At 35.9% G+C, this 72,089-nt stretch overlaps 4 protein-coding genes across 5 annotated transcripts; all 4 read right to left on the reverse strand.

Annotated features, from left to right (window-relative positions):
- Nucleotides 1–27,076: 27,076 nt before the first annotated feature.
- LOC133788680 (peptidyl-prolyl cis-trans isomerase) lies at nt 27,077–28,000 on the reverse strand. Its single transcript, XM_062226232.1, has one exon. It carries the CDS (start codon nt 27,902–27,904, stop codon nt 27,386–27,388), a length of 519 nt encoding a protein of 172 aa, XP_062082216.1. The 5' UTR covers nt 27,905–28,000; the 3' UTR covers nt 27,077–27,385.
- A 2,898-nt stretch (nt 28,001–30,898) lies between these two features.
- Nucleotides 30,899–47,159, reverse strand: LOC133788686 (uncharacterized). 2 transcript variants are annotated; one of them, XM_062226244.1, is made up of 32 exons: nt 46,963–47,159; nt 46,700–46,873; nt 45,974–46,069; nt 45,704–45,773; nt 45,394–45,527; nt 43,895–44,035; nt 43,657–43,814; nt 43,284–43,452; nt 43,110–43,208; nt 42,882–42,959; nt 42,741–42,800; nt 42,445–42,602; nt 41,849–42,050; nt 41,205–41,324; nt 40,801–40,886; nt 40,614–40,718; nt 40,081–40,179; nt 39,464–39,552; nt 39,203–39,351; nt 38,756–38,899; nt 38,522–38,629; nt 37,867–37,977; nt 36,678–36,782; nt 36,457–36,567; nt 36,149–36,327; nt 35,570–36,035; nt 34,995–35,102; nt 34,736–34,794; nt 33,859–34,243; nt 31,634–33,151; nt 31,290–31,497; nt 30,899–31,207 (listed from the first exon to the last, which is right to left on the reverse strand). In XM_062226244.1, the coding sequence occupies exons 1-32, from the start codon at nt 47,068–47,070 to the stop codon at nt 31,107–31,109; spliced, it is 5,898 nt and encodes a 1,965-aa protein (XP_062082228.1). In that variant the 5' UTR covers nt 47,071–47,159; the 3' UTR covers nt 30,899–31,106. The 2 variants fall into 2 exon arrangements, with proteins under 2 accessions (XP_062082228.1, XP_062082237.1); XM_062226253.1 differs by lacking the exons at nt 42,741–42,800; nt 42,882–42,959.
- Nucleotides 47,160–51,328: 4,169 nt separating this feature from the next.
- Nucleotides 51,329–53,226, reverse strand: LOC133788695 (proline-rich protein 4-like). The gene is made up of 2 exons (XM_062226265.1): nt 52,869–53,226; nt 51,329–52,514 (listed from the first exon to the last, which is right to left on the reverse strand). The coding sequence occupies exons 1-2, from the start codon at nt 53,038–53,040 to the stop codon at nt 51,724–51,726; spliced, it is 963 nt and encodes a 320-aa protein (XP_062082249.1). The 5' UTR covers nt 53,041–53,226; the 3' UTR covers nt 51,329–51,723.
- A 2,554-nt stretch (nt 53,227–55,780) lies between these two features.
- On the reverse strand, nt 55,781–58,560 carry LOC133788701 (translocon-associated protein subunit alpha). The gene is made up of 8 exons (XM_062226276.1): nt 58,356–58,560; nt 57,607–57,771; nt 57,455–57,505; nt 57,115–57,203; nt 56,815–56,892; nt 56,522–56,725; nt 56,222–56,293; nt 55,781–56,079 (listed from the first exon to the last, which is right to left on the reverse strand). The coding sequence occupies exons 1-8, from the start codon at nt 58,423–58,425 to the stop codon at nt 56,029–56,031; spliced, it is 780 nt and encodes a 259-aa protein (XP_062082260.1). The 5' UTR covers nt 58,426–58,560; the 3' UTR covers nt 55,781–56,028.
- Nucleotides 58,561–72,089: the final 13,529 nt, after the last annotated feature.

Consider the following 72,089-nt stretch of genomic DNA (forward strand, 5'->3'; position numbering starts at 1 on the left):
TGGGGGAAGAATCGAGATACCCATTAATGGAGAAACTGGCTTTGAGCCTAATGCACGCATCTCGAAAGCTTCGACCCTATTTCCAAGCACATCATATCCATGTGTTAACTGATCAGCCGTTAAGACAAGTATTATCCAAGCCCGAAGCATCCGGGAGATTGTTGAAATGGGTTGTCAAGCTCGGACAGTTCGAGATTACCTTTCATCCTAGAAAAACAATCAAAGGACAGCTTTGGAAGATTTCATTATCGAGTGTACATGGATCTCCAACAAGGAAGTCGTAACCCCAACAGCATTTGGGGGGTTTGAGTTCTACGCTATAGAACAAGTTCCCCGAGAACAAAACTCAAATGCAGATGCATTGGCCAGGCTTGCCACGACCAATGAAGCTGACACACTCAACGTGGTCCAAGTAGAATTCTTACCGACCCCGAGCATAACCGAGCCTGAGAAAGAAAACGTAAACATGATTGACTCGCAGCCCACCTGGATGACCCCGATAGTTGACTACCTCAAAACTGAAAGTCCCCCAGCAGACCGGAACGAGGCTAGAAACCTTATGTGCAAAATACAAAGATATACCATTTTGGAAGGAAAATTGTACATAAGGGGATACCCTATGCCACTACTTAGGTGTGTAACTCCGCTCGAGGTAAAGAAGATTTTGGAAGAAATCCATGAAGGATTTTGCAGAGACCACACCAGGGGGCATAACTTGTCAAAAAAGGTGATTAGGCAGGGATACTTTTGGCCAAGAGTCAAGGCAGATTCATTCGAGTACGTCAAACACTGTGATAAGTGTCAACGATTCACTTCGATACTGAGAGCTCCACTCACCGAGCTTACCATGATGAGCTCCCCATGGACATTCGCGATATGGGGAATCCACCTCATAGGCTCCTTGCTAACTGGAAATGGTGGAGTAAGATATGTTGTAGTCGCTGTCGACTATTTCACAAGATTGACCGAGGTTGAACCCTTAGCAACCATCCCCTCAAAGAAAGTCCTAGATTTCATAGTGAAAAACATCATCTGTAGATACGGGATGCCCAAGAAGATTGTGTCGGATAATGGGACCCAGCTCGACAGTGATTTGTTTACACACTTTTGTGAAAAGAATGGGATAATGAAAAGTTTTTCCTCCGTGACCCATCCCCAAGTAAATGGCCAAGTCGAAGCAGTGAACAAAACTTTAAAAAGTTCTATGAAGAAAAGGTTAGAAGAAGCAAATGGGAGATGGCCAAAAGAATTTCCTCAAGTCCTGTGGGCATATAGACAACGACGAGAACCTCGACGGGGCATACCCCTTTCTCCCTGGCTTATGGGTGCGAGGCCATGTTTCCCATCGAGGTCGAAATCCCAACCATAAGGCGCGATGCATATGACCAAACCTTGAACCAATCCTAGCTTGAAGAAAGTTTGGACCTCATTGAAGAAAGTTGAGACGAAGCTCAGTTGAAAAATGATGCATACCAGCAAAGGGCTACGAGTTAGGAAATTTGGATTGGGAGACTTGGTATTAAGGCACATATTTTTGCCCACACGAGACCCATCTACTAGGGTGCTTGGGCCTAATTGGGAGAGACCTTATCAGATTGAGTCCATTATTCAACCTGGAGTTTATAAACTAGCCAGGAATGATGTTTATTCGTTTTAACCAAGCATGTATTTGATTTTTACTTTTTAATTAATAAAGTACTGAATTTCATTCAAATGTTGTATTTTTATTGTTGTACTTTTTTGCAAACCCTCGAAATTCAATAACCTAAGATTGCAATCATAGGATATTAAGGGGGCATAAGTGGTATACAATCATAACATAGGTTCGAAAAAATATAACATAAATAAAAATGAACTCTAATAGCAATGTTCGGAATATTAACCCGACACGGAGAAAACAATAAGTGTATGGATCATTAACCAAACACGCGAACTAAACAAGTCTGGAACAAACCAGCAAGACCAATCAACAGTCAAAAGTGGAATTCTTGATAAACCAACTATAAACTATAAGTCGAAATTAGGGCTGGAAATTTTTACAAATGAGTTTTGACCTCGCAACCTCAAGACCATACTCGAGGATGAGGAAAAGTAACTGGAAAAACAAAATATAGCTAGACTAACGAGGTCACATACCATTTGAGTATTTTTTAAAATACATGGTAAAAGTAAAGTTCGACCTTGACAATAATGAAGTCGAACATGGGCATTTCGAATAAACTATGCATGAATGTATTGAAATTCGAACCTAAACCCAACATATATTTGTACGAATAAACAAATATAAAAGCAAGTCCTTAATCATAACATGCTCGAAATATTTCGACCTAGCGATATGATGCATAGTATTGCAGCAAAAAGCTAAAGGTAGACAATGTGAAAAAAGGCTTTCGAGCCAAAACATTGAAAGCATAAAAACTACTATTAAGATATAACTACAAATTTATAGCTCAGAATCGAGCTGTAAATTTTCTTTGCCCCAAGGGAACAAAAAATATAATTACAAAACTTATAATGGGTCGCAGCCCATGATTTGAATTTCAAGGGTTAGCTGCCTCTTCAGCCGTGGTCCCGGAAGCCTCCGCCGTCTCCTCAGCCTCGAGCTTGGCCTCTTCCACCTCAAGTTGAGCTTGCCATTTAGCAACGAATTTGGTCTCCAGGCTAGCAAAGAAGATGGTATTGAGGTCGGGGTTGTTAGCCCAAATTTGATACATCGCCATGTCTATGGCGCGATCCTTTTTGGTCTTAAACTCCTCAAGAAGACGAGCCTTCTCGCCCTCGATAACCTCAAAGGTCATTGTAATGCCCCGAAATCCCTAATGTGGTTTAATGGCTGGATTAGTAGGCCGGGAGGGCCATAATTACTTTATTATGCCATTAAATGATTATATGCATGTTTATGTGAATTATATTATAATATGATGTTAAATGCATGCATGTAGGTCCACATTTCATTACAGGGGTGTTTTGGTGATTTGGCCCGTTGAGGGCGTAATTGTATATTTGTATGCATGTCGGTGACCTATTGTTGAGACCACATTATAATGTGGATTTGTTCGAGCCATTCGGCATGAGATGATCTTGAGTGCAATTAGCGGTTTAGTCATAACGGGTTTAAGTTCGGGGCTCGGGGTGAGTCTCGGGGTGATTTTAATGATTAGAGCGTTGCTGGGAATTAAAGTGTAACAGGATATGAATTATTGGTGTTTGAGAATATTGAGATAAACGGGAATTGGAGAGCGTTAATTATGATTAACGAAATAGGTGGAAAATGTCAATTTTGCCCTTAGGAGCCTTTAGAAATCTTTATTTGACCTAGGGGTATTTCAGTCTTTTCACCCCTAGGATAGTATTAAGACATTGAAGGCTGTAGAAGGAAGGGGAAAACAGAGCATAGAAAGCACCTTCTCCCGTACCTATTTTCTCTCATTTTCTTCTTGGATTTTTGAGCTTAAGTTGAGGAATCAAGCTTGAGAAATAAGTCTTGAGAGCTTGGGAGTGTGTTCCACCATTGAAGAGCATCATAACCTAAGCTTGAGGTAAGTTTCTAGCCATTGAATCTTTGGTTTGCTCAGTTTTTGTTATGGAATTTAGTTGGGATTTCTAGGTTGGTTGATTGGTTTTGCTGGGAGTTTTTGGCTAGGGTTCTTGTGGTTGTGATGCTTAGGACTTGTGGGGATGGTTTTTGGGTTCATTTGACATCAAAAATGAGGTTTGGAAGCATTGGAATCGAGTTGGAAATGAAGAAGTCGAAGGAAGAAGATTCAGGGGCTGATCAGGCTGGGTGTAGCGCTACAGCGCCCATAAGGGGGCGCTACAGCGCTACCCAGGGTTAGCTTGGGCTGTTTTGGGTTCTGAGATGAACGATGGGGCACTAGTGAGTAGCGCTGTAGCACTACTCTGTTCCTTCAGAATCCCATTTTGAGTGTTTTTAAGGGTTTTTGGCTCGGGGTTTCAATCCTTCAGGCCCGGGATCGAATCTACTCACCGTGTGGGTACGTTTCGAGGTCCCGAGAGTGGGGTTTAGGTCAAGACCCTTTCATTGTTGATTTTCATTAATGGAGGTTATAATTTTTTATGATTAGGTAACCGCTAAGGAATCAAAAGGTTGATCGCTCTCAAAGGTCGTTCTTGTTCTATTTCTCGCTCGAACCAGAGGTAAGAAAATTGCACCCCATATGTGACATGCATGGTTGTTCATGAGGCATGTTGAATGTTTAAATGTGGACATGGATTGACTATTGAATGCTTAGAAAATCTTTCTCACTTGTGCGTGATACTGACTGAATACTCAGAATTGGCAAATGTGTTAGTATCAACTGTGAAGCTGTGACTCATTAGTCAAGTTCGGTCGTGGTACTGGCACTGGTCACACAGTGCTGACTCATAAGTCAGGAACGACCTTAGTGTGTTCAATGCAAGCCAATAAAGATTAGATATAATCGACATCTGCATTAAATGACTCAGAAGAGCGTTAATGCCGGACCGACCTCAAGTTCGATGAATACTATAAGCGCTTGTCTAGCCAAAGGCTAGTTATTTAGAGCCTCAGTAACTATTTAGTCACATGGCTGTGGGTGTCAAGCCCTGTGTGACTTACCCATCAGTCACTCATCTGTTTAAGCTAGAGACTTACCCATCAGTCACTCATCTGTTTAAGCTAGTGACTTACTCATCAGTCACTCATTATGGTTTACTAGAACCTCAAGTGATATTCACTCATCTGTTCAGAGCTATAAGCTGTATGATTATCATGATCATCATTTGATATTATATGCTTACATTATTATGTTTTCTTGTTGGGCTCTGGCTCATGGGTAATATGTGGTGCAGGTAAAGGGAAAGAAAAGCTCACCCAACCTTGAGTGGAGAGCTTAGGTGGTGATGTGTACATATGCGGCCGCTTGACTACCACGGCCAAGGAGTTCTCAGAGGAACTAGGGGGTTTACCCTATTTTTGCCGCTTAGGTCGGCGGGTTGTAAATTTAAAACTATAATGACCATTTTGAGCTCTAAATAACTTGTAAACGTTTTGATAGGCCCATGAATAGTTTTATGTTTTAAATAAAATATATCATTTCCTTTTGATTGGTTTTCCACCTTAACCTATTAATAACACCTAGAATCACATTTTTAACCAAAGAACTCAGGTAGCGAGTTAAATTCACGGTTCATCGTTCACCGTAACGTTCTTGGGGTAACCAGGGTGCTACAGTCCTCTTCTTCTCCTCTTCTAGCTTGGTGTTGAGTCCCCGAATATGCTTGATCTCAGAGTCCCTGGCCTCAACCTCCTTCAAGGTCGCTTCTAGCTTTGACTCAAGCTCGGGAATCCTTTGGACCTCCTTCAAGGTCACTTCCAGCTTTGACTCAAGCTCGGGAATCCTTTTGGCCTTCGCATCCCTTGCTGCAATTCCTAGCCAGGCTTTCTTTAGGTTGTCCTTAAGCCTCAGCTGGGCATCTCGGACCTCCTGCGCAAGTTCTTTCCTCGTTGTAACCTCGCCATTCAGCAAGAAGTTATGTTGAACAAAGGATATGAATGCCAACACAAAAAATAAAAAATAAAAAACAAATAAAAGGGTCAAGGTCAGCAAAGTACAAATCAAAGTTAGCACAGAACAAGGGGGCTAGGAAAAATGACTAACTAAGGAGAATAGCTTGCCATTCTTGTCGAAAAAAGTGTTGGCATCTCGACAGGGGGTTAGGAATTCCCACTGAAGGACCCCGAGGTTGCTGAAACTTTGACCCACGCGGGTCAAAGTATCAGAACAAAGATTAACTTCAGGGGTTCCAGCAGCAGTGTCGACCACAAACTCGGGCACATAAGTCAAAATTGACAGGAAGCAGTCTCGGATGGGAGCTTGGACTCGACTCGCTTGGGCTATAGGGGGAGGCACGACCTCGGAAGGTGTTGTGGGCTCAGTAGCATGGCTTGGGTTTAACGGAACCTGGGTCGGGGGACCACCTCGGTCTTCTTGGATAGCTTAAAGGGGAAACCTCCCTTTTGGGACACTTTTTGGTGTTTGTTCGCCCTAGAGGCCACATGCTTGTTAAGGACATTGTCTGTAATGCCCCAAAATCCCTAATGAGGTTTAATGGTTGGATTAGAAGGTCGGGAGAGCCATAATTGATTTATTATGCCATTAAATGATTATGTGCATGTGCATGTGCATGTTTATGTGAATTATATTATAATATGATGATAAATGCATGCATGTGGGTCCACATTTCATGATAAGGGCATTTTGGTAATTTGGCCCCTAGGCTCCTCAAAAAGGATCATTACGTCAGGCTCGTGATTAGTAATGACAGAGACCACATGGAGTGATCCAACACTACTTTACCTCCATCCGCCGAGCTCATTGAGGCCTCGTCGTGGGCTTCATTGCCCGAGACTAGTCGCTCATGTAAACGGGAGGCAGTGGCATGGGGTTGCGAGCCCAAAGGCCTCCTCCTAGGTGAAGTTTAGCGGCAGGGATTGGCACATCTTCCCACCTCAAGTATTTTTTTAATCCTCAAATCATCTGTGGACTCGCCTTCGCCTAAAAGGTCACAAGCTCAGAGCTTGTCTTCATGCAGGAGATAGGTGAGGGACCTTCAACCATAAGGGAGCTGGAGAATTGCTACCCTATGTTCTTTCATGGTCTTTGTTGGGGTAGGCTAGTGATAGGTGGTTGCAGACAAAAATAAGTTAAATATTCCGAGCTCAATTGTTCAAAGAAAAATATAAAAGATGTGTTTAAGTACTTACGAATGCGTTGAAAGGAGTAGAATTGGGAAGGAGCAAGCCCATCCGTCCAGAAGAAGATCGTCTTGAAATTTGGAGGATGGTTTAGGATGTCCTCGAACAACTGCTTCTCCTATTGGGAAAACTTTTACAGGATCTTTATTTATTTTCATGTAGATCTAATATTAAACAAATTAATATGAGATAACCTAGAACATGTTTCTAAAATTGAATTCAAAGAGAAATAATGATAAGAATACTTACATTATACGCAGCGAAATGAAAGAGTCATTCCTTCAGTTTCTCTTACCCTTGTATCCTTTCTGTCGTAAAGTATTATCAAGAAACTGAACCGATCTTCAATTTTCTTTACAGCCTTCCAAAGTATCCTTGGAATCACCTAGACTAGATTGGGCAATTTTCAACACATGAGATAGATACAGAGAGAAGAAGAGAAAAGAACAAAGAGGCTTAGAAAAGGACTTGTGCTAGAGAGAATCTAAAACCTATTAGAAACTTGTGTTTCAACTTGTGACTTCACTTGTGTTTTCAACTCTCTCTTGACATTCCTTTTATAGACTCATTTATGTCATTTATTTAATTAATAAAATAATAGCCAATAATCAGCTCTAGGTCAAAATTATCATGGGCTTTAGGCCCATGAAATTTTTCATTTGGTTATAAGCCCACTGGACTTAAAATCAAGGCCTGCATTATTTTCTATTGATTTAATTAATTAAATAATTATTTAAATCTTTTATCAAATTAATTATTTATAATTTGAACATTGATTTAAACTTATTTATTAATTTAGATATTAATATATCTTAATTAATAAATCTGCCCTAATTTCTCTTTTCTTCTCTAAATTACATAACTCGATGAGAAACTATCCAAAATTGACCTGGTCAACTTTGATAATGCTAACTGATAATTAAATCAATTAATTGAGACTATCTAGATGATTTATCCAAGGTACAGTGGGGATCATGAGCCTATGAAATCAAGCTCCAATAAGTTATTATAAATCTAACAAATAAATTTACTAACTTATTTAATTCCTCGTGACTCCACTATAGACTTGGAATTTCACTCTTGAATTCATAGAACGCTCTATAACAAATATAGATATGCTATTAATTATCCATTGTTACGACCATAATTGTCACTCAATCCTCTATAGATGGTCTACAATGAGATAGGACTAAAATACCGTTTTACCCCTCATTATATTTTATCCTTAAAACACTTAGTTCCTTGTAAATGATATTTTAGTAAACTAATTTAATTACTGAAATGAGATCTCTATCATTTAATACATTGAACCAAACTAAAAGGAAACCATCGTTTCACTTCTTCATTAGAAGCTATAGATGTTCATATCTATGATTAACACTCCCACTCAATTATACTACCGAGTTCCCAAGATGTAAGTATGGGCTAGTCCGTAGGGTAAGCTGGTAACGAACAAGTCAAAGAACTCAAATAATACAATCAGTTAGAATACTAACCACTCATAATTGAGATTGAATTGACCTATGGTCAACTATATGATATGACTAGAATAGATAATAATGGTATGTTTACTTATCCTATCAACTATCAATATCGGTCCTGTCCGATGTAACAAATACATCCGATCTTATCTACTTTGCTAATTTTCTGGAAAGAACATAACACTGCGATGTGTAATTAGATCATATCGTAGATTGGCAAGTCAATGTAAATCATATGCACTGACTAATCTTAGGACTAACTTATTTTTAACATACAATCATATTTATATTCCACTGTGATTACGTCACTATAAATACGATTAGCTGTATACTTGGTATTTAAAAGAAGTTTATATTAAATAAATAATCATGAAAATAAAACACGTGAGCAAAGTGATTGACCAAGTCAAAAAATGATTTATATTCTTTTATTGATAATAAATGAGATTGCAAAGAAATTGGGTTTTAATTAGGACATAAAACCCTAACATCTCATTTAGGTAGCTCGATAGGTAGTAGAACCCATCTCCTCCATGAGCTCGAGAAGAGTTGTTCTTGAGGCAAAAGAGATACAATATCTCTTGTGCTGAAGGCCCATCCCACTTCATTTCGTGGTACAACGACCTTAGGGCTGACAAAACTATGAAAGAGTTGGTCTGGAGTTGGAAGGGAGCGAGGCCAGCATAATCCAAGAAATTTTTGAAGTAGCTCTTCAAGGGCAGGAGGCCCCAGCCCTCATGTGCTCGCGGCTCCAAGCGGCAAGCTTGACCTTACAATCAGGATTGCCATCTCCCGGGGCATAACAACTCCTTTCATTGGAGGTTGCAGGAAGGCACATCAGCTTACCAAAAAGCTTAAGGTCGTGATAAGCTAGCAGCTCAAAAATATGACCGGTGGAAGTAACTGAGCTCTTGTAGTGCTCAGCCTCGAAAAACTCCTCATTCGAGATAGGGACTGAAAGAGCCTGGGAGGTGGTTGGTCATGTTGAGGTATCTTCCATTGGGGTGAATAAAAGCTCACCGGGTGGAAAGCTGATAACTCAACAAAATAGGGTTATTTTACCACATTTTATATGCTAATTGTTGCTTAGTCTTTGAGTTTTTAAGAAACTTATTAAGTGTTTCAGTAATTTTGAATTTATTAGTTTTATTGTAATTTTTTAGATTTTTATATGTTTTCATAGATATTTTATTGTTATAGTTTAATTATTTGAAATTAGTATTGTTAAGTTAGGAGTAAAAAGATGCACTTTTGAGCTTAAATGTTTAAGTAAATTAAGTTTTAATTAATATTTTCAAAGAATTATTATGACTCATTTTATAATTGAAATTATTTGATTATGATTTAATTTATTTTGTAGGAAAATTATTGCATTTAAGGTGCTTGAAGCAAGAAAAATGTGGCATTTTCAAGAAAGAAAGAAATAAAATTTGGCATTTTTCAAAGGCCTGAAGCCCAGCTTGTTTCCCTCTCTGCTCAACTGCACCAAAGGGCCCGTCAGTTGAACAAAGGCGAGCCACCAGCTGCTCCCTTCATCCCACATGCTTAGGCCCAAGCCCGCCTGTTGCTGCAAGTTCCCCAGCCCACACGCCTCCCAGCAGCCTCCAGCTCCCCCAGGCCCACGGTTACTTCCCAGCCGCCTGAACCCATTGCCCAGCCACCTGCCACAACCCACCAAGCCACCTACACCTTTCTCACACTTCTTGAGCTCATTTTGTCCCCTTGTCCCTAAAATGCAAATTTTTACCCAATTTTTCTACACATTTCACTACAAAATTCATCATGACACCCTAGAATTTACCCCTACTTGCCATTTTTTTTATCAAAAAGGAAATGAGCTTCATTAATCAACCAACCAATACAACTAAACAAGGCAATAACCCAACCAAATCTGTGCAAACAGAGACATAAAAAAAAACCACCCACCCAATCTAATTACATTGTAATCTTGTCTATAAATCTCTGTTCTTGTAAAGTTAATTTTCTATTTTTTACAATGAATAATCTGTATTGAATTATAGTCATAATCTCAATGGCTAGACAATCAGCAGTCCAAGTAACCCCATCATATATACATCTGTTTCGGTTCCTCCAAATTCTATAGATAACAGTAGCCAATATCATATTAATGATGGAAAAAAAGATTACTGGTCTACTGCTAGTAAGCCAAACCGTCCAACCAGCAAACTCATTAGGCCAAGCTTTAAATTCCATCCAAGCAAAGATTAAATCAGTAACCTTCTTGGACAAACATCACTCAAAGAACAGATGAGAGTGACTCTCAGCAGAGACACCACAAACAGGACACAAAAGAGACTCAAGTGGCACACAGAACCTGAGCATGTTATCTCGGGTAAGGAGCTGAGAGCTTACCACTTGCCAGAGAAAAAACCTATGCTTATGGATAGACAATCTATACCAGACAGCATGATGATAGCCCACATGTTGTTGGCAAAGAGTACTACTGTAGAGTTTAGAGGCTGGTAAAGCGCCTGGGACGGCATGGCCGCTATGTGTTTAGCCTGTTGGCTGTGTTATATGCTGATTGATAGATATGCATGTGTTGATTATTTGTGTTGAGTTTTCTTGTTGGGCTTCGGCTCACGGGTGCTCTATGGTGCAGGTAAGGGCAAGGGAAAGGTCGACCAACCATGAGTACGGAGAGCGTGAAGCGACGTGTGCATGTTCGGCCTACCTGGCTACCATAACCAGGGGTATTTTTGGGAGATGTTATGTATTAATCTAAATTTTTTCGTCTAGTCGACCTAAAATGTATTTTGAATTGTAAATATTTTCTAAACAGTATTTTGGGATCCCCCAACTGTAGAACTTTCTGAGATTTCAATGAATATCATATGTTTATACTTAATGACTAGTAACGAATTTTAACACAGTTTAGCTACACTTTTAACCTAAAACCTCGATTAGCGAGTGATTAGCACATTTTTAAACTCACTTAGTAACGACTCTAAGGAAGTAGGGTGTTACACATTCTCTCCTCCATTTTAGTGTTTTTCAAGAAGCATTTTCAAGTATGTATTTTATTTATTTTGTAATTTCTATTCTAGTTATGTGCTTCTAATCTTTTTCATAAGATTATTAAGATCATGATGAAGCAACTTGTAACTAAATAATATTTAAAATTGTATGTTGATTTCCCTTGTATTGCAACAAAGTTTATGGATTTTTCTTCTTCATATATGTCTTTCATCTTTAATATCTCATATTTTGGATTGTTAGATAATATTGCACTTTGTTCTTCATTTTGCAAAACATAATATTCTTTGTGTAAGATGTGTCATTAAATTGTACACATCCAATGCTTAGAACAAAAATATTATGTTTTGCCTTATAAATAATGTTATTTGATTTTTTGTTGTTTCATTAGGTTGATTCACATTAAATACTTTGAAATTATATTTTTTTTGAAAAGTGAAGAAAAATCCTATCTTTTTAGAATAAATTGTGCTTAAAATTATAAATCTATTTGGAAAATGATAGTATGACTTATTTTAACTATCACTAAAACTTGGGAATCAATATACTAATAAGTATTATTAAACTTACATTTTGTGGATTCTAGTATCTTAATAATCTTTCTTTTACAACTTATTTTCAAGTCATAATTAGTTTATTTTTATTCTCTTAAATAAATTTATTTTAAATCTTTTATTTTATGTTCATGACATTAGATCTCATCAATCTTTGGAGCTAGGTTAGAATTTATTAATTTTCGTTTAAAATAGTTTTCTTTTTTATTTTAGACAAATCCTTTGGGTTCGACATCCTTGCTTACACGATCACTATTATATATGAATGATTCATACGCTTGCGATATAAATATTTAAAACATACTCATTTTGGGTCCATCAAAAGGCGACAGTGACTTTAAGTTAGGGATCTAATGGAATAGGCTTGATCTCAGGATCTGGGATGGGATAAGCTGCCACTCAGAGTCTCTTCCTTTTTCCCTCTTCGACCTCGTCGATCTGACGTCGAAAATGGTCTCATATATCTTCTTGCTCACACTGCTCTTTGTACTCGCGGATCAATCATTAGTTTAGAGTAAAAGGAGATTTAGGACTGGGAGTTGATGGGTGGTAAAGGATAGCAAACTTGGGCCACCAATGATTCTCAGAGTACTGCGACATCTAACAAGGAAGCAAAAGGTGAAGGCCCATCATATAGAAAATAGTAAGAATTTATTAAAATTTTGATAATTCGAGCTCGAGATAACGAGATTGCCTCAATCGAGACTGAAGGCTCGAAAAGGCGAGATTGACTCGGATGTCAATCCCAAACTATTGTAAAGTTTGGGCATCGAGAGTGCACCCACGCGAGAATGAGATGGATACTATCAATTTAAAACAAGAGAATCCTAGATTTCCTAGGAAAAAGTTGGCAGTTACGCGAAAAGGCTATGTTTTCAGGATTCGTGCATTAAAACCCTAATCCAAAACCCTATTTCTTAAGATACACGAAACTTATGACTGAAAATACCCCATAACCAGAAAAACTTCATTTTTACATGTTTCTACCCAAAAATATTTGTGGTCTAAACTGTGATTCAAATCTACCCAAATCAGAAAATTTGCCTAGTGCAAGAAAGGAGCCATAAAAATTTGGCAAAAAACCAGAGAGCTATTCTCACAAACAGATGAAACACGTTAAAATATATATATATACCATAGGAAGATCAGAGAACTTACGCAAATTGGATTGTGGATATGAAGAGATTGCTGATTGAAAGAGCAGTTGTAGAAACGATCTCACAGAACCAAAGAAGGAAAGGGTACTTCGTCTTTTGGGCTTAGAGAACATGCAAAAGAAACCTTTGTTTTTTCTTCTCTCTCTGGTTCGTGCTTTTTGAGGAGTAAAAATGAGAATGATGAGGATGAAGAGGGTATATATACACCCTAGTGGGGATGTCAAAGGTCGAAAGTCTGTGCCATTGATTTGGATTAAAAGAGGATCCACGGGATCATATTTAATTATAGAAAATGGCGGCAAAAAAGGACCTAGGAAAGGACGTGTGTAGGAATAGAGAGTACTTGAGTACTCCTGGTGTGCAATCCCCAAGTGACGTGTGTCCACACTCGAGTGTGGTAGGTGGCACGTTTCCCGAAAGTGGAGTTCAAAAGTTTCCTTCTCATAGGATTCAAACCACATTTTTTAGGGGGAAAATGTTACACCCAAATCTTGACACAGTCATAAATGAGCCTCAAAATGTAGGCTCGTAAAGTGTACACTCGAAAATGACAAGCAGTAGTTAGACACTTGTACAAATTTGCATGATTCCTGACTTATTCTTGTTGGCAATTGAGCACAAGTTTAAAAGGCTCAAGCTTAAGCATCAAGCTCGAAGGAACGAATCTTCTCTGAAGCAAATGGGTGTTATTCAAGCCTTAGTTGCAAGCTCGAAGATGGTGGTCTCTGAAGATTGAGCTTGATGAAATCACTGGCTAAGGAGGAGGCTGATGTTAGGTTCATTTTAGGTTTGTTTTAGAGATTGTTTTATGTTATGTTTTTAGTTATTTAGGATTGTTTAGCGCAGATTTATGCTTGTTTTCTTCTTGTTTCAGGTTTTAATTGTCAAGTATATAATATGGAGTGAAATGAGAAGAAACATGTTAAATATGTTAAATAAGATGGATTTTGTGTTGATTGTTGAGTTTCAAGATATTATGTGTGGAAAATACTACATTGAAGATGCTCAACACACGTCGTTTATGCTCTATAACGCAAGTCTGAGACTTCAAGCCACATTTTTACCATGATTTATTCACTTTTTGGAAACACTTATAGAAATAGAAGTTGTAGATATTCTCTTAGATTTCCATATCTTTTTGAATAATTCCATTTGGAGTTATATCGAAGGAGTTATGATCAAAATATGATAAGTTGACGTTGTAGGCTATTCGAAACGAATTTCTATTCTATTCTTGAAGTAGCGCCCCAGTGCTATCAAGAACTGAAAGGCAGCGCCCCAGCGCTATATAAAGGGCGCTACAGCGCTAGTGAACAAAATTTTAGGCGTTTTGGCTCTGGCTTTAGCACTACAGCACTATATACGCGTTTTTCAGATTTTAAACCACTTTTTGAAGGGAAAAATGATCTATTCACTTGGGAACATTGGAGATTATTTAAGGAACATTATTCTGTGATTTTGGAGAGTAGTCTCAGTTTTTAAAAACCCTAGATTAGATGAGGCTGCTGTAATTAGTTTTTTGTTTGCATCTGAATTCTTTAGCTTGATTTTATGAACAATTATTTGCAGTTTATTTTCATCATGTTATTTATGAACTAATTTCTTTTATCTAGGAATTAATATAGTCACTGGGATTTCTATTTAATTTTATTATGATTTTCTATTGATACTTCTTCTTTATTCTAATCTATATGATGTTTGTTTAATGCTAGTAAATACTTGATCACTATTTACTTGATTTAATGGTTTTGATTCAAAATTCGAAAGATGAGAATTGAATATGCTATCATTGTATAGACATAGGTTGCATATTGGACGAAAGTACCTATATGACTTGTGTAGTAATTAGGTTTCTATGTTTAATGCATTTTATATGTTCAAGTTTATCAAAGAAATGTAGAAAACATGCATATAGATTGAGATCTTTATATCTTGAAAAAGAATAGGAATCGATTATTAACCTGCTATTAGAATAGAAAGAAGAGATTTAGAATTGATTATTAAAATTAATAGAATGAATAGTTGATGAAATTAATTCCTAGGTTTTTTTATTATAGATTTTTGATTAGTTGATTCATTGTTTTGTTTCTAGTTATTTAAATTATGTTCATAAGTTAGAATATTCACTTTAATTTTATTCTTTTCATCATAATTTTAATTCACCAAATAGAAAGTTAAAGAACAATTAGTGGTATTTGGAAATCAGTCATCGTGGGATCGACACTCTATTTATCATATATTACTTGATTCAACCACGTATACTTGCGTGTATATATTTTCACGATCAGCTGACTAAAATAATGAGCTCGAAGTGTTGGTCGATCTCGAAAGCGCATTAACCTTGCGTTTGAGGTCAGCAACGCGTTTTGCACACAAAAATTGTTAAGAGATCAGGGATTTGTTGTTATCTGGTATTAAATCCCAATTATCATAGGCTATTATACATTTAATGTATTTATTTACATTTATTTCGAATCTGCATAATTGATTGTAACTTCTCTAAATTAGTGGAAGATATTCTCCTAACCAGGTCTATAAATAGCCTGGTATTTTTCATTTGTACTCAAGCACAATATTGTACTGAGAATACTCTGTTGAATTGCTCTGAGAAAGCTTTGAGAGAGTATTACGAATCAATAATATTGACTCGTGGACTAGGCATATTTTAACTGTTAAACCACGTAAAAATCCTACTATTCTTCTCTTATTTTCTTAATCTTTGTTTAGTGCTCTTCAGATTTAAGTTGACGAAAAACGGCATCAACAGTTGTTGTTTCAAAAAACAATGGGCCCACAATGCCAATTTTGTTGTGTGCTCTCAATGTTTTTGCAACAGTAAAGAAAATCATAGAGAGAGATAGACTTGTGAGTTGAGTGCAAGGGTGTAATCTGGGTCTTGGGTAAGAGTGTTTTGAGAGAGTGTGTCACTGTGCGAAGATGCATCTACTGCTCTAGAAGACCAATTTGGTTATTGGTTGTATTTCTTTGTAATTATTATTGATGATAGTGGAAAGAGCTCGAGTTTGTGCTCAGACTGGATGTAGGCAAAGACTTCTTTGCTGAACCAATATAAATTGTTCTGTGTTACTTTTCTTTTATGCTTTTATTGTTTTGGTTCATTTTATTTTTTGATTACCATTAATGTTGTGTTAGTTCTTGAATATTTTTTCCAGAATTGTTGCATCTGTGAATCTTGGTGTTGAATCTCTCAACACATCAGAGCTAAGTTCAATCCAAGAAGTAATCAAGATTCACAAGGCATTCAAGAACTATGGCAGCTACAACACAAGTCAAACTTGAGAAGTTCGATGGTACTAGAGACTTTGGATTATGGAGGGAAAGTCTCAAAGACATTCTTATGCACCAATAGATTGCCAAAGTACTTGAAGATCCAAAAGCCCTTGCTGAAAAATTCAAAGTTGATGAGATTGAAGAAAAAGAAGAGCTTGCCTACTACACCATCATAATGCATCTATCCAATAATGTTAGAAGAAAATTGGGTTATGAGAAGACAACAAAAGGAGTATGGAAAAAGCTTGAGGAGCTATACATGACACCTTCAATCTCAAGCAAATTAAATATCTTAGATTATATGGTTTTAAAATGAATTCCTCTCTTTCTTTAGATGATAATATATATAGATTTAATGAAATTATTATGGGTTTAGCTAACATTGATCATCAGGTTGATGAGGAAAGTGTAACGCCCTACTACCTTAGATTCGTTACTAAGTGTGTTTAAAATGTGCAATTAACTCGCTAAACGAGGTTTTTAGAAAAAAAGTGTGATTAAACCAAAAGTTAAGGCTGTAATTTTTAAAAGGTACTCTATCTCATTAAAAGTTCCAAGAGTTTAACATTTGGGATCCCAAAACGAGGTTTGTAAAATATTTACAATTCAAAATAGATTTACAGATGACTAATTATCAAAAACATAGTTTAATACAGCCATTTCTCAAAATTGCCCCCAACCAAAGCAATCGGGCAGGCCAAACATGTACGCGCCGCCCCCACGCTCTCCGTACTCATGGCTGGTAGATTTTCTCTTTGCCTTTACCTGCAACACAGAGCACCCGTGAGCTGAAGCCCAGCAAGAAAACTCATACAGAGCATAACATAAGCATATTATATAATCAACATATTAAGCAATCCATAGATTAAACAGATAGCCCTAAAGATTTTAACAAATATACGGCCATGCCGTCCCAGAAGCATTACCAAAGCGTGGGTTCTCGGTCCATACCGTAAGGATATCCCATGTATCCATTGGGGTCTCACCCTAACCACAAGCACTCCATGTGCTAAGTGATATTCCCGGCCCCACTGCCATTCTCGGCCCTTTGCCGTTCCCGGCTCCTTTGCCGTTCATTCTGCTATAACCACATATAGCATTCACAAACAACAATCAAACATATAATAATTCATTTAAAGCTACATCCTAGCAATAATACAATCTAGGGTCGTGCCCTGCAACAACACTATGGGCCCATGCCCTGCTCTACGGGTGTTACAGTTTTCTTACCTGTATCTCGAGCTTTCCGATGCACCAAGGTTACAAGCACGGTCCTCTATCACGAGCCTCTCCAAAATCCTAGTCACAACACATATAAAACACTTTTAATACTACCCAATCCCAAAACCACTTCCCAGAACCAATCCCGTACTCTTGGGACCTCTAATTCCCTAAAACAATGTATTGGAACCATCTCCCGAGCCCAGGCAAAAGCCCTAAAAATGCAATATTTGGCTGCCAAAAATAGCCTAGGGCCGCGGCACTCCCATCAAGGGCCGCAGCGCCTAGAGGCTTTTCCCTGATCCTGATGCAAGCCTGCACCGCGGCACCAAAGAACAGGGCCGCAACGCTCCTACGCGAACCCAGATTTCTGGGTTTTCCCCTGCATTTTTCCCGAGCCAAAACAACTCCAATTCAACCCAAATAAGTACCTAAGCCCCAAAACCAATTTAAAACCCCAAATGAACCCTTTAACAACCTATAAACATCATAAACAAGCTTAATTACACAATCACACCCAAAATCCACACTTGAGTTTCAGATTTCAGAAATTCAAACCATGACTTCTAAGACCTAAACCAGAGCTTGAAAAATATAAACCATGCCTCTAACATCTCAAACCATACCAGATACGAAATTCAAAATGATAAAACTCTTACCTCAGACAAGAACTCAGCTTGAATTCTCCTCAATCCTAGCTTCAAGTCACCTTCCTTTTGATCATCCCAACTGAATTCCATACAAAACCAGCCACAACTCTCTTTCAATTTCATGCTTATTCTCTAAAAACCAGACTTGAAACTTAAACAAAACAGAGACAAATCCTTTCCTCTGAATAATCTTGGCTTATGTTCAACTTAGTTGCCTTAAACCACCTTGATTCTCCTCCTAGGTCTCCCAACTTCAGCCTTCCTCTTCCTCCCTTTTCTTCTAGCTTTTTCCTCAAATTTCAGCAGAAACCCAATTATGACTATGTATAAAACGTGAATCCTTTTTCCCCCAGCTGAACCTTATCTAACCCTTGCCTAATGACCAATTTACCCTTCCATCTATTTCCCCTTCTAACTAAACCTCAAGGCCCTTTTTGTCATTCCTACTTTCTTGCAATTCTACCACTTCTTTCATCTAAACTTGTTACTCTCAGCAGTTACTAATGGTTACTCAGGTTACTCAATCTCCAATAACCATTAACCACTAATTCTCGATTCAACTTACAAAATTCCCAAAGTACCCCTAGGCTCCTCCCGAGCCGGGTATAAAATCACGTTGTGACTTTTAAGCTAACTAGCTCTCTAGGACTGTCTCAGCACGTGCATCACATTAATATCACCACACTCACGTGGTGCAAATCACATAATACAATTATCGCATTTATGCCCTCAACAGGCTAAAATTACCAATTTACCCCTAACATACAAACGGGGTCCACATGCATATTTATACCACCTAAACATGCATTCTAATCACATATTCATTCAAATTCGTATATGAACATATTAATTCACTTATTGCCCTCCAGGCACGCTAATCAAGGTCCTAAACCTTATTAGCAACTTGGGGTGTTACAGAAAGTAAAGCCATTATATTTCTTAGATCGTTACCCATAGCTTATCAAGAAGTCAAGGCTGCAATCAAATATGACAGGGATGTCATTAAACTCAAAGATGTACTAGAAACCTTGAAATCTAAAGATTTTGAGTTGCAGTTGGAGAAGGAGCTCAAAAAAGATGAAATGTACTTAGCCTGAGGAAGAACTCCAAGGAGAAGTTCTTCTAGGCCATTCTATAGATCTCAATCTCACTCAAAGTCAAGAGGAAGAGATGGAAATGAGACTCAGAAGTGCTATTATTTTGGAAAAACAGACACTTGAAGAGATTTTGTTTTGAATTCAAGAAATCTTTGAAACATCATTCAAAAGACCATTCAAGTGTTGATGCAGTAGCTGAAGAAGACAATTCCTCAGATGGAGAACTTTTCATCATTCCAAAAATTAAAAATACAAGGGAGTGGATTCTTGATTCGGGGTGTACATGTCATATGTGCCCAAACCAAGAATCATTTTTTGATTATAAGAAAACTAATCAAGGTTCAGTTTCAATGGGGAATGATGCTTCTTGTTGGATACTTGGTGTTGGCTCAGTAGCAATAAAGCAATTTGATGGTTCAGTGAGAATACTAAAGAATGTCAGGCACATACCTGAATTAAGAAGGAATCTAATATCCTTAGAGTGCTGGAAGATGAAGGCTACAACTGCAAACTCAAGATGGTGTATTAAAGATTATCAAAGGGTCAATGGTGGTCATGAAAGGAGTAAAAGATCAATGGTTGTATGTGCTAAAAGGGGAGACTGTGAATCTGGCAGAGCCATTTGTGGTTCAGCAAAAAGAAACTGAGTTTGAAGTGTGGCATAAACGATTGGGACATATGGGAGAACAAGGTTTAAGGGAGCTTTGCAAGCAAGGAGTGTTAGAAAATTTTGGTTCATTGCCATTTTGTGAAACATGCATAATGGGGAAACAACACCAGCTCAAATTCACACCAGCAAAGCACAATACAAATGAAAGATTGGAGTATTGACCTTTGGGGGCCAAGTAAAGTAGCTACACATGGTGGTTACAGGTATTTCTTATCCTTGGTAGATGATTTTAGTCGATGTGTATGGGTTTACTTGTTAAAAACCAAAGATGAATGCATAGACAAGTTTAAAAGTTGGAAAAATCTAGTTGAAAATCAGACCAATTTCAAATTGAAAACTTTAAGGACTGATAATGGATTAGAATTCATTAATAATGAATTTGATGCTTTGTGTGATACATTTGGTATAGCTAGACACCAAACAGTTACGCACACACCACAACAAAATGGTGTCACTGCGCAAATGAATAGAACACTTTTAAACAAAGTAAGATGCATGTTGTTTAGTTCTGGTTTGAGCAAACCTTTTTGGGGTGAAGCTCTTCTTAAAACTTGTTATTTTGGCCAATAGGAGTCCAAATAGGTCCATTGATTCCAAAACACCTTATGAAAAATGGCATGGAAAACTACCTAATAATAAGCATTTGAGAATTTTTGGTTGAGCAGCTTATGCACACCAAAAAGGGGATAAATTAGAATCTAGATCAATAAAAGGCACTTTCTTAGGCTATCATTTGGGAGTAAAAGGTTAATAAATTTGTATTAATGAAAATGGAAAATACAAAACTATTATATATAGAGATATTATTTTTAATGAAGTTGAATATCCTCACTTGAAAAAGAAAGGTAGTGGTTCTTGTGATGCAGGAAACAAATACCAAGAACTAGCTGAGTTTGAAGTGATTTTAAGAAATCCTGAAGAAAAATCGAAAGTTGAAAATGCAACACGTGAATCTGAAGTTGGAACTACAGATCAAAAGGCAATGGTTGAAACTGAAATAGAAGGCACAAGTCAAGAGATGATACATGAAACTGAAACTGAAGGTATATATGACATTCAAGATCCCACAAGTGACTATCAACTAACAAGGGATAGGGAAAAGAGAACAATCAGACCTCCATCACATTTTGCAAAAGCTGATTGTATTGCATATGCACTAATAATGGCACAAAATATTGAAGAGAGTGAACTGCATTCTATGGCAGAAGAAATGGAGTCACTCAACAAAAATGAGACTTGGGTTTTAGTTCCAAAACCTGCAGATAAAAAGGTTATAGATTGCAGGTGGATATACAAGATTAAGGAAGGAATTACAAATGTTGAACCAAAGAAGTTTAAAGTCAGAGTTGTTGCTAAAGGTTTTAGCCAGAAAGAAGGTGTAACGCCCTTAACTCCAGGGACCATTACGGTGCGCATTATAAACAGTGCTAAACTCGCTAATCAAGTCATTTGGACATAACGTGTAACTAGGTATGATTAGCGGTTTAGGGATTAAAATTTTTGGTTAAGATATAACGTTTCATTAGAACGTTTACTGTATACATTAGGATCCCAAAAAATAAAATGTTAAGGTCTATTACAAGAAAATATTTACAACCAGCCGATCTAAGCAAAAAAACAGGGTTTAACCTTAGTTCCTCTTTCAACCCTCGGCCGTGGCGGTCGAGCAGCCGCATATGTACCCATCGTCACCTAAGCTCTCCAACTCAAGGATGGTTCAGCTTTTTTTTTTCCTTTACTTGCACCACATAGCACCCGTGAGCCAAAGCCTAGCAAGAAAACTCAATATGCTCATGAACAGTAATAACATGTCATCAAATCATAACGTGCATTCCTAGCAATAATAGCCTTCATCATACATGCAAGCAGATACAAATAAATAATTATGGGGTCCTGCATCTGAATAGATGACTAATGAGTCATTCTCTGAGGACCTGCTTCTTGAATAGATGACTAGTAAGTCAATCTCGGAGTGGGTGACTAATGAGTCACACCCTGCATAGGTGACTAATGAGTCACACTCTATATAGATGACTAATGAGTCTATCTCTGTCTAGGTGACTAATGAGTCACACTCTGTATAGAAGACTAATGAGTCTCACTCTGTGTAGATGACTAATGAGTCCATCTCTGTCTAGGTGACTAATGTGTCACACTCTAGAGGTCCCATACCCTCCTAGCCATGTAACATGTAGGTTACCTTAGATTTTCTGGCTCTGGCTCTAAATAACTAGCCTTTAGACTAGACAAGCGCTTTTAGTTTTCATTGAACTTGAGGTCGGTCCGGCATTAATGCTCATTTGAGTAATTCAATGCAGATGTCGATTAGATCTAATCTTTTATCAGCTTGCCTTAAACACGCTAAGACTGTTCTTGACTTATGAGTCAATACCAAGTGACCAGTGCTCAGTACCACTGCCGAACTTGACTAATGAGTCACAACTTCACAGTTAATACTGACACCATTGCCAATTCTGACTAATGAGTCAGTGCTACGCACAAGTAAGCATTACTATCAGGCATATATCATATGTCAAATATCCAAAAGTAGGGCATTCAGCATGCTTACTTAACAGTTGCTAGCATAATTATGATCATGCACAAACACAGAGACTCAAGCTCTGATCAATCTCATATTCAATATTCATGGCATGCCCTAATCACATGTTTCTCGTGCATCGCATGCTTCACATTTAAACATCCAACATGCATCAAGAATAACCATGCATGTCACACATGGGGTGCAGTTTTCTTACCTCTGGTCCAAGCACAGGTTACCAATAAACGAGCCACAAGCACGATCCCGATTCCAAGCCTCTAGTGATAACCTAGTCACAACCACAAATAGTGATCCAATGAGTTCAAGTTCTAAAACCAATCCCGGAACCAAGACCTAGCCTCCGGGACATCAATTCCCACTAAACCGGGTAGTAAGAATGATCACGAGGCCTAAGGTTTGAGTTCCCATGCTCAAAACATCACTTCGGCCATAAATGCCCTCAAGCGTCGCGGCCCCAACTCACTGAGCCGCAGCCCCCAGCCAAAACAGAGGTGCCAACATCAGGCATCAGCACCAAGCGCTGCGGCGCTACTATTCAAGGGCCGCGGCCCCCAGACCCCTTCAGCAACCTTCACCTGCTTCATCGAGCCTGGGCCACGGCGCCCAAGAACAGGGTCCCAGCCCAACCTCGAACCATCCATTTTTCCCCAATTTCTCCATTTGAAAACCTTCCAAAACCTATCCAAACATCTCTAAACTCAAAAATCAAAGTTCCCAAACATCCCCATGATCCAAAGCCAACAAAACCCAAGTCTCAAATCATCCAAAACCTCATTAAAACACAAAATCCAATTCAAGCTTAAAAACTTTAAAAACTTAGAATTTAAAACTTGAATTACCTCCGATTGAGTTGTTCCCAACTAAATCCTCTGACTAATAAGCTTCCAATCTTCCCTAGGATCCCTATGCCTCGATCCCCACCTGAATCTGAGTCCTAGAACTCAAGTTTCCTTCGAAAATGCGATCGAGAGACGAAAGTAGAACTTAGAGGGAGAGAGAACGTTCTTTTTATTTCTTAAAAGGTTACTTCAAGCTTAAGTAGCCTCAAACAAATCTTAACGCTCGAGGTCCCGAAAATGTCCTCGGGGGCAAAATAGTCAAAACCTCCAGAATTTCCCCCTGATCTTACTAACTCCCAATTTATCATTAAATATTTATTCCCATTACCCAATAACCCAGTAATGCTAATTACCCCTTGACTCACTCCGAGTCAAGAATAAATCCCGTTGTAACCTTCCCACTAGCTTACCTTCTAGGATCGTCTCATGCTGAGTAACCCTAGCATAACCAATAATAATAATGCACTACACACATATCACATATATGCCAAATATGCTCGAAATGGCCAAAATATGAAAATCGCACAATTAATCAGAAATGGGTTCACATGCATATCTAATACACCTAAATATGCATATTATCATTTAATCACATAATAAATCAAGTATAGCCCTCCCGGCCTCCTAATCAATGTCTTAACCTTATTAGGAAATTTGGGGCATTACAGAAGGTGTAGATTATACATAAATTTTTTCTCCCATGGTCAAGTATAAGACTATCAAACTTCTCATTTCATTGGTTGTTCAACTCAACATGGAGATGGAACAACTAAATGTAAAAACAACATTTTTTAATAGATATTTGGAAGAAGTAATTTACATGAAGCAACCCCTAGGATTCAAGGTGGAAAAGCAAGGACAAGAATTGGTATGCTTGTTAAGGAGGTCCATGTATGGACTTAAGCAATCCCTAAGGCAATTGAACAAAAGATTCAACTCCTTTGTCCAAGAGCTTGGTTTCATAAGATCAAACTATGACCCATGTTTATATTTCAGAGAGTTGGCATCTACAACAATGACTTTTCTTCTTCTATATGTTGATGACATACTCATAATGAGCAAGGATCAAGTTAAAATCAAATGGATCAAGGATAGATTTCACAAGGAATTCAAAATGAAGGATCTTGGAATTGCTAGAAGAATACTTTGGATTGAGATAATAAGAAAACATACAGAAGGAAAGCTAGTGTTATGTCAAGCTAATTATATCAAAAAAGTCTTGAAGAGATTCAATATGAGTGAAGCAAAAGCTATGTGGTACCGTTGGCTGGGCATTTTAATCTGACAGCAGAAAAATGTCCTAAAACCGAAGAAGAAGAAGAAGAAAAGCAAGAAATGGACAAGATCCCATATGATATGGTTGTTGGTTGCTTAATGTATGTTATGGTAAGCACCAGACCTGATCTTGCTCATTCTTTAAGTGTACTAAGTCGTTATATGTCCAATCCAGGACAAGAACACTGGTTGAGAGTAAAATGGCTAATGAGGTATTTGAAAGGGACCATTAACTATGGTCTCATATATAAGAGAAACAAGGAGATATTCAACTTACATGGTATGTAGACTCTGATTTTGCTTCTAATCAAGACTCAAGGAGATCACTTACATCATATGTATTTACTGTAAGTGAAAATTGTGTATGTTGGAAGTCGCAACTACAACAAATGATTGCCTTATCTACGACAGAAGCAGAATGTATGGCTACTGTAAAGTCTTTTAAAGAAATCATTTGGATACAAGGGTTACTGCAAGAATTGAAACTACTCAGAGAAGGGGTGGTATTTTCAGACAGCTAGTCATCCATTCATTTGTGTCGAAATCTAGTGTATAATGAGAAAAGTAAGCATATTGACATTCAGCTATATTGAATTAGAGAAAAGATTAAGCAGTGAGTTATTGATTTGGAAAATATCTCAACTGATGAGAATCCTGCAAATCTTGGAACAAAAGTCTTACCATTCAACAAGCTTAAAGTTCAGCAAGCTTAATTATTGCTTAAAGCTGCTGAATGTTGGTGAAAGTTGCTAGTTGCTAATGAGCTATACAAACTCGAGTACCTAAGTTGGGACATTGTCAAGTTTGAAGAATGAAGGTGGAAATTTGTGGAGTTAATTCTTCAAACCAACCATGTCATTTAAGTGACCCGTTGGAAAGTTTCCAAGTGTAGAAGTCAACCACCTCGTTGTCGAGTTGTTTTCACTCACTTTACAAAACTATAACTTTTGGGTATATATATATATATATATATATATTTGTCCAAGCTTTTTAGAGTTTCAGAGAGTTGTAAAGAGAATCAGATAGAGAGAGACTTGAGAGTTGAGTGCAAGGGTGTAATCTGGGTCTGTATTTCTTTGTAATTGTTCTTGATCATAATGGAAGGAGCTGGAGTTTGTGCTTAAACTGGATGTAGGCAAAGATTTCTTTATAAATTGTTCCGTGTTATTTTTCACAACACAAACAATTGTGGGTTGATGAATCGAATTTAATGTTGGAAATATTAAAATTAGTGGACATTAACTTGACTAATACAAGATCACAATATCTTAGATTTGTGACAATATAGGAATATATGCATTTGTGCGTGGTGTTCTTAAAATTAATTTGGCATGCTTAATGACTTTAAATAAAGTTTATGACAGACGAAAAATTTCTAATGGTAGACATCCGAACACATATTGTACATCTTCCAAACACATCATAAATCTCTCATTCCCCCAATTATCATGTATTGTATTCTAGCCAAGAACGGTATGGAAAGATTGGGTCTTGGCCACACTACAAGATACTTCAATTGTAGGAATATAAATTGTGTACGCCACACCATAAGACCAAAATGGAGTCAAGTCAAATTTAAATTCCTAGAATCAATCCTATCAAACAATTAAGGCCAATAAGTAAGGCTTTATTCCATATTCCACGACTTAATAAACTAGAGTGGGAATTTAGTTCTTTTCGTTTTTAATCCAATCATTATTAGCACACACAATGGAGAAATCTTTAATTCTGGCCACTAAATTCTTCAAGTGGCCACAAAAACAACCAAAAATAAAGTATAACCCAAAAACGAATACGGCAAAGCTCCACTCGTAGGAGCATCATTACTCCAAGTTGGTTTCCTAAAAAAAATTATGCTATACATAATATTTAAAATAAAAATAAACTATCCACAACTACAAATGCCCAACACAATACCTTTTGATTAATATACTATACTCTTCCCATAACATATGAAAACTACTATACTTTTAGTCTTTAAACGAAGGCACACGAGTCTGAAATAGAAAAAAAAAGGTAATTTGGACTCGCAGCCGTTTAAAGACAGACCAAAGGCATTGTAAAATTTAAGTCCCCATAAAAATCACGACATAGAAAAGATTAAACTCTATAACCACACATAACAATCCATGACGCACATCACTGACACTAGAGGTCCCATCATAGCACATGGAGCATGGTACCCCCCAGCGATGGTGGCTCGCCACATCTCTAATCACATTGGCTATGAATTGTTCTAATCACATTGGCTATGAATTGTACCACCAACAAAGATGGAGCCTTGTAAAATAAATATTACTCAAAATTACTCTTTTGCACAACAGCTTCAAACTAATTAACCACAACACCATTTCCAAAAAGAACTAATCGCCTATAGCAAAACTAAAAACGGTATCCCACTTTAGCCTAGCAAGGCTGAACTTGATCAAAGTTGAGTACTAAATTTTCTTAATAGCTCAGTTTGAAATCACAAAAAATCTAAATTGAACCCATTTTGAATCACGAATCATAATACCTCAACAGTCACAGAACAGAGCAAAATATATAACAGAAAGGACCTATTTTCTTTCTTATTTAAGATAGCTCATTTCAACAGGTAATAGAAGTCTCAGAACCACCAGACCCAGATAACATGGAGAGCAAGAAACGAAAAAAAGAGTAAAAAAAAAAAAGCAGTATCCATGTGGTCTCAGTAAGAGAACCCGTTACCACCATATAGCCATAGTCACATCCCATAAGCCTAAAACAAGATAGGGAGATAAAAAAGAAAGACCATTACTAAATTGAAATTAAACTATTTGCGGAAGAGACCGACCCACAATAGACTTTGTTTAGACCGCCACGGCCGAGAAATCTAAGAGAGCTGGCCACAGTCAGCGATCGTCACTGGCTTAGAGGTCCTACCACTGCTGGAGCCAACCTTCTCCACGTCCTTCACCACGTTCATACCCTCAACGACACGGCCAAAAACGACGTGCTTCCCATCGAGCCACTCAGTCTTGGATGTACAGATGAAGAACTGAGATCCGTTGGTGTTAGGGCCAGCATTAGCCATGGATAGAATGCCGGGACCGGTGTGCTTCTTGACGAAGTTCTCGTCGGCGAACTTGGAGCCGTAGATCGACTCACCTCCGGTACCGTTTCCGGCGGTGAAATCACCTCCCTGGCACATAAAATCAGGGATCACACGGTGGAAGGAGGATCCCTTGAAGTGCAAGGGCTTTCCACTCTTTCCGATCCCCTTCTCACCGGTACACAGAGCACGGAAGTTCTCAGCGGTGCGGGGAACGCAATCGGCGTAGAGCTCCATGACGATCCTTCCGGCTGGTGCGCCGCCGATCGCCATATCGAAAAACACCTTAGGGTTTGCCATTGAAAGAGAAGATTTTGCTATACTTCAAAAGATACTTTTTTCAGTGAAGATCTAAGAAGATCAGAGTTGCTAGGGTAATGGCCTAGGGTGCGTGGACGAAGACTTATATAGCGGTCACCGCTGCGAATATCTATGGGGGTTTGATTTTCAACCGTTTAAATCAGACACGTGGAGGGATCTTAGGCCGATTGGTTTAACCGTGGTTGGGTTTGGATTGTTTACTAGGGTTAGGTTTTAGGATCCGAGGGGTAAAGATGGGTATATGCTTTTGTCGCTGTTTGATTGGATAAGAGCTTTTTGGTTCAATTTGAGATAAAACTACGCCGTTTTATAAATAGTGATCGGGTTCTCATTGGGGCATTTGGGTAATAATTGCATAAGGATGCAGTCTTCTGTCACCAACATGTCGCTCTCTCTTTTTGGATATTTGATTGCTTAAAGTGGACTCCACTGGTCAGATCTAACGGCTACTTTGCTCAGAATATTTTTTTTTTTGAATAATTGCTCAGAATAAAAATTTAAGAAGAAAACTCTATAAAGATCTGGAATTTCGGATCACGGTTTTTTTTTTTACAAAATATCAAACATACTAAATATGAAAAATCTAATAAAAATATATCAAATGCCCATTTCATGGTACATAAGAACCGGACAATTCTTTCAAAAGGATTTTTTTTTAATTAATTATTTTAAAAAGAACTTGTATATATATATAAAGTTAATAATAGTATTGTTTTTTATTTTTGAAAATAGATGTTGGTGATTAACAATGTTAAAAATAGAACAAGATAATAAGATAATAAGAAAAAGAAAATTAGATATTAATAAATTAAAAAAGTTGACTGAGATATATGTACTCCCTACACTAAAAACAAAAGCTATTATCAGAAATTTATAAAATGGATGGAAATGATTAGAAGGGGATATCATAAAATGGATAGATTGAAGACGTCACAAACTTCAATTCTTACCTTTCTAGAGAACAAGAGAAATTTGCCAAACCATATATTATAACATAGGGTATTTCTTCATTATATATATATATTTTTTAAATATATCGAGTCCTTGTATTCTTCTTCTTTTTTTTCTATCTCTTTGTCCCTCTCACAAATCATAGCCTTATTATTTTTTTGACAAATGAACAAATACTCATTAATAAGAATAATAAAGTACAATGCTCATAATACAAGGTGGAAACTCTTTCTATCTGTAATGCATATTCAATCATAGCATTGAGTGGGAAACAAATTAGAAATGTTTAATTAAGTCCTACAAGATTGCCCTTGGTAAACTCTTTCTCCATAAAAATAAATAAAGTACTTATTCTATACTCAAAAACACTTGTATAGAAAAAAGTCTTTTTTTTCCACTTTCTTTCTCTTTCTAATGCTTACATCCACAAAGAATTGAGAACAGTATCCATACTATTTCCATCCACATCTTGAGCATAATTATGCAAAAATCATCAACTTATAAAACGTCAAGTGCAATCCTAACAAAGTTTTGTAAATGTAAAATTACAAAAGATAATTAATTATTTTGAAACTACTTTTTTAAATTTAATGATGAGATTTGGATTCTTAATGTTGATAGACCTTTAATTTAATTAATGGGGAGAGAGAGAGAGGGGACAACTGAAAAAGGCTTCACAATAATAATAAGCATGCCGCTGATTTTTTATAGTATAGGGTACCCCTAATTGGTATCCACTTATGACCTCTAATATCACAGAAAACATGAGGGCATCTAAAGAAGTAGGACCAACTACTACACCAATTATTTAAAAGAATTAATAAATGAAATTCAATTTTTTTTTTAAAAAAGACAATAATAATAAAGCATTTTTACTGACCGTTTGCAAACAGAAGTTGAAAACTTAAAATTAAATTTTACGACTCAACGTTAAACAATGGTTAATAGAAAAAGGGTTAATAATATGAGCTACACACAGCTCTCATTTAAGCCCAAAAAAGAAGAAAGACAAACAAAGATGGACCGACCAGTCAATGCAGTTAAATGGAACAAGCCTAATAGTCCCACCAGCCACACCACGGCTCCCATTAAAGATAAGCAACCATCGGGTCCCTCCCTCACTTCAATGGAAAATTTTAAGAAAATTAGAAGAAAAAGGAAGAGAGAGAGAGAGAATTTCGACCACAAAAATGGGCACAAGGGGCCAGTCAAACAATAGTTGCAGAATTGCAGCTTTGGTTGGACCTATCTTTTGTCCAAAGCAGGCTACCTATGTATTCTATACCCTTTGGAATCATAAAAAAGAATAGCTAATATGAAAAATACCTACATCATATCATAATTTTAAGAGAAATTATAGAAAATGACTTAAAATAGAGGTATCAAGAAGCTAATATCTCATTTTTAAAATTGTAGATAAATTATCATTTTACATTGTTGATTATCTAAATTGTCATTTTTTATCTAAATTGTCATTTTTTTATAATTTATTTATTTATTTAAGACTGTATGACTTTAAGATAGTTATATATGTATATTAATTTTGTTTAATTAGTTTTTATTTTAAAATTATATTGATTTTTTAAATTTTTTATAAATTATTAGTATATTATATTCTAATTAATGTATATATTTTTTGTGGTATAGTATATAATTTTTTTTTTTTTTGTGATATTTAGTTTCTATTTTATTATATACATAATGATAGTATATAATTTGTATCATGATATATATATTTTAATAGTAGTATATAACTTTGTTAGCATAATATATAGATTTTTGAATAATAATTTTGTAAGTTTTGATAGTATATTATTTTTCAACTGAGTAAATATATTTTGTGGTATAGTATATTATTCAACAACCCATAAAAATCAAACAAAAATCAAAATAACTTTAAAATAAAAACTAATATACATATACCATAATATTAAAATATTTAGAATAAAATAGTAATTTGTTAAAAGACATATTTGGTAATATATGATATTAATGAGATGATTAGTCTATTTTACTACAAAATTAAAAACATAGACATTTATTTACTTTCACACACTATCATTTTGCACCGTACCCCTAATTTTAAATATAAATTATTGTGTGGACCCAAATTCCTATACAATGATTTTTTTTTCTTTTGGGGTGATTTTTCCCACATATTAAGATTTAAAATTCCATAAAAAAATATTCCTATGTTCTTTTAAGCCTAAAGTATACAACAAGGCAATTCTCACATAAGCTCCACGGACTGTAACAATCCAGGATAAACAAATGATATTATCTGTTTCAAGGACTTAACTGAGGATTTCAGAAAAGCATGTCCTTCAGTTGCTGCAAAACAATGAACCAAGGAAAATGAGAAAGTTACCATTAAAAAAGGAATAAACTTGCTATTGGAATGAAGAGAATTTACCTCTTATCAACTTCTTCACTTCCTTGGAAAAATCTTCAACACGTCCTAGCACAGGTCTCATGCCACATATCTGTAGCACGCAAAGTTCCAAGTACAAGGCCATCTCCATTATCTGTAGTAATAAGCAACATGCATTCTGTATTTCTTTTTTAATCTGGTTCAATTTGTTGGCTTCGCATAGCTCGGCAACAATGCTGATTGCTTGATCCTGCATTGTGTAGAACAAGGGTGTAGAACTTTTCAAGTGTAAGTTTAAGGTTTCAAGTAAATCAATGACATATTCTTAAACATCATTATAAAAGGGGCATTATAACAATACATGTGTTAAGATATGAACACGTTACCTGTAAGCCATGTAAAATATCAGGCATTGGAAGCTCAGGAAAATGGGCAAGATCCACATAACCCACCTCCTCTGCCCTTCTAGCAGCACCCTCAACTTGCAGACATAGAAATTTCAAAAGAAGAAATGAAATTCTATAGATCTGTAGGGAAACAACATCAGAAAAGTACGTTTGAGAAACATGATTAGCACTTTCAGTAGGTTGACTTCTGATTATGAGAGATGTTGAAGTTGTAGAAACGGCTGAGAATTTTGGTCTTGAGACACAACCAAGAGGTGAAAGGGAAAACCATCCATTTTTGCTGTTTATAAATGATGGCTTATTGCAGTTATCAAACTCCTCTTTTAGGACAGGAGGACATAAGAGTGGGGCAGTGACATTGGAAGAGTCTCCTAGACGTTGAGATCCTCTGCTAATGAAGGCTAAAAGATGGATACTTTGTTCTCTCAACTGGGAATCCATTTCTTTGATGGCCTTAACCCAAGAATTCCAGTGTCTTGCAAGCACACACATTAGCATGATAGTGTGCTCAGTTTCCTTGAGAGCTGTTAGCGAAATTTCTGTTCTTTGAGTCCTAGGTCTTTTTTTGTCATGATCATCAGAAGGAAAGTCTGGTGCACTGAGATAATAAGAAATTATATACCCTTTCTCTGAAAACAAGTAGGGTATCACATTGTCTAAAATATCTCTACATGAAGGACTGCCTCCTAAGGACTGAACCATAGCTGTAATGACAGCCAAGGCAAGTCCCCAAATTTGTTGAGGCCTTTCCAACTTGTCAGATGAGACAGAGAAAGGTCTACCATCCATGTACTCTGTAAACAAAAATCTTAGGGATGAGAGAAAACCATGATTAACAAGCAACTCAGCACCTTCCCTAACACGAGCAAGGGTCAAAAAGAACTTCATAACAACAGGGACAGTAGAAAAGGAACCCTTGTCTTGAAGCTTCAGAATAACATAGTGCAGCTGGAGGTGACTCTGTATAACGGGGAGCCAAGAGTTGGGTGTCAAGAAATTTCTTAGTATCAAGTCAACAGTTGTCAGGGAGAGGGTCCAGTGGTCAGCAATGACTGTACAGTTGCAAAGAATGGGTAGTAATCCCAGACACACATTAGAAATATTAGCCACGTCCTCGACAGATTCCATGTCTATCATGCCACCAAAACGTGAACTGAGACAACAAAACTCCACTGTCGAGAGAAGCAACACAAGTAAAAGCTTTATTGTTATGTTAACCTCTGTGGTTGATGGCCTGAAGTCACACAGTACCCGAAGGCCAGAACCTGATGTTTTCAACAAATGTATGCAACCAGATAAGTTGAGGCTTTTACGTGCAGATCTCAAAAGATGGAGAAGCAGTTCTGATTGGGCTGAAAGAAAATGAAACGTGTCTTCAGAGCCACTACCCCTATATGGAGCTAATGATTCTACAGTGGCACGAAAGCACTTGCATATGTGATCCATACATGTTAAAACAAGCTCGTTAGAGATCCCTCCCAATGTGACATTTTTCTCCTGCAATAGCAGATAAAAGGTAAGGTATATGCTTAAAAAAATTAAATAATATGAATCAAATAATAAAACTGTATACAATATAAGACCTAAGCAAGCAATAATAGGTGAACATACTTCAAAATTCAAAATCCTGCTATCACACAGTGAATAGATACATATTACAGTAAACAAACATTAACATTTTCAGGTTAAAGGGGCCTCAATTTCACCCTAAAGACATCTCTGGTTCAGGTGCTTAATTACTGAGACAGCATGTTAAAAGTTTGGGAGATTTCAGTTACAAAAGCATTTAGAATGATACTATTATTTCTAGGGTAGATCCATCGAATCTCATATCTCATTTAAAGGGAGGTGTAATAGAATATGGAGCTCAAACAGGTACTAAACTCTAGACCTTGAGTTATTTGGGCACTAACAAGTAATTACAAAACAGTGATACATATTCGCAGTCAATTACGCTGACATAGTACTGTGTAGTGTTTACAAACGTACAGAAATTACTGTAGAATCCTCAACCCAATGCAAAGAAATATGAAAAGACTCGGATACTACAAACTCTGGCAGATTATGAATAGACTACACGTATTATTTTCACACCAGATAACCTAAATTTTTAACTTTCAAAATGCAACTAAAGAAAAGCAGCTGCAAACCCTAAACTTCACTTTAGACATGCAACAGAAGGCAATCAGAGTCTGATAACTCACATCTTTCTCGTAGATAGTTAAGACAGTTATTAAGGATTTCAATGCAGCAAGCTTTGAATTTCTAAGCAACACCATAGAGTTTGCCTCCATCATCTGAGATAGCATTCTTTTTGTGATCTCTTTAGATGTTTTCCACTTTAGATAGTCCCAAAGATCAGATCCCAAATCAGCCCGTACACGCTCAGGATCAAACGTGTACACATCTTTGCAAGTTACAAGAAAGTCATTGTCATACTTATGTTGGTAATTGTGCATAACTTTTGAATCAACCAGGTATTCAGAAAGTTCTTTAAATGGTCCAGTGCTTATTTTACGACCTTCAAGCTCTCCTTCTAGATGATAATAAAGATCACTTAGTATCAAATTATTTAGTTCCGTCCCTTCACTGATACAAGGAAATGATTAAGCATATAAGCATCTTATATATAAAAGCAAATCAAATGCACAAAAATAACGAAAATGTATATGCAAGCTAGACTCAACAAATTGCAAGACTGTGACAATGCTTAGAGAAATATACAGGGGTTAGAAGCAAGACAAGGTATGAAAACAGCTTTCACTGGCAATAAAATATATGAATTACATGTTAAAACAATTGCAGGGAGAAGAAAGACTACATGTCTTCTGGTAAAACAGATGAATACCATACCATACATAAAGTAGATCTGGGTCCACTCATTCTCTCTTATGGAACTGACCCAACTTGGGTCAAGTGGCACTGCTCCAACCACATCCAAGACCTTTGTAAGGGAGTTTTCACAAAATTACTTGTATAATTGCAACTATTAGAATCCTAGTAAATGAATGCACTGAACTTATCACCGACTCATTATAAAACACAGTTTGAACAGAGTCAAAAAGAGCAAGGACAGATTACCTATAACCGCTCTGTGAATATTGGGCTAACAATTCAGAGAAAGCAGGATGACTTCTAAGCTGCAAATGGAATTAAAAAAAAAGAGATATTATGCTACCTAAAATTTATGAAAAACTGAAAGAAAGTGAACAAGTTCCAGTTAAGATTTTAGTTAAAATGAGCCCTCAAAGAGCTTAATACTTCACAATTAATTTAGGACAGCATGCCTGAACTATTTATCTAAACTAACTATACCAATCTTAAAAGGGAAGCAGCAAACCTTTTTAGACATGGTGCTCATCTTCTGAAGTATTGATACAGACAAACTTCCAGTATCACCAGCAGCTAATTTCTCAATCAAATGCACCGTGACTAAACTGGCAGAAACCTGCATATATTTACAATATAAATTAACTTAAAATGCCAACAATCAGTAATCACATCAAAGAAGCCATCTAAAACTATATGATCTGCAAACATTTTGTTAGGCATCAGTTATTGAATAGAGCTATATAGGATTAGTGTGTTAACTTGTCAATTTACTTAAGTTCTATTGGTTGGCTAGTAGGTGTTATTGTTAGTCTATAAATAGTATAAGAGAATACTTGGAAGGGATATATAGAAGAATTTGGTTACTGTTTAAAGTTTAGAATTTCTACTCCTTTTGCTAGGTTTTCTCGAATTAACAGACTTTGTACAAGATTTGGTTCTTTTCAGTACAATTCGTTTATTCTTTTGTTCTCTCAAGTTTGGGAAGAACTTTAGTTTCTATCACATTTAGTACCGCAAGAGGCCTTCAATGTAGATATTTAGAAAATACCATCAACTAAAAAGCAAAAGAGATTAAAATCGTACCTCTGCATGATAAAATGATTTGTTATCATATTCATAAGTAGTAAGTGACTTGATCAGATTGACCAAAACAGAGCCCTGACACCACGTTGATAAAACATCTCTATGATCATATAGATTTGCAGCTTTTGGTTTATCAGTGCCTCCTGAATTTTCCACCCTTCCCTTTGACTCGGGTGCTGGTTTTTCTAGTGACTCCACCTGTGACAATTTCTTTTGCAGAAACATGTCATATGCCATTATTTCCATTATCGAAGATTGACACTGATATTTGTATGCCAGATTTAGAGCTTCCATCTCAGTCAGGCTATCAGGCAAAGAATCCAGAGAAGTTAGTGAAATGCATTTTGACAATTGCTTCCAGAACTTCTCAGAGCTTTTCAACCTAGCCAATATATTGATATATTGAGCCGCCCTTTGCCACAATGCCTTTAAAAAGTTGAGTACATTAAGCAGCACAAAGGGTTTGCTGGAATAAAGAAATTAACAGATCAAAATATGTAACAAATTAGTTTAAAGAGCAACCGGAAAAAAAAAAATTGAGGGATAAACCAGGCTAAGGATGTCTCTAGGAGAACTTACTTCTTGATATGACTGTCAGAATTTACAACATAACAAAGTACTGCATCTACAAGGCTGGAACTTTTAGACTCTACTGGCCCAGAGGAAACCTCAATTGCTGGCAGCTTCCCATCACCAGCATTACCTGGTTGGATGTCCATAAACTCTTTGGTGGCAAATACAGCAATAAAAAAAGCAGGCTGTATAGAACACAAAGTTCAATATAAACAGTTAATGAGAAATCCCAAAATGAAACAACGGAAAATTACCTAAGAGAGATTCACTTATTGACACCAGAAAACATATACAAATGTCAAAAAGTAGCACACCTGATAACGAGCAGCAGCAGTGAAAAGATTGACAGTAGCAACAAATAAGTCTTCATTTTCTTCAGATTGCTCTAGTAGAATAAAGCTTACAGAATCTTTCAAATCAGCAACCTAGACGGTGTATTAATTAAAACATATTAAATGAGAAACAATGGGTCAGTTGTTCAAATAAAAAAATTAATGATCAGGAAAGAAAATGCATTAACTCGAACACGCTAAACCTGTTTATCATCTAGACCAAAGCTGCTTGCAGAAAAATATGGTGGCAAGAAATCTGCTGTCATCAACAGCATTGACAGTACTTTAGTGGCGCCAATCTGTATGGCCTGCATGGATAAGTTAAAACTCCTTAGTAAAATGTAGTAAAGATTGCCAACAATATAGGAATAGCCAGTCTACATACAACCATTAAACCATAAAAGGGGTCCAAAGCATATAAAGGATACAGACAAGTTTGTCCCAGGCTGTGTGCTCAGCACAATTTCCCATTAATAATGATGGAAACCTTGCACTTAATGCCATAGTCAATCTATAATTAGATCCATTTTACATAAATAGACTTTCGCGTTTTAGCATGAGGATACACCAATTGAAGTCAAGCATGACGACACAAATGCAAGTAAAACTATGCCGTATCCATCCCGTCAATATCAAACAAGGTTTATGATCACAAAATATCTTCTGAAAAATAAACTACTTTCCTCAGTTTTGTGTACTTTCTGTGTAGTGACTAAACATCAGCAACCCTCAGCAGAGGAGACAAAAGAATATACTACTATAAGATCTTTACCCAAATAGACAACACACACACACATTGTAAGTCTTCCTCCATCAACAGCAAATTGCTAGAGATTTTTACTGAATCAATGAAGTTTACTTGTGATATGAAACTATGAGTTTCATTCGTATTAAAAGCCATGATTGATACCAACAAAATAGATACACACTAAAGATATGCCAAGGTCCAATATAAATGTTTTCTGTGGAAGAAAACACTTCATCGAGTCTCTTTGGGTTTCCTCAACCAAAGAATTTAGGGACTGCCCTTCTTTTTGTATCTACCATTACTGGATAGTGTGCTTCAATATATATTGCCTTCCTGTAGCTAGGCGAAGGAAGCCTAGTTCTATTTTCTTCCTCTTAAATAAATAATCTTAGCTTATTTATTAATAAATACATATACACATATACAATTTACATGCACAATCCACAAAATGTTGGTGATGAACGAATGTGTGAGTCTAAACTGAGAAAATCAGAAGACCAAAAAGGAAAAAGAACACCAACAAAGTAGAAGAATCTTTAAGTGCTGCTGTTGAATGCATAACAGGCAGAGAAGTTCCCTTCAAATAAGAGGAAACAGCATAATATGAAAAAGGATTCCAGTTCAAGCATTGAGAGAATCCTTACAGGATTGCGAAAATAAGATACCAAGGAGACAACAGCAGCAACTACAGATATTGGTTTTGTTGCAGATGACAAAACTGATTGAAGAAAGATGGGGAGGCTGGAAGATGTATCCTGAAAATTTTAAATAACAGAACATCATCTCTTGTAATTAAAAAGTACTAATCACAGAATCAACAAAAATCATAAAGAGAGAATTCTATTAACAAAGGTATATTTTGCAGCTTTAAACAAACAAAATTTTCGAATTCTGGCCCAAAAAATAGTTAGTCAAAAGATCAGAATATAATTACTCTTCTTTGCAGCAAAGAAGGTTAATAATTTGCAATCTCAAAAGGAGTATAGCTCTCAAAGTTAGCATGTAGTTTGCTTCCAGAAGGCCTGAGGTTCAAGTCCCCGCACGAGCACTTCTCATAGCAACTGTTATAGTTTCCCACACCCTAAATATTGTAAAGTTAGGGGGAACCCCAGTTTCGAACTTGGGCTCACTAAGCAGGTCTATGGGATTTCTGGGTATAAAATATTTTTGCTATGAGAACAATGTTCAGATTTAACTACATCTAATAACCATAGCACCAAGAATTGCTAACATCTATGTTACTAATTCCAACTTGGGCCAAGAATAAAAAAGTAGCCATCTGTTTAATGGACAATGTACCTTAGGAAATTTGGCAAGCACATTGTATAGAATATCCAAAACAGATGATATAGCAAGTGATAAACCTTCAATTTCCGTGACATCAAAGAGACGGCTAACGTGAAGTTTCTGCAAGATAAATGGAAAAAAACAAGACAAAAGAAGAAAAAGATTATAGGAAGAAAAATGCTCAAATCAGTGAAGAAACAAAATTAAATAGCAAATTCTGACCAAACAGAATCAGAGCATTCAGACCTCCAATGCTTGTGAAGTCGTGCAAACAATCCGAAAAAGAGCACTATGGATTGAAGAATCAGAAAGTAACATGTCCCAGATGACCCCAACCAGCTTTCCAGCATATGATGTCAACGCGATACCTTTTTTAATCAGTTCAAGCACCTAAAATAGATTTTTAAAAAAAGAAAGAAAATCAGATTGGCCTGTCAAGAACAACCAGTCTTTAAAATATTGACCTCTGATGTGTAGAACTATATTAAACTTGGCAAATTAAATAAGACTACTATAGATTATAAAGGATAAATAAAAATGAATTTATTATCTTCAATATGTAACATTTTTTTTAAGCAAGTTAAATAATCTAACTACATTATGTTTTCTATACTATGACGGAGAAAGATAAGAAAGAACAAGGGATGGAAATAGAGAACCAACTCAAATTCCATAGTAAAACTAAAGGTGTACCTTCAATGTTATTCTCCAGCGAGTATGCTTGGCCTTGTATTTCCAATATTCATGGTTTACAAGAACATACTGTAGAGAAAAGACAATTAATGCAAGAACAGTATCATTCTCAAATCCCGTTTCCATCAGCTGCATTGTGAAATCCAGCACTGCAACATTTTAAATCGCATATCACAGCATGTATTACTTTGGAGTCTATACAATATAAAGCACCATTGAGCTGATCACATGAAATTATTAATTGCATGCTCTTAAACATACCTGCTGTAGTTAAGAAACAGTTATTCTCGTTCTGCTCACAGTCAATTAATAGCATTGTTGCCAATTTTCCAGAAAGCAACCATGATCCGCTAAAAAAATAAGGCCATATACTTAGACCACAATCTCCATTTTACAGTATAGAATTCACATACGCCAAGACAAAGAAAACACAATGAACATAAGATGCATCATCACCCACTCACAAGGGGCAAAAAATGTGAGAATCTGGGCCCAGATGGAAAAATCTATGAAAATAGAAAAGAAACAATACACAATCGGGAAGGAAATGCAGAACCAATGAAGAAATTAAAATTAAGCAATAGGGCCCTTGCAGGGTAGTGCACTAAACAAATAACATTAAATAACTTTAAAGTTGAACTACCTCAAGTAAAATTAACAAAATAAGTACAAATTTCAGATGGCATAAAGTGAAGAATAAAATAAATATCAATAAACAAAGGACAGTTGAAAAAGAAAAAAAAAAGCATAATGATAGAGGTCATTACACAATTATACAATTTTTTATTTTACTTTTCAAGTCAGCATACAAATTGATGGCACACGCATCCAGTTCAGAGAAGAATACAAAATCAAAACCATCAAACTAAAGGCCTTACCTCAAGGAACCATTAGAGCCAGTATCAAGAATATTTGTATTTAAAGCCACATCAAATAAATTTGCCTTAACAGCTGCTGCAGAAACGTATGAAGGGCAACTGACCAAAAAAAAAACAATGTAAAAGTCATCATAATCAGAAGCAAGGTTTCGGGCAAGCAAACAATTTAAGTATATGCCAAGAGGCCTACAAAACATTTTAACACCGTGAAGTTCTGGGGTTTGTAGCATTCAAGCACTTAAATGCCTTAATGAAACAATTGCATCAGTAAATCTTCTCATAAGAAACGTGCTGGTGGATTTAGTCAAAAGCAAATGACATAACTATGATGCTCTTGGTGACCTTAACTACTAGCCTTCCACAGAGAACATTATGTTTTAATTTTCCATACAGCTTCATAGGTAAAACAGCAAACTTATGGCGTTGATTTTAAAATGACTGACTAAAATTCACCCCAAACTTCATGCATGAAAGAGCCATATATAAGTTTATACCCAAAAGTAGAAAAAAAAATGCAATATGGATTAGCTTACCATTTCAACATCTTTGCCAAGATGTTAACACCCATGGCCATTATAGCAGCACTATTAGGATTAGGAGATAATTTTCTGACCAAAGTGCAGATGATCTCAACAACCCTGGGCAAAAGATAAGAGACAAGAGCATTAACATAGCAAGAAACAAACATAACACAGTACACAGGAAAAGAACAGTATTTACCACACTCGACTCTCCAATTGCCCACTCACAGCAGTTTCTTGAGCATGAAATGAGCTGCCAATGCCCATTAAAGCAAAACACACAGCCTAGAGCATAAAGAAAAAAAAAATCAATAGAAAGAACAAGGTAAACCAAAAAATTTATAGAAAAATCAAACAAGCCTATCAAGAAAAGAAACTCTTGGCAAATTTTTAAATAATCAAAACACAACAAATTGAAGATTCCCATTTGTGCCAATTCCAAAGTGCAAAAAATAGTTAACAGACCTTAAAGCCAATGTACAGTAAAACATATTTCAACAGAAAAATGCATGAATAGCCAAGCAGTAAAATAGTCACATGTCACTAGTTTTAACATCTATCTAGGAGGGCACAAATAAAGTAAGAAAGACTGGATTTTATTACCTCATTAAAAGATATCATCTGATTAAGAAGATCAAGAGTAAGTAGAACTTCCTCGCTGCCATCCATATAAAGCCCCTGGGCTAGACGCAGCAGTAGCACAAGCACCCCAGAATGTGTATACTAGACCAAAGATGCATCCATTAGCACAAAATGAGTAGCATTACAAGTTCAGGATAAATATTCATTAGGTTAGAATGTGTGGAAGTTCCTGATCCCTAAAAAGTAGTTTGCTAACATCAAGAGCCATGGCACTCAAAATTATCTAAGCTAAATCTTATCCTGGGGTGTACCCTACAGAAGAACAAGACACAATAAATCCACCAACAACACCATAATTAGTCCATTTATTGAATATTGATTCAATTTCCTTTTGAAAAGGGTTTTGAGTAGATCTGCATCAACCACGACCTACCAACTTCCAAAGTCAGAATGCAACTCTTATTAGAAATGTATACGATATGAACACAAACAAGGGAAGGAAAAGATTTCTGCCGTACCAAATTTAATACATTCTACCATACCAAATTCAATACACATTCAGTAGAAAACACAAAACAACCTATCTTCTCATTATAAAAATCAGCTTACAATGCTAGAAGGAAGAGATATAAAAACAATGCAAAGAATGCAATCGAACCATTTACCTCCCATCGTACAAGAGCAGTATTTGAACCAATTAATTTCATAATATGTCCGTGAGTGCTACTAGGGATCAGCAGACCTTCAATACCAGGGACATGCAAGGGGACACGTGTTTCAACAATTTGGGATGTGGCATCCACCAAGGAATCATCAGTAATCTCAAACAAGGATGAAATGCCCACTGACTTATCAAGAAAGTTATACCTGTTCACATGAAGGACACAATATTTGCAAGGATTACATAATAATTGAATAAGAAGACAACATCTTTATGAGAATTATGTAAAGGAACAAGAACTATAAATGTTATTTCAAATGTATCAAAAAACATTACGACAGGAAAACCAATTGACGATCCGATCTTCAAACAAACGCTTGAAAAACACGAGTTAATTTATACAATTAAAAAATCTTTAACATACTGTATAATATTGCATTAATTTTTTTATATTTTTTTTAAAGAAACGAAATTTTGTATTACTTGTTAAAATAAAATACAAAGTAAAAGAAAAATGTTAACATCAGTTGGATATGAAATAGAAATATTATGAAATCAAAACCAAAGAGATCGCTAGAAAAAGCTAATAAAGAAACTTACACACATTCTGCTGGCCAAGTTCCTTCAGATAGGGATGATAAGAGGCGAATAAGTTCCACAGTCCTGAAGGGAAATTCACCTTCCAGGCTACAAAGAAGACACCGAATAGGACCATCAACAAAACTTTCTCTGTCCCAAAACTGACTGCAAAGTGATTCCTGAAAAATTTAAAGCAATAAATCCAATCAAAAAACTACGAAGGAAAAGAAAAATGTCAACTTTAATAGAACCACCAATGAAAAATCAACAAAATAATCAATAAATGACCCTGAAAGACAATCATTATGCAGCCAAACCTCTCCCCGATAAACTTTGCAAAGAATATCCAATATCAAATTAAGGGTACTGTCTTCCAGCTGCAACATAGACAGAACAGAAAATATTAATATAAATAAAATAAACAACTTGAGGTCATTCAAGATACTTAATCTAATTACCTGAATATTGATCTCATAAGATGCAATAAATGCAGAAATAAAAGTTCTCAATACACTTCGATAACCAGCAACAGGACCCTAAGGAAACAAACAAATTGAAAAAAGATCACGGACTTGAAACTAATATTAAACTAATAAAGTGAGGGAAAAAAAAAAGAATTCGCATATTAGGTAACTAACATCGTTCAACTTGTTACATAGGAACCTAGATACAATAAAATAACTTACATCTGACTCATTTAATAAGTCACTCTCGAGGATCTCAAGAAAAAATCTCAAAGATGCAGCTTCAAAAGCTTGACGAACATAGCTAATATGATCAATCTCCTGCATATACGGCGTTAATTAAATACTGAAGTATAGTGCAGGGGGGAAAAGAAAAAGCCAAACTGAAATGCATACCATTAGAACATTGTTCTCTTCTTTTCCCGGAAGTGATGAAATCAGGCAAAGAAACACTGCCCATGTTAGAATTAGTGGGCCTGCTTCCTTAGTTTCAAAAGCATTAAAACTTGACACTATTGCATCCATCTCTTGGACATCAATTAAGGAAAAATGAGAAGAAACCTGCCTGAAGAATAGTGCAAGTGCTTTACATTAACGAAAGAAAAGGTAAAAAGAAAAGATATTCAGTGTTACTTTTATCACTTCATATAGTCATAGAAGTGTCCATTAAATTGAAAGTTAAATTTCTACTTTATTTCTACAAGTTAAATCCAGATAAAACTGTACTATCACAAAACATTGAAAGTGAAACTAATGATCAGCACAACACCTGAAAGGCGTTTCATCATGGACCATCTGTAAAAGATTTTCTAAGTCCAGGGTTTCTATTAGGACAAGTAACAGTTGGATTTTTGCTTGATAAGAAGACCGTATTGCTTCAGTTGAAACTTCCAGCTTTCTCAAGTTATATGACCCTGACAAAATTCCCTGGAATAAGAAAGTTTGGAGCAAGGATTAAGAATAGAAAAAATTTAGGAAGCACTTCCAAAAGAAGGATAACAAAGTACCTTGAAAAGCAAGCACAATGTTTTCCACCTCTCACCATTGCAAATACAAAATGACTCGTAATAAGCAAGGAAAAGAATGTCCAAAACCAAATAGTCTTCAATCAGTGTCTCCTCAGCCCACAAGGTAAAGAGGTCAACATCCTATGAAAATTTCCACAGGAAACTAACTGTCAAACACCATAACTAAGATAACAAAAAAAAATGGTATTAGCAGGTAATTATATATGTTTCAGACCCCTGGCTGCGACAACCAGTGGCACCATTTGAAATGAAAGTCAATCTGGAACAGGATAATGAACTATCACTTCAGTAATCTAAATATAAATCTCATTATTTCTTCAAATCTCACAAAAGTGTAGCCTTCTACCATAGTTGGTTTAAAAAACTTTCATAACCTCTGTTTTGAAACCTATTTTGTTTTGAGGAGTGAAGAAAGGTTATAAAACTTGTTGGGTTTCGAAACCCACTAATGCTTAGTTTTAAATGGAGGAACCTTTTTTGCTGTTTTATCACTTACCTTGGGCTTTAAAAAATGGTAATGTTTTTCTATATTTGTGTGGGCCATGCTAAGCACGAAACAGTAAAAATTAAGACAACTAAAAACAACTAGTAAGACATTAAAATAAAAACAAAACACAGAATTGTAAACTTTGATATTATGTCTAGTTTTATCCTAGGCTACTAAATTTTAAGCTTTTTGCTTTCTGATTATGTTACTTTTGTAAAGTATGGTTATGTTTTAAATCTTATGCATCATAGATTATTAATTTTTTGGTTTTTAATGGTATTTGAAACTTACCCCTCAATATGATTCAAAAACTATGTTTCGATTTGTGAAGGAAATCGCATCAGATCTCAATATAGATTTTTTATACCTTCATAGTACCACTCATAAGCAATAGATACACAATTTCTCAATATTTTTTCCTTTCATCCAAGATTTTAGAACCTGGATTTAAATTGGATCCTAATGAGACATAATACACTGGCCATCAACCAAAGCAATTGAGGAAAACATCATTACCACCTACACTTCTTTTATTTAAATGAAATTACTTCGTATTAGCAAATGCTCTCTCTAAAATTACTACTTATGAAAACAACATATTGTAGTGTTAGACGAGGAACATTTTTTTTATGAAAATAAATAAATAAGCAAAATGTTGCAAGAAATGGCATCCTGGAAGGTAGAACTAAAGTACATCTAATAAATTATGACAGAACTTTACTAAAGTTTCACTGGCCTAAGTTTACCAAGGACATTTGAGAATATAAATAACATAGTATCATTTTCAAAACAACCGACACTAATGCTACAAAGAAAAGTTCTTCAACAGTCAGGAATAAGGTGCATCCACAAAACACAGATATAAGTTTGAAAAAGTAACACCTAAAGCTTATGTTACAAGGCTTCATTATGTATCATTTTAATCATCATATTGCAAAACAATATAAGGAATGTAGGAAATACATCTTTTCATAGTTATTAGTAAATATACCATTTGGTCAGGGTGACTAGAAGATAGAAGCTCTTGGAGAACAGACAATAGTTTTCCTTCTAAACCATCAGAAATGAGGTTTAGTGCCTCCTTCCATATATCGGCATCTTTCGGAGAGCCATTTCCTAGAGATACTGCATCAATAGTAGCAGTATAAAAAGAAAAATAATGAGTTTTAGAAAGTGGGATTTAAAGTTCAGCTGTAGATATCTAGCACTAGCTGAGGACGCCCAATAAAGGAAATTAAGTCTCTAAGGATAACAACTGAGAACTAAATAAGTAAATCACTCATCATTCATAATAAACTTACAAGCATGCATGAGAATCCTCCTCGTACATTTCAGCAGGCACTGTCGTTCAATGTAGTATTGAAGCAATACCTAAAACAAAATAGACAGAAAAGTAATACAATTTCAAGAGCATGGAGGAAAAATCTAACATTCACAGAGAAAAGCTTCCTTTGAAGATAAGTGTTGAAACCCCATTCCTCTAGATAGAATTTGAAAATGAATTTGATAACATGGAAAGAAAAAGATAATAATAATAATAATAACAATAATAACAACAATAAGCAACTAACCACGTGAGGAAAGTCTTGAACTATAGAGTCAAGAACAACATTGTACTTCTCCAAAGATCTTTCAACGAGGATATATGACTGAACCTCATCTAAACACTGTAACAAGCAAGATCTAATTAATCAGATGGTACAAAATAAAGAATATGATCTTAATAACAACTTCTTTGTATAATTCAAAACTTATATTTTAGGAGAGTCAACATAAACCCAGAAATACACTTATTTAGAGTGTGCTAGGCGGGAGGAAGAAGTGGAAGAAAGGAAAGGAAAGGAAAGGGATGGGATGGGGGTTATTGGATGGATTTGGGTAGGGTGGTTGTTATGGAAAGATTTACAAGGGAAGCGATTGGGCAATAAATTTCAAATCTTCAATTTTAACCAATTTTCAATCCCTCAAATTTAGAATGATCACACAAATAAAATATCTTACAACCTTCCATTTCTCCCTCCTATCAAACAAAGAAAATGATTTTAACTTTCTCTCCTCTCCAAGTAATTCACTCTTATTTCCCGTTCTGCTACCAGTCACAGACGAGACTGTATTAAAAAATCTATTAGCAACACATAATACATTGCTAACACCCAGTTCCATAATTCATATAAGCTACAATTTGCCTTGATAATCACTCTTGGTCTCGGTTCAAGTGGCGTCAACAAACAGTGTTGGCAAGTGGCAACAACAAAGACAACTAGAAGAAGCGATTAAAAATGCAAGGTAGTACTTACCAACAAGGGACTAATTTGCAAAGCCTTATCTTTCAATTCAGGCTGAATTTTCAACTGGTGAGACCCAATTTTCAGTTGCTGAGAATTCAAAGCCTCCCTGGACTTATCATTTGGAGGTTTGAAGCAAGAAACGGTGTCGACAAACCAAGAGTGATTGTCCTTCAACTTCTTCATCTAAACGAAAGCACCAACCAACCAAGTTGACCACAGAATGAACTCAAAAGAGATGGAAAAGAAGAAAGATAAAGAAAGAAGAGAGTTACCAGAGAGGGTGGAAGGTCGGAGGAGAGAGAGGCGTGCTCAATGTCGGTGAGGAGGAGAGAGAAGGGGTCCCACCAAAGAGAGGGGTCGACGGACTTAGGGTTCGCCATGGATGGATTTTGAAAAGCTTTGGAAAGGTAAAACCCTCTCTAGTCTCAGCTCTGCTCACTTGGACAAGGGTTTTTTTATTTCAATGGGTTTCGCGCTTCCGCGCCTCTAGTACTACTAGTAGTACTACGCTACTTAAGAAGAAGAAAAAAAAACGAACATTTTTAGATATCTTGTCGTTTTTCTCTAACCATGTCGTGTTGATAAAATTTTCGTTAATTGGAAATGTCGTCGGTTTGATGAAATTGTCATTTTTAGAGCTGTTGTCGTTTTTTTTATAAATTGTCGCTTTAAATAAATGTTGCCGTTTTAAGAAAAATCGTCGTTTCTTAGGGAAGTTGTCGTTGGTTTATTTGTTCCCAAAGTTGTCGTTATTTAAGAACTTTATCATTTCTCTCATTTGTCAATATTTATTTATTAAAGAGATATTTACGGCATAAGTAAATAATGTTTAAAGTTTATAATCCGCATAGACTTATTTTTTTATAAGAAAAGTACCTAAAGTCTCTAAAAGTATAATTCCGTCTAGTTCCATCAGTTAGATCTATTAAGATCATGACTAACATATGCTATTTTTTTATTGGTCAATCTCGTAATTATTTTAATAAATAATTTTAAAATAGAAAATTAATTAACAAAAATAAAATTGATTTTCATTTTTTTTTTTTTTTGAGAAAACTGATTTTAGTTATTTGATTAAAAACAAAATAAAAACCAAAACTAAAATTAAAATCCAAATCCATAAGGGTGTTTGTTTTGAGCAGTTGAGTTACCTTGGAAGGTGTAGATAAGCTTAGGATGGAGGTAATATTAAACTCTTGTGTACAAATAATTTCACTTTACCTTTAAAATAGATGTGGGACCTACACAAATTAATCATTTTACCCCTTAAAATTTGAACCAAACATAAAAATAGTTTTATATTCTCATTCCCACATTTACTTTACCCCATCCCAAACACTCCCTAAACGACTTCTTCTTCCTCACTATCTTCTTCTTCTTCCTCCTCAACGAATTCTTCTATTTGCAGGTCGGCATGGAGCTCCAGCGATGGCTGGAGACAGTTAGAATTGAGCAAGGCAGAGGCTTCGGGATCGACGGAGGTCCTCTTTCCTTGGCATACATCTGGGCAAGGCAAAGGCTTCGAGATCGATAGAGGTGGGGGTTTTGCCCGGGTTGCTGGTGTTCTTCGCTGGGCTAGGCAAGACTTCGGGATGGTGGAGGACCGAGGACCGAGGCGGAGATGGTGGTTATATGCCAAGGCTTCAACAAGTTGGTGTGTTCTTCGCTAGGCTAGGCAAGGCATCTTCTTATTGGTTTGATGTTTCTATTTTTCTTCTTCTTGTTTCTAGGCAAACAAACACAAGAAAAAATGGTTTTTTTTTTTTTTGCATGTTGAGATTTGGGCATGAATGTTCTGATTTTCTTTTTCTTTGTAGTGCTAGATTTTGAATGGATATGAGTTAGTGTGCTAGATTGTTTGTTGTAATGTTTGATTATTATTTGGGTGGGATTTTGATTTTGAGAAAAGAAAAAAAAATTGTGTTTGGTTAGTGAGAAAGTGTGGGAAGAAGAAGGGAATAACACTTAATTTGTTTTATTTAAAAAAATTAGATTTCATCAAAATTTTATATTTTAAATTAATTAAAATTAAATTTTTATAATATATTTTAACTGGATCAATGACGAAGTGATATGTGTTGGTCCAATCAGTCCTAACGGAGACTAGCACACGGAACTAGATAGAATTACACTTTTAGAGCTTTGGGTATTTTTACTACTAAAAAAGATTGGATTTATGCCGGTTACAAACTTCAAACATTGTGTACCTATGTCACAAATATTATGTACCTATGATACAAACCTCAAACATTGTGTATGATGGACCCAAAACGGGTATGTTTAAATATTTATACTCGCAAGCGCACGAATCGTATTTATAGAATAGTTTTCGTGTAAGCACGAGGTCGAACCCAAAGGAGTTGTCTAAAATAAAAAAGAAAACTATTTTAAATCAAAAGTAATAAATTCTAACCTAGTTCCAAAGATTGATGAGTTTTAATATTATGAACATAAAATAAAAGATTGAAAAATAAAGCTATTTAAGAGAATGAAAATAAACCAATAATGATTTGACAATAAGTGTTAAAAGAAAAGATCATTAAGATACTAGAATCCACAAAATGTAAGTTTAATAATATTTATTAGTATATTGATTCCCAAGTTTTAGTGATAATTAAAATAATTTAAACTATCATTTTCCAAAAAGATTTATAATTTTAAACACAAATTTCTTATAAAAAGATAGGATTTTTCTTCACTTTTCAAAATTATAATTTCAAAGCATTTAGTGTAAATCAATATAATGAAATAACAAATAAATCAATGAACATTATTTATAAGGCAAAACATAATATTTTTGTTCTAAGCATGGATGTGTACAATTTAATGACACACCTTACACAAAGAATATTATGTTTATGCACTAATGAAGAACAAAGTGTAAATATGTTATAACAATCTAAAATACAAGATATTTAAGATGAAAGAAATATATGAAAAAGAAAAATCCATAAACTTTGTTGCATTACAAGGGAAATCAGCATACAACATAAATATTACCTAGTTACAAGTTGCTTCATCATGATCTTAATAATCTTATGAAAAAGATTAGAAGCACATAACTAGAGGAGAAATTACAAAATAAAAGACATACATACTTGCAAAATGCTCTTGAAAAACCAAAATGGAAGAGAGAATGGTAGAGAGAAAATGAGAGAAAAAGATGGTAACCAAAACATTCAGCACCCTAAAATGGTCTTGAAAGTCCATATTTATAGCCAAAGTGAGATTATTAAAATAATCAATTTAAATTAATTAAATTGATTAGATTAATTAAATAAAATAAATATGGTATGTAGAGGTAAATTATATGGTGTAATGATGATGTTGTGGTAAAAATGTGTAGAAAAAATGGTAAAAAGTTAGCATTTTTGTCATAGGGGACAAATGAGCACTTTGATGGGCTCAAGGGGGTTTTGGTGAAGGCAGGCGGCTGGGCAAGGCTGGCTGTGGAGGCTGATGGCTGCTTGGACAAGTGGCGGCAGCTGGTGACTTGTTGGTGTCTCGGCAGGTTGGTGCAGGCGTTGGGAGAAGCTTGAGTTGGCTGGGAAGTCTTCAGCAGGCTGGGCTGAATGGAGCTGAACGTGGGCCTGAGTTGGTGGCTGACTTGGGCCTTGCTGAAAGAAAGTGGCCTTGTGCCAAAATTTGTTATTTCCTCTTCACAAATGCCACTTTTATTTCCATTTCTCTTCTTTTTCAAGAAAAAAATTACAAAGTACATCCTACACAATAAGTAAATATTAAATTAGAATCAAATATTTTCAATTATAAAAGAACTCATATTAATTCCATGAAAATACTAATTGAAATTTAATTTACTTTGGCAATTAAGTTCAATAAAATCACAATTTTTTTTTACTTATAATCTAACAACACAAATTTCAAATAATTAAACTACAACATATTATAATAAAATGTCTATAAAAATATATAAAAATCTAGAAAACTACAATAAGACTAATAAATTAAAAATTACATAAAAACTTAATAAGTTAATTAAAAAACTCAAGAGCTAAGCAACAATTAGCATATAAAATATGGTAAAATAACTCTAATTTGTAGAGTTATCAGTGTACCTATGTCACAAATATCTTTATTAAAAAAGATATTTGTTGTAAGGTAAACAATGTAGTTAAATAAAATAGAATTTAAAAATATATATAGTGTTAAATAAAAAACGACAGTAAATTTTATGTCGACAAATATAATTAAAATGTCGTTTAAAAATGTAAGGAAAAAATAAAATAAACAAAATAACTAACATTTTACTGACCTCTTGGAAAAAAGAAGAAGAATACAAAGCAATAGAGAAATCCAAAACAATAGTGAATTTGTTCATTATAATAGTTCATTTTCGTGAATGATTGCACACCAGTCCCAACCACATGTAGAAAAACTATGGGAACTTACTTTTCAGTAGTGTATGGAAAATCGAATATATTACTTGTTTATGTGAGCTATTATTCTGCAATCAATGGCAATTAAATTGAACCATAAAATCTGCTAAAAAATATGAACAATTTACAAATATAACAAAATTCTGAATATATATTTCCGTTAAAGTACAACTTATTTGAGAAAATGTTGAAACGATCAATTTAATAATATGAGTCATAGATATTACTTGGAGGAACAAAGTAACAATATTAACTGATTCCAGATTCACAAGCACTTGACCTTTAATAACAATATTAACATGCACTCAACCAATGCTTCGAAAACACATACACTCAACCAAAAAGATCCCCATGAACATAATAGTTAATTATAGAACAATCTCCACACAAATCAACCAACTAAATTAAGAAAATAAAAATCAACACAATCATTCAATAAAACTTCATCCCATCTCTCTACATGTCTCTCATTAAGTCACTTTTAAAAAATTAAAAAAAAAAAGTAAAAATCTATGGAGCTTGGCAATCTTTATTAATCAGGACAACAACAAGAACATACTCCACCAAAAACGACATATCTTCATCCCCACTTACAAGTAAAACGACACATCACTATCCCAAGCTATAGAGAGCTTACTAAGGATTTTGGGTGGAGGGTGTTTTTCCAAACATGGGATGGTCAAAGAAAGGAGGGATCTTAGGGAAAAGAGGGTGATAAGGGAACTTAGGGAAAGGTGGGAGATGCTTAAAGAAAGGGTGCTTGTAAAAAGGGTGCTTGAAAAAAGGGTGTTTCGGCTTGTAAACTGGTACCGGAGGCTTATTATAGACAGGAACAGTTGGGGCTGGAAGAGGCTTTATTTCTGGCTTGGGAGGACAAGGCTCCTTCTTGGGGACCTCTTTCTTAGGAGGTTTATTGGCTTTTGGAGGACAAGGCTCTTTCTTTGGACCTTTCTCTTTTGGTGGGTCTGGCTTCTTTTTTGGGACAGGAGAAGGGAGTTCTTTCTTTGGAGCTGGTGTGGGTAGTGGTGGCTTTTGGGGGGGTTTATCAGAGGTTTTAGGAGGGCAAAGTGGGTGTTTTTTGTGGAAATGGTGCCAAAAAAATGCTGAAGCGCATGTGATTGGTGAGAACTTGAGTTTTCCTTTAGCGAGTCCAAAGGTGTGTTTGTCATGATCATTATTATTATCATTGGTGGTGGCTTTGATGGTTTGGGAGAGTATTTTAGAGGACTCTAAGCCATCATGGGCAGGACATGGTCCATCTGATGAGCTATGCAGTTGTGCATAGCATTCTTCATTAAGTTTTCCTTCCTTGTTTAAGATCTCATTTGGGAGTGACACTTTGAACTTTCCTTCTTCGTCTAACTCTCCCGATCCTCTTGTTTTGAATTGCCGACCTGGTGTTTTACAGTCTATTGTCACTCGAAGACCTGAAAGTGACAAAACAATGAGAAAAATTAACAAGATCATTATTATTCCTCATTTGGCACATCTTTGCTATGCATGCATGGCAAACAATAAAATTCACGTTTTCTTGTATTGACTTGCTTGAAATATTAGTATAGCTTCCTATTATTAAACCCCATCTGCCCAAAAAAATGATGTGTAATCACTTTTTGGTTAAGTGGCCGAAAAGAAAAAATCATCTGATCCGAGAAGCTTTCATAAAATATAGTACTTAAACAAAGTAAGATTGAAGTTGATCTTGATTGATCTTGACATAATACTCAAAACAATGAACATACAACAACCACAATTGGACTTTAATGTGTTACATTGTATACCTGAATAGGCAAGTTTGGTGTCGAAACTATGCTGAGCACAGTCGGCACATTCTCCATTCCCAACTACCTCAACTGTCTTGTCATCATCACCATAGCAAAAGCTAACTACCAAAGCCAAAGCCAGCCAAAAGCACAAAAGTGCTCCTCCTCGGCAACAAGGAAAAATCCGCATTGGGAATTGTAAAGAATATAATACCAATAGAGAGTGAGAGAGAGAGAGAGAAAACTCACTCCTTGTTGTTAGTAACTATTAAGATTAAGGCACGAGAGAATAGAGTCCTTGAAGCCTTTGTTATATAGTGGTGATATATTCTGATTTGAGAGGTCTCAGCCTGATACACCGACTCTGACTTAAGCTCTTCACATGATGAGGTTAGGGGACCCCTTAAGAGACCTTATTTTGGACAATGACAGCAACGTGATCACCGGCTATCACTCACTAAATGACATTATTTTGCATTGAATGAGCTCCCGACTACACAGCTCTTTTATCTCTCTCTTAAACCTACTAACCAGAACCCATTAATTATGTACCTTACTTTTAACAAGAAAACCAAGTTCTGGTTGCTCAAAAAAACTAGCAATTGGGTGTACTTATATTATGATTATTTTTTTAAAAGTCACATACTTTTTCTCATAGGTTGGATAAGTTATACACAGTTGGAAGTTTGAAAGGAGTAAGTATATGTACAAAAAGCATTTTCTATATAATTAAGGAATATATCACCTTCTCGTGAATCAACTAAAATTTCATACCAAATTTTTATCTGTCACAATCGCTTATATACTAAATTCGAGGCATATATTTTCTCTGAATTCCGAACAGAAATAGAAACATAAACCTCATGACTTGTGACTAAAGAGCAATTAGGACTATTGGATAGATATTAGTCAGCAAAAAATGGCAAAAGAAAATTACAGTTAAATTCTGACAATAAAAAAAGGCAATGGTAGCTAATGAAGACCCCACAATGTACCAAACTCTTTAGGAATTTTTATTTACTAAAGAGATGGCTATAATACATATGGGGATACAGTACAGTTCTCTCTTTGCTGTGAAAGTTATATAACACATGCCTCATTAAAAGCCAACACTTGGTTACATCAGTTTCACATGCATATATCTCTTTCTTAAGCACATTGATACATATAAACATACAGACTCTAATCTTAATGTTAATACATATAATCATAAGCAAAATTTTGTCTACTTAATCTCTTCATTTTTCTTAATCATCAAGCATATTTTTTGCAGTAATAAAATGATATTGCCACACATCAATTTTGATTGGTTATATACTTCCCATATTAACAGTCATTATTATTAATAACTTAGTCTCACGTGGGTTGTTCAATTAAATGTTTTGTTCTTCTTAGTATGTTATTAGAGTTAGTATAGCAGGGAGGCCACATAGAGTGACAACATAATCAAGTATCATTATGGCATTTGGCCAAAAAAAAAAAAAAACAGAGCTAGTTAGGTTCTCAAGAGTGGAGTTGTTAAGTTAGGCAAAAAGGTTCCTACAATAGAGTAGTGAGTCCACATGCATACATTAAAACCCAATTGCAACAGTTGTAAAAATTAGACGTGAGAAAATTTATGGCTGGCAGTGATTCTATGGCAACTTGTATGGGGCTTGCCAACTCTGAGTAATTAATTTCATTACAAGACTTGAGGAGAGCAATAACTTCCAATTAAGTGAAAAATAAAAGCAAAAGCAAAAAAAACAATTGAAAAATCTTTCTTTAGTTTTTTTTTTAGCTAATTTTGTTTGTTTTGGTACTAGATGATGGTATGAACTATGAACTACTTTCCGTTCTATTACAGAATACAAAATAGGAAAATAAAAACCACACCAAATAAGAGAAAAACAAGTTATATTGGCTTGATCATGATGGTATGATTTGGTGGTTTGTGGTCCAAAACACGTTGCCTCATAATGCTTTCATTTGAAGCTTTTGTTCAGAAATACATGTGAACGATCTGTCCCTCCTCAATTAAACCGCTAAGCTGCCAATACAGATGCTATATATATACATATAAATATCTGCAAATTAGAGCTGTCTGAAATTATAGCTACTAAATGATAGTCTTTATTAAGTGATACTTCATTAAAAAAAGGGCAAAAAGAACGGATATTTAAGTCAATATCAGGTCAAAGATATTAAGAAGTTTCTCAAGTGGTTAATAACATATCTAGAGAAGTGCCAAAGAATCACATACGAAAGTGGTTTTCACTTTACAAAAATGCTTTGAATACCATCAAAGTCTTTTTGCCAATACCCAATCAAAAATGACCCCGTAGACCGTGTGACTGACTGCCCTTCACTTTATGGGGACAGAACTAGAAAGAAATTTAACCTTAATATAAACTGCTCCATGAGTATGGTTAAGGTGCCCTCTATAACCCAATAATTTGTGCTTTTTCTGGCTTCCATAATTGAGAAGATGACGAATAAAAGGGGACAATAAAACCCATGAAGCAGAAAGTAAGTCCAGAAGCTAATTTGCTAATCCAATACATCGACTACTTAAAAGGACAGGATAGGAATGAACCAATTTGGTCAGTACTTGTGAATTCTAAAAGGCTATCTTAAAAACATTCCAAATTTCAGTTTTAATTTTACTTCTTTCAGCAGTCAAGAAGCATTAAATAAATGTATGCACACACCTCCATTCATGGATACAGTATACACCAACTAAAATCTAAGCGACACACCAATAGACTTGAGTATTTTGATAAAGCCGCTAAAACTTGAGATTGCACGGCATCAATGCCTTGAAAATTATCATATAGATAGAGAACATAAAAGAAACAAATAAAGAGGATTTGACAGAGCAAAATTTAGCTGTGAGGAAATCTCAAAACAAATTACAGGCCCTGCATAAGCAGGTAAAAAAAAGTGCAACCTTCAAACGAAAAAAAGGTTTTCCTCATTAACTTAAATATCCGTTAGTTTTACTTCAAAAAGGCTCCAAGTCAGGTCCAAGATATTGTAAATGTAAAAAATTTAATAAACTAAAGCAACAAGGTAAAAATTCTGGTTTAGCTGTCAAAACTAATTCAGCTTTTGTGGCTCTCAAATCCCTAACGTAAGTTACAGGAGCTTGAACCTTCTATGTATTCTCATCCGTAGCAGAGCTATGATAACTTTTAATCTACTTCTTCTTCTTTGATTTGCTGGAAAGTGACTGAGTATATGCAGTTCCCTACGCATCAAACAGCAAAAACAGAACAGATTAGCACCGATTCTCATTAGGGTAGCAGGGATTTGCAGTTCAGGGAATAATCCCCATCTAATTACACTAGATTGAGTATTCAAAAGGCAATGCATCGGCATTAACTACATACCTGAAGCCACTCGTCCATTGACGCATCAGTGGTCTTGGTCCCAACTTCCACCTTGGGAGCTCTCTTGGTTTTCTGTAAAAAACAGACATTGGAAAAGGTTTTATGATAAAAACAGATACGTGACTAATGACTAGTTTGCCGCAAGAGCATCCAAAGAAAAAAAAATGTCAATTAGGTAAATGGTGTGGTGTGAAATTCGTGGCAGACAAAATCAGTACCATACCACAAAAGGATCTTATACATATTGACCACAAATATCATACCACATCTAGAAATAGTTTAACAATGAATTGCTAGTACCTTAGAAAGGTTCTGTATTTGACCATGAACCCACAAGACAAGGAGAACAAGAAGAGCGATTCCAAGAGTTACAAGAAAAACAGATTCAACACTGACGAATCCACCAGCCTCAACAACTTCAATGGTACCATTGTAGAAGGTATTCTGATAAGGATGCTGGTCTATCTCATAAATAATGGTGCCAACTAGATCAAAAGTACCAGGCTGCAATCCAAAAAAAAACTCAATGTCATCCTAATAGAAGTGATTTAAGAAACTCAAAATTCATGACACTGCCAATACGATCCATGTACCTGCAAGTACTTGCTGACAGCAAATATGTATGGGAAAGTAGCCTGGGCTGAAGCTGGTATTGACGCATTGTTAAAGGTCTAGAAAAGGTAAACCACGTGTAAGAAACAAGATAAACAAGGAATGAACTAAATAAAGCAATCGAAACAATTAAAGTTCTGTTCCACTTGAACAAAAAAGAGAGACATTGAACATTGTGAGAAGCGACATTTTCTGATCATTTATACTTCACAATAAGTAAACTATGATACAATTACTTTTATTTTTTTAAAAATACTCAAACTGGAGAAACCCAAACTCACCATTGTAGTCAAATTTTGAACCAGCATTTTATGATCAAATGGGAGATGAACACTAGCTTTAATTGCAATGACATTAACGCTTGAGTCCCCTGTTTAATCATCAAGAAAAGCATCTTTAACATTGTCATCAAGAAAACATACATTAGCACATCCCATAAGAAAAGGGGATAACTTGATAATTCAGAGGACACAAAATTACCACTCAATAGTCATCACAACGATATAGCAATACAGAATTATTAAAATCAAAGCGTAAGAACATAATATCATGTACACCCGAGAACCAACAAAACTAAAAACGGCTAATTATAATTCCGAACTTCCATAACAATTTTATTACCATCATTTTTCACTCCAACCAGTAAGTCAGTGTCTTCTCCTGCTGTAACCACTGCAAAAAAAAAAAAAAGACATGTATCAACCTCAAAATTTTACGCCACACAAAACCTAAAAAATAATTCTTCGTTCTTAATCATTGAAAGACATTCTCACCTCGTGCGCTGTTCTTTGGAAAGACAGAGACTGTATCAATTCCAGGAGCTGGGTTGAAAGTTTCATCACCGAAGTCCTGGACATCCTCACCAACAATCCCAAGATCACTGCTCTCATCTACAGTCTCAGAAACTTCCGCATCCGAACTCGATTGAGCCCTGGCAACTGAAGAAAACAAAGCTCAACAAGTTACAAACATGTATATTGCTAATCTAAACAGGTCAACCCAGCACCAAACAAGTAGATCACAATTCAAAGTAGCAGAAAACTGAATTCAAAAATCCCCATGCATTCATCGATCGATATATAAAATCTATGTACGTTGACCATCAAATGCTATACCCCACGATTGAACTAGCTCCTTAGTCGAGAACTAAATTAAACCAACCCTGAATGCATTGACTAATTTCCAAGCACTCAATCATATCGAATTTTTCATTCAAAGAAATCAAACACCCCAGTTTCCACACCCCCCCCAAAAAAAAAAAAAAAAAAACCCTTACTTCAAATTACAATAATTCGATTTCGATATCGATATCTAGCGCAACCATTCCAAAACCCAAAACAAAAAAAATTAGGCAGTCCAATAGAACGAGTTGAATCAGATCTCATCGATCGGACCCACCATGCATGCATGCTACAAAATCTTGCAGAAAATTTGATTCATACAATAAATTTCACAAATTACTTAGATAATGACTGGTGTATCAATAGATCTAGATCTACGAAAATAACAAAAAAACAAAAACCTCGAACGAAGGGAGATGCGACGAGAAGAAGAGCGAGGAGGAAAACCCTGATTTGGTTCATCGTCACCATGACGAAGAAAGGATGGAGAGGTTGGGATGTACGGCTTTTCTCTTCTACTTCTTCGTTTGAGAAATTATGGAACACAGAATCCAAGCAGAAACAAAGCTTTGAGAATCGAGTCAAAATTGACAAATTTGGGGTTTTATTTACACTGCTTACTAACGAGGAACGTGGCGTCCAGATCCCCAACGTCGTCGTTTAATAGTTGGTGTCAATGTAAACTTGTGCACCTAAAAGCCCATGGATAGCTTGAGGCCCGGTCCAATAAGTTTTTCTATTAACTTTTTGGGAATTTTTCTGATATAACCAAAAACTAGTAAAAAATAATAGATTTACTACCACATGGACAAAATAACTTTTATGCCAAAGTTTTAATTACAAAAATACGGCTTGGTCATTGAAGTTCTTCAACATTCTCTTCAAGTGGAATGCTCTTCCCGTTCTCCTTTAACCCACAGCGACGATCCCAAAGAAACGAGAAAACACCATAACTGTCGCCGATCTCGATTTGACAGCAGCAACAACAACAATGGCGATGTGATTGTCCGGCAACACTTATAATCAAGACAACAACAACCTACTTGAAAATGGCTTAAATCTCGAAGAAAATCAAGACAAAAATAGGTAAGCAACCAAAAATCCAAATTACAATTAGGCAAAAATTCAATCATCATAAAAAAATAGTATAATCACATTTAATACACTTAAATATGCAAAACCATTCATATAATAATATAACTCATGCAATTCACATAATCACATACTTAATCAATTAAAATCACATAATAGTCCAATATTACATTTATGTCCCCCTAATCAAGGCATTAAGCCTTATTAGGAACTTTAATACATTACAAACCTACCATGCCCTACCATGCTTACATGGTAGGTCGGTTCCTGCAATACCGACATACCATGATGTCTTGGTAGGTCAGTTCTATGTGGACTGACCTCCCATGCTTACATGGTAGGTCGATTCCTGCAAAATCGTCCTACCATGTCCTATCATACTTACATGGTAGGTTGGTTCCTTCAAAACAGACCTATCATGATGTCATGGTAGGTCGGTTCTGTGTGGACCTACCTAACTAACACATTGTAATTGTTATATTATTTTATAATATAATGTTTTAGATTAAATAAATGTGACAAAGAGTATCACATATTGTAACATGTAAAAGAGAGTTACAATATTTGGATATATGTGAATATTCAAATATGTAATATATTTGGTGTTACAAATTCAGTTACAAATTGTAACTCTCAAATATCGCCTATTATTGTGTAGATTGGTTGTTCTACAATTTTGAGTTGAATTTCTTAAAGTCATAAGTGAAATGGATGTTGGGGACTTGGTTTTAACATCAATAATGTGTTTGGGGGTTACAAAATCAATTGGGAGTGATTTGGAAAAAACAGCACAAATTTGTGTACTGAAATTGGCCAGTGGCCGTGGACAGAAGCATTGGTGGCCGCTGCCTGGGTGACAGAGAGCCACGGCCGCGGCCAGCAATGCCCGTGGCTGCGGCCAAGAAGGCTAGCTGCCAAAATTTCAGTTTTTTCTAATTTCTTGAACAACTCTAACAATACAAATAACTTCCAAATCTCATTTTTAATTTCATAAACATTCAATTAATCATTGGTAACAGTCATGGGGTCGGTGGAATTTGAAATTCAAATGGTGTCTTTAAACTCTATAAATAGGAGCCTATTGCTCACTTGTAAGACACATTTTTTCTATTCATTAGAGCACTTGGCTAGAAAACACCTAGAGGTTTGATAATTTCATAAAGTTATTTCCAAAATTGTGAGAGTTCCCTTAGTGCTTGAGTTAGGGGGAAATAAGTTTTTGGACAAATGTTTCAAACCTTGTTCAAGTTGGTGATCTCCGACATTCTTCACTTTGGTTGTGTGAGTGAGAGTTCTTTGTTCATTGTTCTTGTTCTTTTCTTTTTATAATATTGCTTTCATCTTCTTCTCATATTCTCATTTTACTTTTTTACTTGTATATTTTGTTTTAGAGTTGTAATCTTATCTATATATTTCATTCTACTATTTCTAGTATATTTGTATCATTTTGTCTTAGAGTTGTCATTTTCATTACTATCTTTTTCTACCATTTTCGTATTGACATGTATCTTTTGTTATAGAGTTGTAACTTTATTTAATCAATCTTTGTTCATTTGTATATTTTGCTTAGAGTTGTAAATGTCTTTTTACCATTTTCATTGATACAACTTATATTTTCCCAACAATAATGTGATGATATTTAGGTTTGACTTGGTTATCTTTTGTTATATTGAGAAGAGAAAAGTGTCAAGTATGAAAATGTGACAAGCTTGTGGCAACTGCTTGGAGCGATGGACTTGGCATGTTTTTCCCCCATTTTTTTAAGCAGAAGAAATTTATAGTTGTATTAATTTGAGTATTGTATATTTGTACAATGTATTATATATGTAAATTTGTACATATATGATTGTTCTATATTTGTATATATTTTGTAAATTTGTACAAATTTGAGTTTGATTTTCCACAAATCTAAAAATTGTAAACTTATTGATATATATTGGTGATATTAAGTATATATATTTTTTATTTTTGGACTTTTGTAATTTTGATATTAGTTCTATTCTACTTGGTGCTTAATTTCAATTGTGTGAGGAACCTACATGTTAATATGAAGAAAAAAAATACAAGTTAATATGAAGAAAAAAATAGAACACCACAAGTCAGTTGTATAGAAACCGACTTGTGATGCTAAACACCACAGGTCGATCAAACAACCGACCTACCATGTTGTACACCATAGTTGGTTGTACAATCGACTTATCATGTTGTACACCATAAGTCGATTTGACGCCAACCGACCTACCATGTTCTACATGGTAAGTCATTGCATGGGAGGTTGGTTACAAACTAACTTATGAACGTTTATAGGTCGGTTATTAATCGACTTCTCATACAATTTTTGTAGTAGTGAGTAAACAATGCATAAGAACATGGCACACATTATGAATATGAATATGAAAAATAACATAAGATCTATCTCAAATAAACACCATAACAACTATGGCATGTCCAAAAGATGCGTAGTCAATGCAAGATCACCCACAAAATAAACAAGTCAATGACAGTGGTCTCCAATGGTGGGTTTGCCGTGAAAATTTGAAGAAGAAGAAGAAATGAAAGAAATAGAGAAAGAGGTGTTGGGCACGAGAAAAGAAAAATGATATGTAATGGTTCTGACAAGTTTTTGTTCTAGACTATCTTTATACTATTATTAAAGAATAAGTGGCATTAAGTCTATCACAAGCATCCATAGACTAGAAAAGGTTGCACACATGGATGACCCAGGCTTTATGATAAATAGTTATCTTTATAGGTGAAAGACTATCATGACATGGATATGATTTTATTTTAGGTAAATTTGAGTTTTTATGCTTAATGGGGTGGTGTAATTAAAAAAAAATGCTAAGTATTTTTATCATTTCAAAATGGTGCCAATTCTTTTTAGCATACCGAAAATACCCCTGACATAACTCTCTCTTCTCTTCCCTCTTCTCTTCCTTTTTCTTGTTTCTTCGTCACTCTCTTTCACTCACCTCACCTCACACCGCCACTAAGAGCACCACGGTAGAGATCCCTGCACTACCAAAAGTCGAGCAACCCCCTACGAAGGAAGCCATTTGTAGAGATCAAGACCAAAGTAAAGGTTGAGGAATCTTGGAGAAAAATCTTATGGGTAAGCAATTTTTTCTTAAATACTTGGATTAGTGATGTTTTCTTTAAACTTTTTGGGCATTTCGAATCGATCTGAGCAATATTTGCACATATTTTTTATTTGTTTTTTGTTTTTTGTCGATCTGCATTTTTTGGAATTTTTTTGGGTTTGAGTTGTGCTCGATGGTTGCTCGATGCCTGCTCGATGCAGGCTTGATGACACATAATTTTTTACGGTTGCACATTGTGCTCGATGGTTACTCGATACCTACTCGATGGGTGCTCGATGGTAATGTGCTTTCTCATTATTTCATGCATGCTCGATGGATGCTCGATGCCTACTCGATACAGGCTCTGTTGGATTAGCTTATACAGGATCTTTATTTATTTTCATGTATATCTAATATTAAACAAATTAATACGAGATAGCCTAAAACATGTTTCTAAAATTGAATTCAAAGAGAAACAAATAATAGAATACTTACCGTATACGCAGCGGAATTAAAGAGTCATTCCTTCAGTTTCTCTAACTCTTGTATCCTCTCTGTCGCAGAGTATTATCAAGAAACTGAACCGATCTTCTATTTTCTTCACAATCTTCCAATGTATCCTTAGAACCACCTAGACTAGTGTGGGCAATTCTCAACACATGAGATAGATATAGAGAGAATAAGAGAAAATAACAAAAAGGCTTAGAAAAAGACTTGTGTTTAGAGAGAATCTAAAACTATCAGAAAATCTGACTTGTGACTTATCAAACTTATGTTTTGACTTCTCTCTAAGCACTCATTTTATAGACTCAAATAGGCCATTTAATTTAATTAAAAAATCAATAAAATAATAGCCATTTTGAAGCCCTAGGTCGAAATTATCATGGGCTATAGGCCCGTGAAATTTCCCATTTGATTATAAGCCTATTGGACTTAAAATCAAGGCTTGTATTATTTTCTATTGATTTAATTAATTAAATCCTTCATCAAATTAATTATTTATAATTTGAACCTTGATTTAAACTTATTTATTAATTTAGATACCAAATTATCTTAATTAATAAATCTGCCATAATTTCACTTTTCTTCTCAAAATTACACAACTCTGTGAAACTATCCAAAATTGACCTGGTCAACTTTGATAATTCTAATTGATGATTAAATCAATTAATTGAGACTATCTAGATGATTTTATCCAAGGTATAATGGGGACCACGGGCCTATGAAATCAAGCTCCAATAAGTTATCATAAATCTAACAAATAAATTTACTAACTTATTAATTCCTCGTGACTCCACTAAAGACTCGGAATTGCACTATTGAATTCATAGAACGCTCTATAACAAATATAGATACGCTATTAATTATCCATTGTTACAACCATAATTGTCACTCAATCCTCTATAGACGGTCTACAATGAGATAGGACTAAAATATCGTTTTACCCCTCATTGTATTTTATCCTTAAAACACTTAGGTCCTTGTAAATGATATTTCAGTAAACTAATTTAATTACTGAAATGAGATCTCTATCATTTAACACCTTGAACCAAACTAAAAGGAAACCATTGTTTCACTTCTTCATCAGAAGCTATAGAAGTTCATATCTATGATTAACACTCCCACTCAATTATACTACCGAGTTCCCAAGATGTAAGTATGGGCTAGTCCGTAGGGTAAGCTGGTAACGAACAAGTCAAAGAACTCAAATAATACAATCAGTTAGAATACTAACCACTCAGAATTGAGATTGAATTGACCTATGGTCAACTATATGATATGACTAGAATAGATAATAACGGTATGTTTACTTATCTTATAAACTGTCAATATCGGTCTAGTCCGATGTAACAAATACATCGGATCTTATCTACTTTGCTAATGTTCTGGAAAGAACAAAACACTATAATGTGTAAGTAGATCATATCATAGATTGGCAAGTCAGTGTAAATCCTGTGCACTGACTAATCTTAGGACTAACTTATTTTGAACATATAAACATATTTATATTCCACTGTGATTACGTCTCTTTAAATAAGATTAGCTATATGCTCGGGATTTAATAGAATTTTATATTAAACAAATAATCATGAAAATAAAATATGTGAGCAAAGTGATTAACCAAGTCAAAAAATGATTTCTATTCTTTTATTGATAATAAAATGAAATTACAAAGAATTTGGGTTTTAATTAGGGCATAAAACCCCAACAGGCTCGGTGGCACATCATTTTTTACGGTTGCATGCTTGCTCGATGGTTACTCGATGGTAATGTGCATTCTCACTATTTCGTGCATGCTCTATGGAGGCTCGATGCCTACTCGATGGCCCATCATTTTTTGCGATTGCATGTTTGCTCGATGGTTACTCGATACCTGCAAATGTGCATTCTCACTATTTCACGCATGATCGATGGTTATTCGATGCCTTACTCGATGATGGCTCGATGTTCATGTGCATTCTCACGATTCATACTCGATGGCATCCTTGATGCATGCTTGTTGATTTTTTTTCTAGTTCTTCAGCTAATTGTATTTGTGTTTTTATTTTTATTTTAGGTTCTATTGTTTACGTATTTGTTTCTTTCAACGGTGTTTGGGAAACATATGGCAGGAAATGGTATTTTAAGGATGCTGAAGGTGAAGTGATACCAGTAGAGAATGATGTTACTTACTTGCAACTACTTGACATACTGCACGAGACATTTCAGATGGATAGAGAGGTGTATGAATTGAAACTCGAGGTGCCATACGTATGCAGCGACCAACCATTTGCACCGGTTCAATTGAGGAATAATCGCCAAGTTCGTGTATTCTTAGGAATAAGCTTGAAAGAACAGATAATCTTATGTGTGACTCCAGTTAAGAAGAATGTCATATCAGATCCTTCTCCTAGTGTAAACAAAAAAGACACGACCAGTGTTGATCCATCTCCTACAGGTAGCAGTTACAAGCATCTTAGCGAGGTGGGCACTTTTGTTCCAGTTACTGATCTGATGGCTACTATTCAGCTTGATATACCACAAGGAGATCTCACAGGTGTGCTTGAGGCATATGAGTACGATCCCTATGTGAATGATGATCCAGTTGGTAATTGCTTTGAAGATAATGATGATGGTTCCGAGGATGACTCGTATTATAGTGCAGATGTTTCAAATGAGGAGTTAGACATTTCCCAATCCCAACAAGTAGAACAAGAGCCAAGACTGCCTCTTGCACAGGCACACCTCCCAACTCAAGGACGCCGAACACCTGCCAGAAGCAGTAATCAACCTGCTAGGACAGAAGATAACACTAGGTGGAGGGAGACAATTGTATTAAGAGAAGATCACACCAGATGGAGTGCCCCAGTGTTTACAAAAGAATATATTGAGGCATCTGCTAAAACCCATTCCTCGTCATCTGGTGCACCAATGAGAGAAATATATGTTGGGAAGACTTTTGAGGATAAGATTGATTTAAAAACCAAAACTGTAATGCCCCGAAATCCTTAATGCAGTTTAATGGCTAGATTAGTAGGCCGGGAGGGCCATAACTGTTTAATTATGCCATTAAATGATTATATGCATGTGTTATGTGAATTATATTATAATATGATGTTAAATGCATGCATGTGGGTCCACATTTGATTTCAGGGGTGTTTTGGTAATTTGGCCCGTTGAGGGCATAATTGTATATTTGTATGCATGTCGGTGATATATTGTTGAGACCACATTATAATGTGGGTTTGTTCGAGCTATTCGGCATGAGACGATCTTGGAATATTGATTAGCGGTCTAGTCATAACAGGTTTAAGTTCGGGGCTCAGGATGAGTCTCGGGGTGATTTTAACGATTAGAGCGTTGCCGGGAATTAAAGGGTAACAGGATATGAATTATTAGTGTTTGAGATTATCGATAATAGCGGGAATTGGAGAGCGTTAATTATGATTAACGAGATAGGTGGGAAATACCAATTTTGCCCTTGGGAGCTTTTAGAAACCCTTAATTGACATAGGGGTATTTTGGTCTTTTCACCCCTAGGATAGATATAAACCATTTATGGCTGTAGAAAAGAAGAGAAAATAGAGTATAATTCAAGAGCTTTCCCGTACCTTTTCTCCTTTAGTTTCCTTTGTGATTTTGAGCCATTTTTTAGGATTCAAGCTTGGGAAGTAAGCCTTGTGAGCTTGGGAGTGTGTTCCACCATTGATGAGCATCATAAGCTGAGCTTGGAGTAAGTTTCTAGCCATTAAATTCCCTGTTTTGCTCTGTTTTAGTTATGGTTTTCAGTTGGGATTTCTAGGTTGGATGATTGGTTTTGTTGGGAGTTTTGGCTAGGGTTCTTGTGGTTGTGATGCTTGGGGTATGTGAGGATGGTTTTTGGGTTCATTTGGCACCAAAAATGGGATTTGGAAGCATTGGAATTGAGTTAGAACTGAAGGAGTCGAAGAAGGAGGTTTCAAGGGAGCATCAGTCTGGGGGTAGTGCTACAGCGCCCATCAAAGGGCGCTTAGCGCTACACAGGATGCTTTTGGGCGATTTGGGGGTTCTGAGTATAGTGCTGGGGCACTAGGGAGCAATGTTGTAGCGCTACTCTGTTCCTCCAGAATCCTGTTTTGAGTGTTTTTAAGGGTTTTTGGCTCGGGGTTTCAATCCTTAAGGCTCAGGATCGAATCTACTCACCATGTGGGCGTGTCTTGAGGTCTCGAGAGTGGGGTTTAGGTTAAGACCCTTTCATTGTGGATTTTCATTAATGGAGGTTATAATTGGTTATGATTAGGTAACTGCTAAGGAACCAAAAGGTTGATCGTTCTCAGGAGTTGTTCTTGTTATATTTCTCGCTCGAACCTGAGGTAAGAAAACTGCACCCTGAGTATATGACATGCATGATTGTTGTTAAGGCATGCTGGTTGATAAATGTGGACATTGATTGCATATTAAATGCTAGCGGATATTATTTACTTGTGTATGGCACTAATTAGTCAGGGACGGCACTGGTCGCGTATCACTGACCTAAGAGTCTGAAACGGCATAAGCGTCCTGAACGTAGGGCCGAATGAAGATTAGATCTAATCGATATCAGCGTTGAATGACTCTAAGGCATTAACGCTGGACCGACCCTAAGGTCGATGAATCTTATAAGCGCTTGACTAGTCTAAGCTAGTTACTCAGAGCCAGGGCCTAAGGCCTAGGTGATTGCTTGTCACATGGCTAGGGAACAATGTTCCAGGGTTATGACTCTATGGTCATGAGGTAGGTTATGTTGATGACTAGTCATCATGCACCTACCATGTTTTAGCTAGTGAAAGGATCACTTATCTTTAAAGCCCCGGTGACCCTACCGTCACATGGCTAAAGGGAGTTGTACCCACCTTAGTGACTTTTCAATTGTCACTCTTCTATTTGGACTGAAAGTCCTGAATGATTATTATGATCATTTTTGATATTATATCATGCTATATTGTGTTTTCTTGCTGGGCCTTGGCTCATGGGTGCTATGTGGTGCAGGTAAAGGGAAAGAAAAGCTCACCCAGCTTTGAGTGGAGAGCTTAGGTGGTGTTGTGTACATATGCGGCCGCTTGACCACCACGGCCAAGGAGTTCTCAGAGGAACTAGGGGTTTACCCTATTTTTGCCGCTTAGGTCGGCGGGGTTTGTAAATTTGAAACAGTAATAACCATTTTGAGTTGTAAATAACTTGTAAATGTTTTTATGGGCCCGTGAATAGTTTTATGTATTTAATAAAATATATCCTTTCCTTTTGATTGGTTTTCCACCTTAACCTGTTAATAACACTTAGATGCAAGTTTTTAACCAAAGGACTCAGGTAGCGAGTCAAATTTCTGATTCACCGTTCACCGTAACTGTTCTGGGGTAACCAGGGCGTTACAAAAGCTGCTCTATTTGCAATGAATAATAACTTTGAGTATACAGTGAAAAATTCTGGTACTGACGTGTGATATATCACATGCAAAGATCTTGACTGTTGTTGGAGACTAAGAAAAAACTACCAATGTCCCCCATGTTTGAGATCACGGTATACAAGAGCGTACACACATGCTCACTAGAAGTGCGACAAAAAGGTCATCGTCAAGCTGCACCATGGGTCGTTGTGTTAAGAAAATATGTATTTGCCTCAATGGAAATAATAATAAATTACAACTCTATGCAATATATTATAAATAAATAATGATTGATTAAAAAGAGTTACAACACTATAAGTGAAAATTACAAATAAACAAAGAAAATGAAGAAGATGATGAAGAAGAAGAGAATTGTAAAATACAACTCTAAGCAAAAGGTTACAAATAAAGTAAAGTGTTTGAAACAAAAGAAAAGAAAAGATTACAACTCTTGAACAAGAAATACAAGTAAATAGAGAAGAACAATATAAAGATGAAAAGCAATAGAATGAAAGAAAGGAACAAGAAACAAAAGATAAACAACTCTCACTCACACTACCAAAGTGAAGAGTGTTGGGGATTACCAACTTGAACAAGGTTTGAAACCTTTGTCCAAAAGCTTATTTCCCCCTAACTCAAGCACTAAGGGATCTCTCACAGATTATAGGAAATGCTTTCTGGAATTATCAAGCCTCAATGTGTTTCTAGCCAAGTGCTCTAATAGATAGAAATGTTGTGTCTTTTAAGTAAGCTATAGGCTCATATTTATATAGAGACACCCTTTGAATTTCAAATTCCACCAACCCCCATGATTGTTACCAATGTTTAATTGGATTAATATGGAATTAAAAATGATATTTGAGAGTTATTTGGGTTTTTTGAGCCGTTCAACAAAGATTGAAAAAACTGAAAAAAATTGTCAGTTTTTGGCCTGTGGCTGCGGCCAGAGACATTAGTGCCCGCGGCCACTAGCCTCTGTCCCACAGGCCGCGGCCACCAACATTTAGTGGCTGCGGCCACCAATCATTTTCAGCACTAAAAAATGTGCTGTTTTTCCAAACGGTTCCAAACCCTCCGAAATAATTTTGTAACTCCCAAAACACATTATTGGGGTTAAAATCATATCTCTAACATCCATATCACATATGGCTTTATGAAATTCATCTCAATATTGTGTAACAACAAATTTACACAATAAAGGGTAATATTTGGATGTTACAAATTTGTTACACCAAATATGTTACATTATTTGGATATATCTCATATATCGAAATATTGTAACTTTCTATTATATGTTATAATATGTGACACTCTTTGTCACGTTTATTTAATCTAAAACATTATATTATAATATAATATAATATTACATTATATTATAATATAATATAATATTACATTATATTATAAAATAATATAACATGTTGGACACCTCATAAAGAACAAATACACAGTTGATGGGACCAGTTACATGGCAAACAACATAAAGGAGGATATGAAGAAAATTTTCGGTATTGATATGAGTTATGAAAAGGCATGGAGATGTAGAGAGAAGGCACTTACGTATGTTAGGGGGATATATGAAGATTTTTATTGCAAGTTGCCATCCTACTTGCACATGTTGCAACAAAAGAATCCAAGTACAATTATTGATTTTGTCGCTGAAGATGGTCGTTTCCTATATTGCTTCTTTTCCCTTGAAGTTTGTAGGAGGGGATTCAGATTTTGTCGTCTTGTGATATGTGTGGATGGCACGTTCCTGAAGAACAAGTACGGTGGCCATATGCTATGTGCCGTTGCTTTGGATGCGAATAGTCATTTATATCCAATTGCGTTTGGGTTGGTGGATAGTGAAAACCACAACTCGTGGAAATATTTCATGACGAAGTTGAAGGAAGCCATTGGGGACGTTGGTAACCTGGCTTTCGTGTCAGATAGGCATGCTAGCATTATTCATGCTCTAGAGGTTGTCCTTCCTGATGCCTACCACGGCGCATGCTACCATCACATCAGTATGAATGTGAAACCTAAGTTCAAGACTGATCACTGTCACAATGAGATGTGGGCAGCAACCTATGCATGGAAGAAGACCAAATTTCTAAAGCATTTTGAAAATATTAAGCGAATGGATCCTCCCATAGCTGCCTATTTGGAGGGAATTGGTTTCGATAAGTGGTCTCGTCCTTTCTTTCCTAGAAAACGATACAATATAATGACAAGCAACTACGCCGAAAGCTTCAACAACAAGACCAAGGATGCAAGAACCTTTCCAGTTACAATTTTTTTTGGAATTCATTCGGTTCACACTACAGTCTTGGTTTTCTGAACGATGTAGTGTGATAGAGAAGACTACCACCAGATTATCCACCCTGATGGAGGTAGATGTATCAAACAATGCTGACAAAGGAAGGTTCATGATTGTCTATGCCCTTAGCCAATTCGAGTTTCATGTAACTGGTACAGACAGCGATGCTGAGGTGAATTTGATGATGAAATCATGCTCATGTGAGGTATTCCAGCTCATAGGCACACCCTATCCCCATGCAGCTGCAGCAGCTATAGAGCGTGGGGTGAACCTTTACTCTTTGTGTTCACCGTTTTACACCATTGAGTCATGGAGGAATTTGTACAAAGAAACCATTTACCCAACTGGGAACGAGGATGACTGGATACTTCCAGATGACATTAAAAATATGGTAGTTGGTGTACCCATAGAGAAACAACAAGTTGGTCGTCCAAAGAAGCCAAAGTTAGGAAGACCAAGGACAAACCGTTGGCCATCTGGCAGGGAAAAAGATGTGAAAATGCGTAAGTGCAGTAGATGTGGTGGTCGTGGCCACAACAAGTCCTCATGCAAAGCTCGGCTTTGAGTATAATTTTTGTTGTATTTTATTTAAACTTGATTGGTCAGGTTATTTATTTGTTTTTATTGTCGTTAATTAATTTTGGTTGCTTGACTTTTTACTGCTAATTGTCGTTAATGATTTGCATGCTCGATACACAATTTTTTTTAATAACTTAAATTTTAAGCAAAGAAATATAACAATAAGAGAATGTTCAATGTCTAACATTCTGATACCATAAGTCAACTGTCCATTTGTTTCTAAACAACTCCATGTTGTCATCGCAGATCGTGTGAAGTGGTAGCCTACCCAATAAGTGCTTGATGTGCTTGATGGCGTACACACCACAATCTCCACTGTGAACGAAACATAAACTGCATTAGTAACAAAATCAACATAGAATTTAATTTAAAAAACTTGAATAAAAACTAGAATTTTGATTACCTGACTTTGGTTTGGGGTACTGAATCAATTGGCATGCAGTGCACGTTGAACTCTTTGCATCTTTTAGCTCCAGGTGGAATCGTCAACCGAGGGTCGTCCTTGAAAAGTTGTGACTACAATAACAGCGATGGGAACAAAGTAGACCATGACTTCATAAATGATTGCAGTTGTTTATCACTTATCACGGTCACGTCTTAATCATAAACATTCAAAGTCCAAGTAGAAATGGAGGCTTAAACTGCAAACCAATGTGCTTGAAGGTAGTTCTGGCACCAATATACAGTGTCTACTCCCTTCCACGACGCCAAAAATTGATTGTCAATTCCCGTAATCATTGACATCACATATGAATCCCAAAAAAACCTTTTCTTATCCACTTCCTTGGCATTCTGATATGCATCATAACGGGCCGGTACCACTTGTGAGAACATAGTATTCATCACAACAGCATCTTACCGATACGCCCCGGGATAGAACTATCGACACCTACGTAGAATATGCTTAGCCACATCAATATGCTGCAAAAATAATAGGAAAGCAATTGTTAAACCATTTGCCTCTACCTATCGAACCAACATTGAACCCCTATCGAACCCCATCAACCCTAATTTAAAACTACTAGAACTAAACCATCTGCCACTACCCATCGAATCCACATCGAACCCCTATCGAACCCAATTTAAAGCTACTAAAACCAAACCATTTGCCTCTACCCATCGAATCCACATCGAACCCCTATCGAACCCAATTTAAAGCTACTATAACCAAACCATCTGCCTCTACCCATCGAATCCACAT

This window comes from Humulus lupulus, chromosome 1 (assembly GCF_963169125.1).
Source record: "Humulus lupulus chromosome 1, drHumLupu1.1, whole genome shotgun sequence".
Taxonomy (NCBI): domain Eukaryota; kingdom Viridiplantae; phylum Streptophyta; class Magnoliopsida; order Rosales; family Cannabaceae; genus Humulus; species Humulus lupulus.

Bases quoted from the DNA above. Each gene is read 5' to 3' on its own strand.
- LOC133788695 (XM_062226265.1), bottom strand. From the start codon at position 53,040: ATGCGGATTTTTCCTTGTTGCCGAGGAGGAGCACTTTTGTGCTTTTGG. The intron at 52,515-52,868 runs GTATACAATGTA...TGTCACTTTCAG, and splicing joins CACCAAACTTGCCTATTCAG to GTCTTCGAGTGACAATAGAC.
- LOC133788686 (XM_062226244.1), bottom strand. From the start codon at position 47,070: ATGGCGAACCCTAAGTCCGTCGACCCCTCTCTTTGGTGGGACCCCTTC. The intron at 40,719-40,800 runs GTAAATACTGTT...TCTTTTGCCCAG, and splicing joins CAATTGGAGAGTCGAGTGTG to GGTTGTTGAGATCATCTGCA. The intron at 39,352-39,463 runs GTATGTTTAAGA...AAAATGTTGCAG, and splicing joins CTGTTTCTTAACTACAGCAG to TGCTGGATTTCACAATGCAG.
- LOC133788701 (XM_062226276.1), bottom strand. From the start codon at position 58,425: ATGGTGACGATGAACCAAATCAGGGTTTTCCTCCTCGCTCTTCTTCTC. The intron at 56,726-56,814 runs GTACATGGATCG...TTTGGATTGCAG, and splicing joins CTGTCAGCAAGTACTTGCAG to CCTGGTACTTTTGATCTAGT. The intron at 56,080-56,221 runs GTATGTAGTTAA...TTTGATGCGTAG, and splicing joins CAATGGACGAGTGGCTTCAG to GGAACTGCATATACTCAGTC.
- LOC133788680 (XM_062226232.1), bottom strand. From the start codon at position 27,904: ATGGCAAACCCTAAGGTGTTTTTCGATATGGCGATCGGCGGCGCACCA.